Source organism: Trematomus bernacchii, unplaced genomic scaffold (assembly GCF_902827165.1).
Source record: "Trematomus bernacchii unplaced genomic scaffold, fTreBer1.1, whole genome shotgun sequence".
Lineage (NCBI taxonomy): Eukaryota > Metazoa > Chordata > Actinopteri > Perciformes > Nototheniidae > Trematomus > Trematomus bernacchii.
The window spans coordinates 1,369,573-1,441,661 of record NW_022987683.1 but is presented as its reverse complement, the minus strand read 5'-3'; the positions used below and the strand labels follow the sequence as shown (position 1 = coordinate 1,441,661).

The 72,089-nt window shown below is 40.6% G+C and overlaps 2 protein-coding genes and 1 long non-coding RNA gene across 3 annotated transcripts; 1 reads left to right on the top strand and 2 right to left on the bottom strand.

Moving 5' to 3' along the window:
* Nucleotides 1-51,848: 51,848 nt before the first annotated feature.
* Nucleotides 51,849-52,403, bottom strand: LOC117487688. Its single transcript, XR_004556428.1, has 3 exons — nt 52,363-52,403; nt 52,106-52,219; nt 51,849-51,888 (listed from the first exon to the last, which is right to left on the bottom strand). It is a non-coding gene; the product is annotated as an uncharacterized LOC117487688 (long non-coding RNA).
* A 1,282-nt stretch (nt 52,404-53,685) lies between these two features.
* On the bottom strand, nt 53,686-57,103 carry LOC117487698 (zona pellucida sperm-binding protein 4-like). The gene is made up of 8 exons (XM_034136342.1): nt 56,113-57,103; nt 55,815-55,999; nt 55,624-55,721; nt 55,220-55,377; nt 54,945-55,137; nt 54,687-54,849; nt 54,499-54,574; nt 53,686-53,832 (listed from the first exon to the last, which is right to left on the bottom strand). Exons 1-8 carry the CDS (start codon nt 57,101-57,103, stop codon nt 53,753-53,755), a joined length of 1,944 nt encoding a protein of 647 aa, XP_033992233.1. The 3' UTR covers nt 53,686-53,752.
* Nucleotides 57,104-59,027: 1,924 nt separating this feature from the next.
* Nucleotides 59,028-61,383, top strand: LOC117487735 (zona pellucida sperm-binding protein 3-like). Its single transcript, XM_034136394.1, has 8 exons — nt 59,028-59,504; nt 59,637-59,755; nt 59,943-60,046; nt 60,152-60,329; nt 60,420-60,537; nt 60,634-60,716; nt 60,801-60,934; nt 61,035-61,383. The coding sequence occupies exons 1-8, from the start codon at nt 59,049-59,051 to the stop codon at nt 61,097-61,099; spliced, it is 1,257 nt and encodes a 418-aa protein (XP_033992285.1). The 5' UTR covers nt 59,028-59,048; the 3' UTR covers nt 61,100-61,383.
* Nucleotides 61,384-72,089: the final 10,706 nt, after the last annotated feature.

The following is a 72,089-nucleotide window of genomic DNA, read 5'->3' as shown; positions in this document are numbered from 1 at the left end:
ACAGTCTGAGCAATTTGGTTCCACTAAATGTTTTTAAAGCAAGGATAGATATTATCCAATCGGAAACTGTTGGAACCTGTAAATGTTATTAGCTATGTAAACTGTAGTCACTGTAAATATGCTGTATGATGTCCTTTTTTGTTTTTCTGTTATGTTTATATGTATTCATGTGGAACCTACTTGCAGCAGGTCACCCTTGAAAAAGAGATCAATGATCTCAATGGGATTCACCTGCATAAATAAAGGTTTGAAATGAAATGAAAGATTTTTTTGATCAGAACATGCATTTCTCCTCATTGTGAACATATATTGCACTCATGTTCAGAATATATGGTACGTACATGGTCTTTTATAAATCTGAATATATAGTGCATACATGTCCCCATATAATTGTGAATATATAGCGCACACATGTCCCCATATAATTGTGAATATATATAGTACATGTCCCCATATAATTGTGAATATATTCTACATACATGTCCCCATATAAATCTGAATATATAGTACATGCATGTCCCCATATATTTGTGAATATATATAGTACATGTCCCCATATAAATGTTAGTATATAGTAAATGTATGTTCACATATATACACAACCAATATATTATATATATTTACATATATTACTCAATATATGGAAAGCGGCAATTACTGATGTATTATGCCATATATTGCAATTTCATTTCACACCTTTATTTATCCAGGTTGTATCCCATTGAGATCATTGATCTCTTTTTCAAGGGAGACCTGCTCAAGTAGGTTCCACATGAAACATTAAAAACATAAACAGAACAACAAAAGGACATCATACAGTAGCATTACAGGGATTACAATTTACATACTATCCACATGCACAGGTACCAACAGCTTCCGATTCAGTAGCATCCAACCGAGCTTTAAAAACATTTAGTGGCACCAGATTGCTCAGTTTCCATTTTAATTGCAGACTATTCCAGGACAGTGGAGCTGCGCATCTAAATGCTATTTTCCCTAAGACAGTCCTAGCAGTTGGCACATTTAATAAAACCACAGCATGCGATCTCAGGCAGTAGCCACTTACAATTCGCCGTGAGATCTGTTGGAGCAGAACACCTCTGCTACGCGCCGTTCGTTGGATGAGGCTGGATCTCTATTAAATTAAGAAAGGAATTGAAAACACCGGAATCAAAGTTATAACAAATTATCTGAGTTTACTTCTAGTAGGAAACCAAACACATATACAAGTTATACAGAGTACTCGAGTACTCCGGACTTCAGGTTCGTGATGCGATGCGGATAAAGGTGTCAGGACCAAACCAACTCATCAAACGAGATGAAAGTGACTTCAGGTTTGTGATGCGATGCGGACACAGATATAGGGACCAACCAACTCACCAAACCAAAAAGCATTTTTACACTCAAAAACATCAGTATTCATATCTATTTTTGGGGTGGAGATCAGTCGACTCTTCCTTCCCATTTTCCTCCCAAGCGAATCAGAGAGTCCGTGAGGAGGAGCTGTGTAAGCTGATCACCTCCCCCAAGTGTCCTGACTGGCTGGATTCGCTTCTGGCCGGGTTCAATCAGAGGTCTGACCAGCACGTGAGATCCTAAGTTACACCAGAGGCCTGTACTACGAAGCTGGTTCAACTTAACCTGGATATGTTGGAGTTAGCCGGTTGGCGTAATCCAAAACATACGCGCTGGCGCTAAACTGTACTACGACGCTGGATATCAAGTGGATCGCTCAAGCCGCCGTGTCCTATCTAGTTAGGTGCGCGTTCACATGAAAGGGGTGGTATTTGGAGCATTCGACCAATCTCAAACACGGAGAAGCGTACTGACAGCGCAGCGTCATACTTCCTGAATGAAAAGTGAACTTTAATATTAGTCAAATATGAGGAAGTTAAACTTTAAACATCCATGACTTAAACACTTTACCCAGGATAAAAGCCACATAGCTGCACCTGCAAGGTGAATACAGCTGGTAAAAGAAAAAGTGTTTGAATGCGTACATTAACAGGTTTATGAAATCACTGCCCCGTCCAAGACACGAGTGGATCTGACTTTAATTAGGAGAATTTGACTCGAGTGTTTCGTCAATTTAATGTGTTGCTTAAAATAATACTTCTGCATACAGTATGTGACACTGTGAGTGTTGCACGGCCAGATACGGCTCAAGAAGCTGACTCAAATAAGGAAATATATGATACATTATGATGTGATATGATATGAATGATAATGGGACACATCTACGTCTGCACTCACAGTGCCGCGGACTGTACTTAATGTTACTCTGATCCGGTTACTTATGTCGTGGCAGATATTTAAGTAAGCTTTCTTAACGCTAATGTTATAATAGTCAGATTGCTCTGAAGATGGGAGGGGATATTCTATTAATTTTCACGTTCACACAGTCAGTTGATTTTGGCCGGTCGTCTTTCCTGCAACGGCAGTTTAAACTGTATTTCCTTTCTCCTCCTGTCATATGAATTGATCGCTTTAAACTCCGCACACGGAGCTCTGATTGGTCAGCAGGCAGTGCTTTCACTGAGTTGATCTCTTAGCCTGCCACCTAACCTGCTCCGGAGCAGGTTTGCCGCTCAGCATAAGTTACCATGGAAATCTAGCCTGCTAAAAAGAGAACCAGCGTCGTAGGACCGGAAAGCCCGAGATTTCCCTGAATTTAGCCGGCTAAGCGAAAATCCAGCTTCGTAGTACAGGCCTCTGGTCAAAAGTCAACGTTTATCTCCACCCTATCTACTCTACATTCCCTTCCCCTGGGTTCTTCACATAAACCATCCCTTTTCAGACATTTAAACTTTTCTTCACCTATTTAACGATGTCTTTAACGACTTAAAAACAACATCTGGCTTTTAGGGGTGAAAAGGCCAAGTTGGTGTGTGTTGTGAAAACAGAATCTCTGGATCAGTGAGTTTGAAAGTAAGAATATCAGTTCTATATATATGATTACCCATAAACCGTTGTGATTACATAAAACAGTTCAAACAATACATGTTCACTAAAATACAATTCAAAATAATACATGTTTACTTCAATACAGTGTAGAATCATATCTTTTTACTTCAATCCCTCTTTTGATCTCACCTCACGAGATCAACATATAGCATTTGAAACATTACCACTGTCATTCTTTTTTCCTACTGTGTCTGTCCCAACATTTATATAAACCCATCAGAAGCTGGGATATAGAGCACTTTAAACCTTTAGGAACAGTCCACAACAACAACTTATTATGACAGTGGAGGGAGAATAAAATATGTCTAAAAAGCAAAGTCCTTGTCAGCTGAGTCATCTTTACTCTTCCCTCAATGGTGGAACTGATGAGTCTAACACACAATGAGCAGATACAAGGCACCCAACAACAACCACATGTCACTAAAATGGCAATAAAAGTAGCCACAGAAATTAGAAAAGACATTATCATACTTTTCCCTCTTTTGGTAACACATAGTTCTGTAGAATAAAAAAATACAAATCCCTTTTTATGGGATATAAAAATAAAGTTGAAAGTTCCTCCAAAAAATGGATTGTTCAGACAAAGTTCCACACCGGCTATATCAACCTGTTTCAGCGGGAAATGGAGTTCCCTGTGCCGTCTTGGTTTGCCATGTCTTCGTCCCCCCAGCCCGCTGACGGCGGCTTCTGGGGTGCCTGCTAGAGAGATGTGGCCTGATTGTCCTCCCCCGGCCCGCTGATGGCGGCCTCCGGGTCGATGCTGGAGAGATGTCCCGATCCTCCTCCTCCGGCCCGCTGATGGCGGCTTCCGGATCGACTGCTGGAGAGATGTCCTGATCCTCCTCCTCCGGTCTGCTGATGGCGCCTCCTGGGTCGACTGCCTTGACGAGAGCCAGATCTGTTCTGATGTCGTCTAGGGTCCTCGTGACGAGGGCCAACTCTGTCCTGATGTCGTCTAGGGTCCTCGCGGCTGTTTTTCCCGACCGCACACTGGCTCCAGTGGTACCAGTTGTCTCCCTTTCCATCTGGGCGGACGGCATGGGAGGTCCCCTCCAACCAGACGTAATCTGCTGTGTTGGCCTTGTGTTTCTCGGGTCCCCCTTTTGGCGTCAGCAGCCTGTGTGGAGAAGTCTCATACCAAGCCCTTAAGTTGCTGGAAATATGGTTTTGAAATCATCTCTTCTACTTCTTTAGTGTTTATTGGCGGCACCAACTAGACTGGAGTGTGGACAAGAGACTATGCAGAAAATAATAAACAAAAAATTAAAATTAAAAATTAAAAATTAAAAATTAAATTTAAAAATAGAACAAAAATAAAAATAAAACAAAAAAGGAACAAACTAACAAAACAAAAAATAACCAAAGCTAGATTATTTTAAATGTATCAATTTCTCTTAAAAGCAACAAACAAAACAAAACAAAAAATACCAAAACTAGTATTTTAAATTGATAAATTTCTCCTAAAAACGTAATAATCTCACATACATATTGTCTGATGTATATCCTATCCTTTTCCCCCTTTTTCTGAAATAGAACGCCGTTAACGGTGTTCTTATTTTCAGAAATATCGAGCCTTATACATCAGTTATTTAATATCAGCTATATATTTATTATTACTATTACTTATATATCAGGCATTAAATGTCAGCCTTCTTCCATGATTGACCTCGTCTATATTATCTGACTTATATTGATACGTGTTCGTTTGTATTTATTTAATATACTGGGCAATTATTGATAACTTTTTTGAATCTCCCTCTTTTCTTAACAACTGGAGCTATGGTTATTTGAAATCTGACTTGGTTAAGAGATGATTTGTTTATTGGTGAGAGGAACACTCTTCCCCTTGTGATTGGGTGGGGGTAGGTAGTTTGGGAGAGTTCCTTACAATCTCCAGATCTTCCTCTCTGTGTTGAGGCCATAAAACCTTTTAATGGGCTCTGTGGTCTGTTCAGATTTAGATTTTCTTCCTCTCCAGAGGTCATGCCGGTCTTTGACCCTGTGTGCTGCTGTGAGTCTGCAGCACCTCAGGAGCAGAGAAAGGGGGAGACCTCTTCCCAAAAGTGTAAGCTCCCTTATGAGCAACATAGCACCACATTTAACTCTCCCTGACTTGTTTGTAAAGCGTTCTTTAAGGCCTGAATTGAGTCTTCTGTTGTGTAACGGAAAATCCCATTTCCAAAAGGGGTCAGTTTAATAGTCCTTATCATATTATCGCTCTGTGCTTGCATGCTAGGACCTATTGTCTTTGCCAGAGCTGCTGCTATTCTTCCTACATGTTTTAGCTCCATATTAGCAGGGTTCACTAACATGGTTGGTTGATCCAGTTTAAGATTTTCAATATCTGCCATTACTATTTCCAACATTCCTTTTCCCTGAATATCAGGTCTAACAATGTGTTTTCTCTTAGGAGTATTAGATGGGATACTCATAAGTGGCATTTGTGAGCTATCATCTCCGTAGGGTGGAGGTAGGGTCTCAGACATTATACCACCTGCTTGTTGCTCTCTGTCTCTATGTCTTCTGCAATTCTTTACCCACAGTTCTTTTTACTGGATTTGTCTCTCAAGTATTACACAGATTTGACTTAAAAAAAAAATCACACAGAGCTTTTCATACCTTATCATATTACAGTCAGGCAAATTTTTATTGTGCGATGTTTATTTCAACAGATAGCGTGACTTCCAGAAGCAAGCTTCTACAATCCCCTCACGGCGATTGCGGCTTCAGGCCAGGAGTTAAAACTCAGTCAACAAAATCTCTTTATCGTCACGTTTAATGAGCCTGATCAACCCCACAGCAATTTTGTGATGAGATTCGGTCGTTCCAAATAATTAGTTGGAGGTCGCGTCTCTCTCCTCCTCTATCACCCACCATATAACAATTACAGAAATTGTATACATTTAAAGCACCACGAAAGGTAACCGCATTAATCAATCTTATCATGATCTGCGGGGAATTTAACCCTTCTGTTTTTTACACCTTCGTAGTCTTTAATTAAAGCACTGTAAAGCAACCGTATTAATCAATGTTATTTTGACTTACGGGGAATTTAACCTATACTTCTTTTACAGCCTAACCCCTAGATTCCACCGGGTCCATCTGCGCCGCGTTACGGCTGCGCCGCGGTTTTGGTCCGGCCTCCTCCGGCGTCATACCCTACCAGGCGCGTTTCAGAAGCATTTCAGAAGCGGAGAGTCTTGCCTGCCGGCTCGCAGTTTTTCTTGATTTGGGCATATTTCCTGGACAGGCTACTTTGTACAGACAAAGTTAATAATAACTGTAATATTCCAGTTATAAACGACATGAATCAAAGATGTGTTGCTGTATTTTAGTGGTAAAAAAATGCATTCATCATCATAATTATTCTATATATATAATTTACACAGTGCCTGTAAACCGGAGGAGAACGCTGGCATTTCTCCTCCTACTTGAAAGACTACGGAGGGATAGGGTCTGCAAAATTAGTTTGTGTGTGTGTATATATATAGGTCTATATAGCTCTGAACGTTCCACTTCCTGCCTGCCCGACCTTACGTTACGGCTGCGCCGCGACAAAAATAGGATTCGATCCTAATTTTAGAAAAGCCCTGCGCCGAGCCGCTTCTGGGACGCTTCTGGGACGCGTCTGAGCCGTAACGCGCCGCGTGTGGTGGAATAGCACCCATTGACTAGAGTGGCCGCGATCACCTTGAGCACCGCGGCGCAGCCGTAACGCGTCCGTAACGCGCCGCAGACGGACCCGGTGGAATCTAGGGGTTACAGTCTTCGTATTTAGTGAGTGAAGGGCCGGTACTGATCTACCCGCCTCTCTCAAACACTATTTTTGCTCTAGGTCCAGGACTGAATACCCTTCTCTAAGCACTTCCCCAATATCCCCAACTTGTAATATGTATTGTATTTCCCACCGTGACTAAGAACACTGAGAACGCTGCTGACAACTCTAAATTTTTTAGTATAATCAATCACAGATTTTTGATAGTCAAAACAGGTGTCTGCTCACCTTTTGTATATTGCCATGGTCTTAGTTGTCACCAGTATCTCTGTGTCCTCCCCCTGGACTGGATTCTGTCCCCTGGCTATCGGTGTTCCTTTCTAGAGATCAGCTCCCATCACGTCGGGAAAGTCACCACTTGTTAGAGCAGAACACCTCTGCTACGCGCCGTTCGTTGGATGAGGCTGGATCTCTATTAAATTAAGAAAGGAATTGAAAACACCGGAATCAAAGTTATAACAAATTATCTGAGTTTACTTCTAGTAGGAAACCAAACACATATACAAGTTATACAGAGTACTCGAGTACTCCGGACTTCAGGTTCGTGATGCGATGCGGATAAAGGTGTCAGGACCAAACCAACTCATCAAACGAGATGAAAGTGACTTCAGGTTTGTGATGCGATGCGGACACAGATATCAGGACCAACCAACTCACCAAACCAAAAAGCATTTTTACACTCAAAAACATCAGTATTCATATCTATTTTTGGGGCGGAGATCAGTCGACTCTTCCTTCCCATTTTCCTCCCAAGCGAATCAGAGAGTCCGTGAGGAGGAGCTGTGTAAGCTGATCACCTCCCCCAAGTGTCCTGACTGGCTGGATTCGCTTCTGGCCGGGTTCAATCAGAGGTCTGACCAGCACGTGAGATCCTAAGTTACACCAGGTCAAAAGTCAACGTTTATCTCCACCCTATCTACTCTACATTCCCTTCCCCTGGGTTCTTCACATAAACCATCCCTTTTCAGACATTTAAACTTTTCTTCACCTATTTAACCTGTTTCACACCATCCCCCCGGTACCGGGCGGATAAACGCGTCATTTGCAGGAAACAACGTCTAAGGAATCTTAATATTGAATAAAACTATGAATGTGTTATATCCATGTAACGGGAAGAAACTCAGCTAACTGATCTTTTTAATTTTTTTTTTCAAAAAAAACCCACAATGCTAGCACTCAGCCTCTGAATTAGCCTCGATCGAAAAAACGGAACCTACAAAGGCACTTAAACTCACTCATAACTCCCTTATTACTTATCCTAGATGCACAGCCAACCACTCGTTTTTGGTGTCCTGGAGACACTGAATCTGTGTAAAAAACCTCAACACTCAGTGATAAACATTCGCGATGCTATAAACGAAAGCGTACATCATCACATGTGGAGCTAAGTAGCTAAAAAACGTAAATATGGCTTACCTTGGTCAAAAGTGGTCTTCAATGGCATTAAAACGATAAAAAAACGATGCTGCAGTTAATCCATAGGTTCATCCTATGTGTCTGTGCCTTCTTTGAAATTATTTCTGATAATCCATAAGCAATACAACTGCGTTTTAGTTTCCAAACTCCAGAAGGAGACATTCCTCCACTTTGCTTTCGTTTTCCACACGCGAAGCGTCCACATTTTTTCTTTACAACGTGTGTGGGTGTGTGCCTCCCCCTTCGATTCTATTGGCTCTAACGGTCACAAGGGTATGTCAACCAACCAAATCGACCAAGGGGGGCCAGAGATAGGTCAAATCCACCCAAATGACCCCAGAAGTGGGGGTTTTTGGCTAAATCTCTCTAAAAAGGTCAAATTTCACTTGTTTTGCATCAATCTTGATACAGGGTACTTATTATATGTTGTACTTTGGATTCCTAAAGCTTTTAGTCTACTAACCCATCATCCAAGGGTAGTTTTCACTATCTGTAAAAAATAATTTTTGGACGGACACTATAATTTACAGTTTTTTACTATGTAAAATCTGAATTTTCTTTAAAATAAAAAACATTTATATTGATTCTGACACTTCTACATCCAACTCACAGGTTTATCATTACTTTGAGAACAAAGATTATTAATTTAACCCTTTTAGAAGGGAAGATATGGTCATTTGTTCTGGGAATGTCATTTTCGAGCCTGAGACCTGAAAAACAGGCTCAGAGTGGAACAGGTTAACGATGTCTTTAACGACTTAAAAACAACATCTGGCTTTTAGGGGTGAAAAGGCCAAGTTGGTGTGTGTTGTGAAAACAGAATCTCTGGATCAGTGAGTTTGAAAGTAAGAATATCAGTTCTATATATATGATTACCCATAAACCGTTGTGATTACATAAAACAGTTAAAACAATACATGTTCACTAAAATACAATTCAAAATAATACATGTTTACTTCAATACAGTGTAGAATCATATCTTTTTACTTCAGATCAGGGAGCAGATGTAGGATGGAAGTTTCCCTAACATGGCTTTATATATAAAAATGTACCAGTGACTGAGCCTCCGTACAGTTAGTGAAGGCAGACCAGCCCTTGCATACAGGGTACAGTGATGAGTTAATGCTTTACAGTTTGTCACAAATCTCAGTGCACTGTGATACGCAGCATCTAACTTGACCAGGCAATTGGCAGGTGCATTCATATAAATCAGATCACCATAGTCCAGCACAGGTCAAAAGGTCACAGTGACTAGCCTTTTTCTGGCCTCGAGCGAGAAACAGGACTTGTTCCTGCAGAAGAAACCTAGCCTAACCCTCAGTTTTTTAAGCAGGTTATTGACATGACGTTTAAAAGTGAGACAATCATCAAGCCAGATACCAAGGTATTTGTAACAGGCAACCACTTCAAGTTTTATTCCTTGCGTAGTTAAAATATCTAAAACAGGCTCTGGTGTCTTTTTGGCTTTTGAAAAGAGCATTACCTTGGTTTTATCAACATTTAAAAGAAGCTTTAGTTCAGAGAGCTGAGTCTGAATAATGTTAAAAGCAGCTTGCAATTCAACAACAGCCTCCTTAATGGAGGGACATGCACAGTACATAACGGTATCGTCCGCATAAAAATGTAAGGTTGCTCCATTGACATTTTCACCTAAACTATTAATGTAGATGGAGAATAAAAGTGGACCTAAAACAGAACCTTGAGGAACACCATTAGTCATGTTTAACCACTCTGAAGACAGCCCATCAAAATGAACACATTGGGACCTTTCAGAGAGGTAGTTCACAAACCACCCCACTGCATGACTGGATATGCCAATACTGAGTAGCCTCTGCTTTAAGATGCGATGATCGACGGTATCAAACGCTTTGGAAAGGTCAATAAATAGAGCTGCACAGCTCTGCTTATTATCTAAAATACTCGCCACATCATTCACCACTTTCATTGTGGCAGTGATGGTGCTATGTTGCTTTCTGAAGCCTGACTGATGTTTAGACAGGATGTCATTTGTACATAAAAACACCTTTACCTGCTCACTCACTAGGCGTTCAAGAACCTTAGCCAGAACTGATAATTTAGAGATTGGCCTATAATTATTTAAAACAGTTGCCTCCCCTCCTTTCAGCAAAGGCAGGACATACGCTGACTTCCACAGTTTTGGAATTGTGTTTGTGCTGAGGGAGAGGTTAAAAAGAGTAGTGAGAGGTGGAGCAATAAACTCTGCAGCTATCTTTAAAAAGAAAGGTTCCACGTTGTCCGGGCCGGCCGGTTTCTTAGGATCTAACTTGGTTAAAGCTTCACGAACAACATCAACAGTAAAAGGAGTAAAACTGAAAGGGTTTTCCAGACCACATTGTTCAGAGTCACCGACTGTGGTGTTCACAGTAGCAGAGTTAGTCACAGAATCAAACATAGAACCGCAGGACACAAAATGCTCATTAAAACAATTTAGCATAGTAGCCCTGTCCGATATAGAGCCAGATGTTGTGGTAATGCACGGAGGTAGCTCATTTCGGATCTCACCGGTGGATAGCGATTTTATGGCTTTCCAACATTTCCTAGGATTATTTAGGTTTTCTGTAGTAACTGACAAATAGTACTTCGACTTAGCACTTTTGACCTGTGAAGTGAAGCTATTTCTTAGTTGCCTAAAACGCAGCCATTCTACCTCTGAGCCTGATTTCCTAGCCTTTGCCCAGGCCTTGTTTCTCTCATGTAGAAGACTGGACAGTTCAGCAGAAAACCAAGGATTGTCTCGTCCCTTTACTCTGAAAGTACGTAGGGGTGCATGTCTATCTATAATTTCCATAAAACCAAGATAAAAATAAGACCATGCAGTTTCAACATCAGCACACAGATCGATTTTTCCCCAATCAAACCCAAACAGATCATGAACAAAACCCTGCTCCACAAAATGTTTTATGTGTCTCTTAATAATAATACGGGGTTTAACCTTTAGGACCTTAGTGTCCCTAATTGTGGCTACAACACAGTGGTCACTCACATCATTTGCAAATACTCCCACAGATGGGTATTTATAGGGAACATTAGTTAGAATGAGATCAATTAGGGAGGATTTATTAGGGGACTTAACGTTAGGGCGAGTAGGACTATCTACAATCTGAGTAACATTCAGAGAGATACAAAGGTTTTTAAAATCCTCTGATACTGCAGTTAACCAGTCCCAGTTAAAATCTCCAAGTAGCACTATTTCCTTGTAGTCTAGTTGCGATAAAAGTTTTGCTAGTGAAGACAAGGAGTCCTTGACAGCTGAGGGGGGTCTGTAACACCCTACCACCATGACTTGTTGCCCCTTTGCCACTTCTATATTTAAGGCTAAAAATTCGAATTGCTTACTGACTGATTTGGAAATCAATGTGGTTACACTGAACTTATTCTTAACATAAATGGCAACTCCACCACCTTTATTAGGCCGGTTGGTACGATACACATTATAACCATTTAAGGATATGTCAGAGGCCAAAATAGTTTTATTTAGCCATGTTTCTGATAACACAATGACGTCAGCGTCAGTCGAGCTTGCCCAAATGCGGACAAAATCTAGTTTACCTAGTAGACTGCGCACATTCAAGTGGATGAAACCCAACCCAGACCTAGCTTTAAAATCAGCAGGAGTAGCGATCTGACTACTACTACTGGGCGGACCAGGGTTAGGTTGAACATTTCCTGACAGTAATAACTACAAAAAAACCAGGCATCTTTTCCTCTTAATCGACACACACACATTGTCATCTACTTTAGAATCACCGGAAAAGTCTGCGAGAGTGTGATTTGAGCTTAAGAAGCAGTCCTGAAGTACCATCATCGCAGGCAAACAAAAAAGACAAACATATTTTGTTGAGCAGATTGTCTGCGACAAGGTGACCGGTAACTGTTTGTGTAACACATCCGACCCTTTGCAGGGGATGCCTACTGCGGGTGGCAGAACAGACCTGAATCCAGTAGGCTTCTCAGGATGACTAGAGATCTTCTCATAGTCCAGAACAGTTAACAGGCACAGCAGAATCACGATATGGGCCATCCTCCCAGACCAGCACACAATATCCGCGATGTTCCCGGGGCAAAAATCCTCCTCCTCACAGCAGCAAAGGACAGGCGAAAGCAGCAGCGAGGAAGCGCACCGGTCTCTCAGTGGAATCCCCGGGGTAAAAGGTCTCCTCAGCAAGCAGCACACGACACTGGAACACACGACAGGTGGGAGCAGGCCTCCGCAACAGCAGAACCAGGACAGGTGGAGAGCAGGCCCCAGCCGCAGCAAATCCTCCTCCGCACAGCAGCACACGCCCGGTGAAAGCAGGCCCCAGCCCGAAGCGTGGAGCCACTCTACAGGTGGGAGAAGGCCTCCGTAGATCGTAGATGACCTGATTGTGGTTTCAGTAGTGTGTAGGGTGTGAGAGTAATTCACGATTCACGCAATATATTAACACAATATATTATTCTATATATCAATATATATTAACACAATATATTATTCTATATATCTTCAATACATTTTGTAGATATGAATAAATATGTTTTTCATGTTGATTATTAATCAGTATCAGTTGGTGTAGCCAACAGCAAGATTTCCTTTATTAAATCTTTTCAATTAACCAGTAAATCAGAAAACAAAATAATGCAATATATTGACAGTTAATATATGGGGAAATATATTTTCTTTGCGTAAGGGACACCATACCTTTTAAACTAGTTGTTAGTTCTGTCTGTGTGTATAAAAAGAGTCTGAACCACAGGAAGACAGCTGCAGGTTTTTTGTTACAGTGTAACTTCCACAAGTGAGGGTCGGTGCGCCACACACACAACAATACTTTTGCCCTATAAATCACATATTTGTTTGTTGGTGTAGTGAAAAATACCAGTGCCGGTCTACACCAGTATCATGAGAGGGGTTTGAAGCTCTCTGCTTCAGAACCAAAAACAACAAACTCCATGTTTGAGCATAATGCTCTGTCATGACGTCTTTTAATATCTTCCTGTTTCTCTTCTTAACATGCAGTATTGACTTCCGGTGGCACCATGCCCACGTAAGACGCAAGGTTTTGTGCTCCGCGGATTTAGTGCCCTACCAAACGATATATGTATCAAAACTCGGCAAATGAACGCCCAACTACACTCTGAGTATGAGCCCTAGTGAAAGAACAACGAGAAATCAGAAATCATCTAAAAACGAGAAGAAATCAATGAAAACAACTACCGCTAGCATTAGCGCGCCTAGCATGGCTAAGTCTGACGTAGCAAGCAAAGCAGGGGGTGCTGCTGAGACAAGCATGGAGGACATTCTACGATCAATAGAGAAATCGAACCAAGAAAAACGAGGGGAAATTCAACTGATGAGAGAAGATGTAAAAGAATTCAAAGGTCAAATTAGTGAGTCATTTAATAGATTGGAAACATCCGTCGGCGGTCTAAGTACACAGCTAACAAAACTGGAGAAGAGGGTCGTTGACGCGGAAGGGCGTATCGGTGCCACGGAGGAGAAGGCCGCGACCCATGGCAGAGCCATTAGCTTTCTACTGCAACAAGAAGCTGAGCTCATGGAAAGATGTGAGGACCTCCAGAACCGGGCGAGAAGAATCCCCGAAGGCACGGAGGGAAGGGATATGGTGGCCTTTATTAAGAAGCTACTTCCAACCGTGTTGCCCTCACTACCGCTGAAGGAAGATGACATCAGAATCGACCGTGCCCATAGGACACTTACCCCGAGGCTGAAAGAGAATGACCCCCCTCGCTCCATTTTGGTAGGATTCGCTGACTACACAGTAAAGGAACAGATTCTACGGCAGGCCTGGACACATGGCCAAGTGAAGATGGGTGATTTACTAATTTACTTTGATAATGATTACTCACCTGAACTCCAGGGAAAACGTGCCCAGGTTAGATATGTCATCAAAGAACTCAAGCAGAAGAATGTCAAAGCGAAGTGCCTATACCCAGCTCGGCTGAGGATGATGGTTGGCTCGGTGGAAAAAACATTTCAGACACTGATGGAAGCCGCTCCGGCGCTTCAGGAAATGAACATTCAGATCCGAGTTGATGAGCGGGACAAACTTCAGAGTGAGCTGACCAGGCGCCGATGGGAGAGACAGGACAACCGCAGAGGGAAAAATGTGAATCTGCTGTCGGAGGAGGACTGTAGGGTTTTCTTCCCTGGAAACGGCTGACAGGCACGATGAAGTAAGCTTGATCATTCAGTCAGAGATGAACATTTGTGAATACGTTTTCTAGAAGGGCTCATTATTTTTATTTTTATTTTTATTTTACATTAGCCTACACTATAGTTTATGTTTGAATTTTGCCGAGTACAGAATGTTACGTTACTAGCATAATGATCGTTTGGGTTAGGATCCGCGGTTGCGACTGACTAAAAAACCGAGTGACTCACACTCAGCCCTAGGGCCGCAGCAGTATAGCCAACGGGCTGGGTCTGCTGCATTTACACGTTGTGTGTTTATCCCAGAGAGATGCCGCCACTCTCTGCCCGGTTCCACAAGGGGACTGGTCGCTTTGCATAGGCCAGTTGAGATATTGGAAGCCAGTTTGAAGTGTTTTATCGTTTTTGTTACTCTTTACTCCAGGGGTGGGGAACCTCCGGCCCCCGGGCCGTATACAGCCCGCGAGACCATTTGGTACGGCCCTCGAGGTAATTTATAAACACACGCAAAAAAGAAAAAAATTAAAGAAATCTAGACCGCAAAAGAATGTGGTTATCTTCCTCCTGGTGATCATCATTTTCCTGGTTGTTAAAGTTAAAATGCTTCAAAAAGGTCATTTTATTCTACTAACACATCCCTTTTTTCACAGCCTCCAATTTAACCTAATGTATTAACAGCAATATTTCTGTGTTTTAGCTCATGTTGAATACCAGAATCCACAACAGACAGAGGTGAAGTTTATTACATTAATTTTAAAATGTCTGACCTGCTACAATCATTTCAAGTTGACATTCAACCATTTTCAAACCAATTGTCGGCCATGTGAGAAGAGTGACTGAATACATTTGTTTTCACAGGGTCAAAGGTCAGATGATCTGAACTATGCAGCGGTGACGTTTCGTCTGGCTGAATGAAACCAGCGGCCTGCAGCTTGACAAGTGGAGTCAAATGCTATTTATTCAGCCACCAGATAAATTCAGAAGCATTAATAAATGCAGACAAGTTATCTTTCCAAATTATAAGGGTATATTTATTTTCAAAGCATTCCATCTCTATTAAATATCCAGATCAGGAGTCTTATAAAAGCCAGGATGAAGTAAACCAATTATTGCAACTCAATCAATTCAACTCTCAATAGTGGCAATTGATTTTAAATATACGTCAATTGGTCCACATAATGTCACATGTGGTTAAAATACTACCGAGACAGAAACATGTATTGTTGTATTTTCACTAATACATATTTAGTTAAATCCAGAAAATATTTTTTACCAAATTCATTAAAAGCAATATGTATTGACCAAATTTCTTGTTTGTCATTGAGTCCTGAAAAGGGAGTGAGGTAAATAAAGATGTATAAAGTTTCTGCTTTTCTTGCAATATTTCTGATATAATCACTTCTAGTCAGGTAGGCTACAAGCACATTGCTATATAAGAATAATTACTGTTGTAAAGATGAGTGTGAACAACAAACAGCATCAGGTGGTCTGCATCAGAGTGAAATGCTGGTTATGCTGCCACCTGTCAGGTTTAAGAGGAACTGCTGCTCAAAGTGTAATTATGCTGTGTCATGTTAACCTGCTGCAGTGCTTTGTGAGTTTTTTAGGGAGAGTCACAGCACTTAAACTATTAAACCTTTTTATGGATGAAATATTGACATGTTAAGAGTAGAAAAAGACACTCATGTATGTATAAATAATAAACATGTATACATTCAGTTTCAGGGTCAACAACATTAAATGTCCTCTTAGCTATGGGCTCAGAACAGTCTCATAATACACACATGCACACAGAAGTATTTCATGATCCGCAAAAGGATTCACACTTGTATTTCCGGATCCACACTTGTGTTTTTCAATGCACACACAAATGTGTTCCGTTTCATATACATGTAAATAAAATCCAAATACAGAAAAAAGTTTTACATATGTATTTTTGATCCTCACATATTTGTTTTCCGTTTAAATCCCCTGAACCTGCAAACACAAACCGCTTTCTGTGCATGGATCGCTGTGCATTCGTGTGTGTGTTTTTTGAGACTCCCCTGACGGTGACCCGATTCGTACTTGTAATTTTTTCTATCTATAGCCAATCAGATGTCTCCTCAATTCTAAGCCAATCACATGAGCGCGTCCCCACGAGGGTATGGTTCATGACACTTCATATACGCATTTTGCGCTGTCCGGAGCAGGGTTTCCACGGACAGAATTTATTTTACCGGACAAATTTGAAACTTACCGGTCATGTTTCAATAATAATAATAATAATAATAAGAAGAATTGTGTTGCAGAGTTTCCGTTAGCAGGTAATTACCGGACTATGACCGGATATGGCTAATAACACGGGAGTAACGGATCCCCTCTTTTCCTCTCTCCCTCCCTCTCTCCTGACAGCCCGTCAGTTTCTCATGCAGCTCGCTAAAACTTCACTCGCGTTTATGTCCATATCGATCAGATCCAGCTCTCCTGTTCGGCCTTTATAGAGAGCACCGATCAAACTATTAAGAGTGAATATCGGCCGATAATGACCGGCGGGGCTCCCCCCGTTGACAGTTCACTGTCTAGCACTGGCTTCGTAGTGCACTGATCGATTAGGCTAAGCTAACCTGTAGCTGCTCCCTCCACACTCACAACAACTTCATACAGACATAAATAAAGCAGCTGTATTCGCCATACAGGAAACACATTTAAAACGGTTTTGCCTGCCGTTTTTGTGTACACAGGCATTCATTAATGGTTCGGAAAGTGGCACTGTACCTTAATAATATAAAGGCTTGTATTTGCGTGCATTTCCTGTTCGGAAAGTGGCAATGTACTGAGAGTGGAGGTGTCCTGAGATTAGCGCCTGCAGGCAGGCTCCATGGACCTGTCAGCTCCGGACAGCGCAAAATGCGTACATGAAGCGCTACGTCATGAACGCAAGAAATCTACCCTCGTGGGGGCGCGCTCATGTGATTGGCTTAGAATTGAGGAGACATCTGATTGGCTATAGATAGAACAAATTACAAGTACGAATCGGGTCACCGTCAGGGGAGTCTCAAAAAACCCACACACGAATGCAGAGCGATCCATGCACAGAAAGCGGTTTGTGTTTGCAGGTTCAGAGGTTTTAAACGGAAAACAAATATGTGAGGATCAAAAATACATATGTAAAACTTTTTTCTGTATTTGGATTTTATTTACATGTATATGAAACGGAACACATTTGTGTGTGCATTGAAAAACACAAGTGTTGATCCGGAAATACAAGTGTGAATCCTTTTGCGGATCATGAAATACAAGTGTGAATCCTTCTGTGTGCATGTGTGTATTATGAGACTGTTCTGAGCTCATACTTAGCTGTCATATTTTAGGGTCAGTGTTTCAAAAGATTTACAAAAAGCTTCATAATTGGAGCACAGTTGACTATTCATATATTTAGTGCGAATGCTGTTTACAGCATTCCACTATAGTTATTCAAATCTTTATTAGTGTGAATGCTGTGCCACAGCATTCCACTATAGTTCTTCAAATCTTTATTCTTCCCCTTATTAATATTTCAGCCAATAATTTGGCTCTCCATAACTTCAGCTTACTTTCAGCTACAGAAACCATTCAAATATTAAACTATTCAGCCTTTTCAGGAATCAATGGGAAACCTTCAACTTTTTAAAAATATTGTATACTTTTTGAAATATTCAGCTTTTTAACCTGTTAAGCCCGAGAGACCCCGGTACCGGGGCCCTCCCGCAACATCTTGCAGGAAACAGTGTCTGAGGGCATCTTAATATTTAATAAACTATGAATGTTTTATATCCATGTAACGGGAAGAAACTCATCTAACTGATCATTTTTTTTTTTTTTTTCAAAAAAACCCCCACAATGCTAACTCTGAGCCTCTGAATTGGCAACGAGCTAAAAATGCTAACAGATTACTGCACCGAAACTCACTCATAAAACCATATTATTTATCCTTTCTGCACATCCAACCCATCGATCTGATCGTGAGATGACACAGAATCGATGGGTACATACATTATCACTCTATGATAAGAACTCGCGACTTTATAAACAAAAACAGACATCAAAACATGTGGCGCTAGGTAGCTAAAAACGCTAACATGGCTTACCTGTGTCGTTGTCTGGTCAAAAGTGGTCTTCAATGGCATTAAAACGATAAAAACGCTGCTGAAGTTAATCCATAGGTTAATCCAATATGTCTGTGACCCTTTGAAATAATTTCTGATAATCCATAAGCAATAAACCTGCTTTTCCGTTTCCAGATGTCAGAGCGAGAGATAGGTTCACTCTGATGCAAACCTGCATGCGCAAAGCCCCCACCTTTTTTTTTACCATGTGTGTGTGTGTGTGGGGAAATTCCCCTTCGATTCTATTGGCTCTAACGGTCAGAAAGAGATGTCAATCACCAAAATCGACCAATGGGTTCCATAGAAACGGTAAAACCCCCATTTCCACCCAAATCACCTCAGAGGTGGAGTTTAAAGCTAAACCTCTCTAAAAAGGTCAAATGTCACTTGTTTTGCATCAATCTTGAAACAGGTTACTTATTACATGTTGTACTTTGGATTCCCAAAGCTTTTAGTCTACCTTACCATCATCCAAGAGTAGTTTTCACTATAAGTAAAAAAGAATTCTTGGACGGACATTATAATTTACAGTTTTTTTACTATGTTCAATCTGAATTTTCTTTAAAATAAAAAACATCTATATTGATTCTGACTTTTCTACATCCAACTCACAGGTTTATCATTACTTTGAGAAAAAAGATTATTAATTTAACCCTTTTAGAAGGGAAGATATGGTCATTTGTTCTGGGAATGTCATTTTCGAGCCTGAGACCTGAAAAACAGGCTCAGGGCTTAACAGGTTAACCTCTTAAGGACGACGGTCCCCCCAGTGGACCCCCCTCCACCATTTTTTTTCGAGACTGTCTCAGGGCTTCTTAACATTTATGAAACTATTAATGTGTAGCACCAGATTAACGGGAAGCATCTCAGCTAACTGAAGATATGAACCATTTTTACCAAAACAAAACACAAGGGTAATACCAAGCCTCTGAATTAGCACTAAGCGAAAAAATGCTAACGCACTTTAGCACAGGACTCAAGATAAAGATACCCTTATTACTTATCGTAGCTGCACATACAATATATCCGATTAAAGCTGAGACTCCACAGATTATATAGGTATAGTATCATCACTGAGGGAAGCAAACACAGACATCACAACACGTACCTTTACGGAGCTTTTACGGGAGATCATCTCACCGTGGCTGTCAATCTGATCAAGAGACGGGTTCAATGGCATTAAAACGAGAAAAAACGCGGCTTAATCGGTTGATCCATAGGTTAATAATGTATCTGTAGCTTTGAAAAAAATATTTATAATCCATAATTCAATTTGTATGTACAAATCGGAGAGAAAAAGTTAGCTGCTAATGGTAGCCAACAGAGTGTATGCAGCTTCCGGTTTTGGCCACGCGCCACTCTCACTCCTTATTTGTTAATAGAGGTTTCTCAATACTCTAATTTCCCCTCCTCGACTCCTCGACTCCTCGGTCCTCCGGTAGTGACCCGGAAATGGATTTCAGCGCGCCATGTTGAAGGACATCTAATTTCTCTAAATGCACATGGAGCACCGAGCATCGAGGAGGCTCTCTGGAGGAGCTCTAACCGAGGAGACACTGATGGGTCCTCCACGGCTCCTCCGCGAATGCATTTCCGGGAACGGTGGAGGCGTTACGCACGGCCGGACTTATCTCAGCCAATGACAGCTCTGCATGCATCCCCTGGATATTATTTTAGTAACTGCTTTCATCGCGACGCGATGTTTCCAGTGAGAACAGCTGTGAGGTCCGTGCAGAAAGCAGAGCAGTGTGTAAAATATATATCACTCAGTATTACAGGCCTACATTACTCTCTGTATTTGTATGCTGTAGTTTAGTAGATATCTACAAACAAAGAGTCGATATTTTTTAAGACCATTTAGTGCTTCACATAATAAAATACACATTGGCTGTAGGCTGATTATGCTTTAGGAGCTGTAGGTGTGTGTTGTACAGTGCGTAGATGCGGCGGACAGACGGGTCTCAGTTGTTTGGTGTCCTATGCTTACTTTTAATACTTGTAAATACAACTTTTGGCCCGTCATTTAAATTCCACATTTTAGCGACCAGAGAGAGGGGGGGGGGAGGATATATCCAGTCTCTGATTGTGTTACGTTATTATGAGAGTGCTCTCATACTTGTTTGATTCTGAAATTGTATATATTTATATGAATATATGTGTGTGTATATGTCCGCATCTGTAGCCTGTTATTGTCTCATTATACCGCACTGTCAATGAATTAAAAGTAAATATATAAGTCGTCATGAACACATCTGTCCAGCTGTGCCTCCTGTCATCATTAATGGACGTCTCTTTAAAATGACCGCTCAGAGGAGAGGAGTTCTCATTTCTCTAACCGCCTGCTGCTTCCCCTCCTCTCTCCTCGGTTCCCCTCCTCAGTCCTCCGCTCGCATCTCCTGTGGGCGGCACTAAGTCTCGAGGATAGGAGTCGAGAATAGGAGTCGAGGAGGGGAAATTAGAGTATTGAGAAACCTCTATAGTGTTGGTGTGTGTAGAACTTTCCCTCGATTCCATTGGCTCTAGCGGTTCTAAAGAGATTTCATTCATCAAAATCGACCAAGGGGGGCCAGATATGGAAAATCCACCCAAATGACCCCAGAAGTGGTTTTCTTTTGCTAAATCTCTCTAAAAAGAGAGATTTTCAAATTTCACTTGTTTTGCATCAATCTTGATACAGGGTACTTATTATATGTTGTACTTTGGATTCCTAAAGCTTTTAGTCTACTAACCCATCATCCAAGGGTAGTTTTCACTATAAGTAAAAAAGAATCTTTGGACGGACTCTATAATTTACAGTTTTTTACTATGTTCAATCTGAATTTCCTTTCAAATAAAAAACATCTATATTGATTCTGACTTTTCTACATCCAACTCACAGGTTTATCATTACTTTGAGAACAAAGATTATTAATTTAACCCTTTTAGAAGGGAAGATATTGTCATTGTCGAGCCTGAGACCTGAAAAACAGGCTCAGGGTGGAACAGGTTAAAAAATCCAATTTGAAAACACAAATTAATTATGGAGATAGCTTGAACGCAAGTGAAGATCAAAACAACATACTGGGCATTATGAGAAAACAAAATGAAATAAGCACACTGTTAATACAACAGCAATGTCTTTCATCCTTGCCAAAGAGAGAGATTCCAGTTTTTGATGGTGACCATTTAAAATATCATACATTTATGAAGGCTTTTGAGAATGGTGTTGAGAACAGCTACAGTGACCGACTCTATTTTTTGGAGCAGTACACTGACTCAGGGTCATCCCAAAGGACTTGTTCGAAGTTGCCAGCATATGGATCCAGAGAGGGGATATGTCAAGGCTAAAGCTCTAATCAGGGAGCAGTTTGGAAATGAGCAGAAAGTGGCATCTGCTTATTTGCAAAAGGCTTTCATGGCCTCCTATAAGAACAGAAGATGTTAAGGCTCTGCAAGACTACAGTTTCTTCCTTAGAGCATGTGCAAACGCAATGGAAGAGGTGCAGTATTTGCATGAGCTTGACATGGCTGCAAATATGATGATCATAATAAGAAAGTTACCTTACCAATTCAGAGACAAGTGGAGAACTTTAGCCTGTGAGCTGCAGGAGAGGAACAGCCGCAGAGCAACATTCTTTGACATCACACATTTCATTGAGAGACAAGTTAAAATCTTAACCGACCCAGTATTTGGAAACATTCAAGATGCTCCCTTCATAACACAAAATACTGGTTTAAACAGATCACAGCCTCGCTCACATTTCGTAGGAACTAGCTTTGCCACCACTGTAGCTCGTGTAGAAAATGAAACCCAGACAGATACTGAATGGAAGGAACACATTCTGACAAGATGGAGGACATATCTATGCTGCGGAGGAGGTCACACCTTGGACTCGTGCCATCAGCTTGAAAAAGGAACACACAAAGAGAAGATAGGCTTCTTGATGGAAAAAGGTGTCTGTTTCGGCTGTTTGTGCACATTAGCAGAAATTGCAATAAACGAATTTCCTGTTCAAAATGTGGCTTCAAACATCCAACCATACTTCACATCCCTTCCAATGAAGCAAGACACAATCCTGCTCAAGCCAAGAATAAATCAGAGCTATCAGTGGACAGCACACTGGTTTCAAGTGGCCTTACCGGGGCTGGTGATGACAATTGTAAACTTCCCATAGTTCCAGTGCAAGTCAAGTCAACGAAGGGCAGCAAGATTGTCACCACCTATGCTTTCTTGGACCCAGGAAGTACAGCAGTGTTTTGTACAGAGGATCTGATGCACGAGCTTGGCCTAACTGGAAAGAAAGCGCAGATTATTTTACGAACCATGGGCCAAGAGAGGGTCGTAAATAGCCATATCGTGTTCGGACTAGAAGTGGCTGGCTTAAAAAATGACAATTTCTTTGAACTGCCACAAAGCTACACCCAAGAGTGCATGCCAGCCAGCAGTGGGAACATTCCTAGACAAGCGGACCTACAGAGATGGCCTCATCTAAAAAAAATTAATTTGCCTGAAATAAATGCAGGGATTGGACTGTTGATAGGAACCAATGTTCCTAAGGCCTTGGAACCATTGGAAGTCATACGCAGTGTGGATGACGGACCCTATGCAAGCAGGACAATCCTAGGCTGGACAGTGAATGGACCACTTAAAGTGGTGAGTGGGAATGCAATGGATTTGGACAAACCAGAAGTATCTGTGAACAGAATCTCAGTTATGAATTTAGATGAACCTTGGCAACAGCAGTTCAGCACAGACTTCCCTGAATGCAGATTGGAGGAACAAGCTGGAATGTCTAGAGAGGATCTCAAGTTTAAGAAGTCTGCGAAGAAAGTGTTTTTTTCAGCAAAAAAAATCAAAGACGACGAGGACAGGCTGCGCTCCTCGTTAAAGGAGGAGTGGGGCGATCAAAGCGAGAATATCGTGGAGAAGATGCAGAAACAGCAGGAAGAGACGGAAGAACATCCGACATCAGTGACATCTTTTCCACAATATTGACTCTTTTCGACTGACAGACTTAACCTGTTAAGCACCAAGCCTGTTTTTCATGTTTCAGGCTTGAAAATGACATGCCCAAAACAAATGACTACAACTTAACTTCTAAAAGGGTTATATGAATAATTTATTTTATCAAAGCAAGGTTACATCTGTGAGTTGGATGTAGAAGTGTCAGAATCAATATAGATGTTTTTTATTTTAAAGAAAATTCAGATTTTACATTGTAAAAAACTGTAAATTATAGTGTCCGTCCAAATATTCTTTTTTATTTATAGTGAAAACTACCCTTGGATGATGGGTTAGTAGACTAAAAGCTTTAGGAATCCAAAGTACAACATATAATAAGTACCCTGTATCAAGATTGATGCAAAACAAGTGACATTTGACCTTTTTAGAGAGGTTTAGCCAAAACCACCCCACCTCTGAGGTGATTTGGGTGAAAATGTTTTTTTTTCCATATCTCTGGCCCCCCTTGGTCGATTTGGATGGTTGACACCTCTTTCTGACCGTTAGAGCCAATAAAATCGAAGGGGGAGTCCCCCACACACACACGTTGTGAAGAGAAAAGGTGGGGGCTGCGCGCATGTAATTTTGCAGCAGAGTGGACCGATCTCTCGCTCTGACATTTGGAAACGAAAAAGCAGTTTTATTGCTTATGGATTATCAGAAATCATTTCAAAGAGGACACAGACACATTGGATTAACCTATGGATTAACTGCACCATCGTTTTTTTATCGTTTTAATGCCATTGAAGACCAGTTTTGACCAAGGTAAGCCATGTTAGCGTTTCTAGCTACCTAGCTCCACATGTTATGATGTACACTTTCGTTTATAGCGTCACAAATATTTATCACTGAGTGTTGAGGTTTTTTACACAGATTCTGTGTCTCCAGGAGATGCAAAACGAGTGGTTGGCTGTGCATCTAGGATAAGTAATAAGGGAGTTATGAGTGAGTTTAGGTGCAGTTTTAGGTTACATTTTTTCGCTCGTGGGTAATTCAGAGGCTGAGTGTTAGCATTGTGGGTTTTTTTTTGGGAAAAAAAAAATAAAAAGAACAGTTAGCTGAGTTTCTTCCCGTTACATGGATATAAAACATTCATAGTTTATTAAATATTAAGATTCCTTAGACGTTGTTTCCTGCAAATGACGCGTTTATCCGCCCGGTACCGGGGGGGCGGTGCGTAACAGGTTAAATGACACTAAGGATTATCTTTGACTGAGCCTAGGTGGTGGTACCTTTTAGCCTAACTGACTTGTGACTCGTATAAAGAAAAGAAGAAGGGAAACTACACGCATTAACTGTAACTGTATGGACTTGATTACTAAGCTATAATTGTACTCGAGTCCTGGACTCAGACTCGAGTCGGACTCGAGTGCCGATTTTCGGGACTCGTGACTCGACTCGGACTAGCGCATTGATTGACGCGACTCGGACTTGGACTCGTCAATTCTCGCGCACGATGACTTGGACTTGGACTCGGACTCGTAAATTCTCGCTTACAATGACTTGGACTCGGACTCGTGAATGTTCCCCCCAACGATGACTCGGACTCGGACTCGTACATTGACGCTCCGACTTGGACTCGGACTCGAGCAAGTTTTCTCTGGAGTCTGATGTCCTCTATCCCTGCGTGTGCACCTGCGAGGCGAGTTCATGTACTGGGCCCCGCTATTCCAGTCTAAAGATGTCTAGAGACACACCCCGCATCGTGCTGTATGCTTTCACACATTCTGCTTCCACATTGGAAAAGAGCAGCGCAAAATGCTCGTTATGTGGAAAAAATATTGAAGAGAAGAGAAGGCTCCATAACACATTACTCTAAGGATCGAGTTCAGACATATAGGCTGTCTTGAACACTATCATCAGAGTAACGTGATCTAATCAATAAATACAGATTCAGCCGATAACACGAAAGCACATGGCTACTTAACATACAGAATGACCATTTTGCATGCTAAGTAGCCATGTGCTTTCTGGGGCTCAATCTTTATCGGTAAACCGATTTAACCGGTAAAATTCCTTCAAAATAAGAGTCCCGATCTTATTACTATCAAAATAAAAGTGCAAAACGAAAACGTTACCATAGGAAAATATTGGATTACAAATATAATCACTTCTCTAAAAGGTAACTAATTTTAAATATAGTTAGACATATTATGGGTCATTTACAATAATAATAATAATATTAATATTAGTAATAAGCTTTATATATTTGTATAGCACCTATTACAAGAATTGTAGCCAAACTCGCTTCACAGCAGTTCAATAGACAGATTAGTATAACATGACAGGATAAAAGCAATGTAGAGGAGCAGCTACATTTCAACACATATATCCACGAAGATTAATACATGAAGACTTGTGACTCGGACTTGACTTGGACTCTTCTTAGGTGGCTCGGACTTGGACTCGGACTCGAACACAGGTAATGATGACTCGGACTCGGACTCGACTCGGACACTCCTTGGGTGACTCGGACTTGAACTCGGACTCGAACACAGGTAATGATGACTCGGACTCGGACTCGACTCGGACACTCCTTGGGTGACTCGGACTTGGACTCGACTACGACTCTCCCTTGGTGACTCGGACTTGGACTCGGACTCGAAGAGTGGTGACTCGAGAGTGACTTGGACTCGTGAATTGGTGACTTGACTACAACACTGATGTATACTAACTAGGGCTGTCAAGTTAACGCGTTAAAAAACATTTTTTTGTCCTCGGCCGCCCCGTAGTTTCAGAGCGCATCGAGTTTAAAATACCATCTACAAGCTGATGCTGACAGCCCCGCTCCTGCCGCCCACTTGTGGCAGACCACACTTCCACGCTCACCGGCAGGCCCGGACTGGCCATCGGGAGGACCGGGAGGGTGTGTGGCGCGAGCGAGGCACACCTTACGTGTTGTTGTTGTTGTTAGCATCTGGTGCTAGCTAGCTGCGCTAACAGATATAAGGAGCTGTTTCAATGAAAACAGAGGAGCGACATTTCGCCAACAACTGCGCCGAGCACTTGACTTTATGCAGGTAGACAGTGGGACATTGTACGAAAAGTCAGCACACTCAGCACGGATAGTGCGCGCAACATGATTGCAGCGTCCAGGCAGCTCCCGTTCGAGCATATATGCCTTGAGCTGCATATAGCTCCAACGATCCATCACAGTGTCTCCACATTCACACACACACACACACACACACACACACACACACACACACACACACACACACACGAGAATATTTGTCATTGTTCAAATGATAATAAACAAACATATTTGTCCACTCATGTTGATTAACTATGGACAATCATGCGATTTAATCGCGATTAAATATTTTGTAAATGTATAGTATTGCGTTTTTGTTTTCATATAAGATATTTGTTTGAGCACTATTGATTGGTTGGCTTGGGTCACATGGATATGGGCGGCACTCATTATAATCCAGTTCACCTGCGTGAGGTGTGTGTGGAAGAGAGGGTGACACGGGGTCGTTGTACTTTTGGTTGACCACAAGTTGAAATGATTGCTTTGATTAATATAACAATGTTCATGTCCAAGGAGTTAGTTGATTATCCCAGTTTTCATTAAACCACATTATTTTGCAACAGAGTTTTTTATCTTTAGTACTTTTTTGTAGTGTGTCACACAATATCAAACAGGCCCGGCCTCAGCCTCTCAGCGACTTTGTTTGTTTCCTGCTGTCACTATAATACCTTTTAATACCATTACAAATACAATTTTCACATTTGTTTTATTAGACTCCCTTAGAATTTGTTCTTGAAAATGATTAACTGAGCAGAATAACGGGTTCTTTCTAACAGACAAACTACAATAAAAACAGTTTATGCAATCCACAATATAGATCAGATGCTTTTCAGTCAGGTTCTATCAGTGTTGTAGTCAAGTCACCAATTCACGAGTCCAAGTCACTCTCGAGTCACCACTCTTCGAGTCCGAGTCCAAGTCCGAGTCACCAAGGGAGAGTCGTAGTCGAGTCCGAGTCCAAGTCCGAGTCACCCAAGGAGTGTCCGAGTCGAGTCCGAGTCATCATTACCTGTGTTCGAGTCCGAGTCCAAGTCCGAGTCACCCAAGGAGTGTCCGAGTCCGAGTCCGAGTCATCATTACCTGTGTTCGAGTCCGAGTCCAAGTCCGAGTCACCTCAGAAGAGTCCAAGTCAAGTCCGAGTCACAAGTCTTCATGTATTAATCTTCGTGGATATATGTGTTGAAATGTAGCTGCTCCTCTACATTGCTTTTATCCTGTCATGTTATACTAATCTGTCTATTGAACTGCTGTGAAGCCAGTTTGGCTACAATTCTTGTAATAGATGCTATACAAATATAAAGCTTATTACTAATATTAATATTATTATTATTATATATAAATAAACTATGTTTAAAATGAGTTACCTTTTAGAGAAGTGATTATATTTGTAAGCCAATATTTTCCTATGGTAAAGTTTTCGTTTTGCACTTTTATTTTGGTAGTAATAAGATCGGGACTCTTATTTTGAAGGAACTTTTACCGGTTAAATCGGTTTACTGATAAAGATTTAGCCCCAGAAAGCACATGGCTACTTAGCATGCAAAATGACGTAATTCTGCATGTTAAGTAGCCATGTGCTTTCGTGTTATCGGCTGAATCTTTATTTATTGATTAGATCACGTTACTCTGATGATAGTGTTCAAGACAGCCTATATGTCTGAACTCGATGTTTAGAGTAATGTGTTACGGAGCCTTCTCTTCAATATTGTTTCCACATAGAGCATTTTGCGCTGCTCTTTTCCAATGTGGAAGCAGAATGTGTGAAAGCATACAGCACGATGCGGGGTGTGTCTCTAGACATCTTTAGACTGGAATAGCGGGGCCCAGTACGTGAACTCGCCTCGCAGCCGGTGCACACGCCAGGATAGAGGACATCAGACTCCATAGAAAACTTGCTCGAGTCCGAGTCCGAGTCCAAGTCGGAGCGTGTCCGAGTCATCGTGGGGGGAAAAATTCACGAGTCCAAGTCAGCGTACGGGATAATTCACGAGCCCGAGTCCGAGTCCAAGTCATCGTGCGCGAGAATTCACGAGTCCAAGTCCGAGTCGCGTCAATCAGTGCGCGAGTCCGAGTCGAGTCACGAGTCCCGAAAATCGGCACTCGAGTCCGAGTCCAGGACTCGAGTACTCCATCTCTGGGTTCTATAATACAATATAAAAAAACACTTACCTCACTCTGCTCTGGATTCTGTACTTCTTTATGAGCTAAAACGAGGAAACATTGGATCAATTTAGTTATAAAACAATTAATTTCACGCATATTGATGGTTCCTATGTACCTTATCTTGATGGAAATGTCTTATTTCAAGCAAGAAAAACACAACTCAGGCGCTGGGTAACAATTCAAAGTGAAGCCATGTAATGGTATAGGCTCTAAAAGTCAACCCTCACAAAAGCATTTAAATGCATTCATATATCAATGGACTTATCACTCATGTTAAAGACATTCTGCATCTTCTAACTGTTCTCAGTAATTCCTAAAGTCAAAAGTAGTACATTTTGAGAGGAAAAAGTTGAAATATTAAAAGACGGAAGTTGGAATTAAATGAGGAAATCATATCATGAGGCCTCTCTAAATGCTTATGCTCTAATACAAATATTAGATAAGCCACTGTGTGCAGAGATGCTAACCAAAATCAACAAAAAACGCTCTTGATGAAGTTTGAATCAAAGCCTTTTGGGGCTTAACGTCCAAAGAATTGTTAACCTTTCTACTTCCGATAAAGGGTGTAACCACTGCATGTGTTCCGTGCTCAGAGCTGATTCGAACTGATTCAATCGATTTGTCTATATTAAAGACAAAATAATTTCCAATAGCAACACATTTAAATTTAAAATAGACACATTAGCTCTGTACCTCTTTGAAGCTTCCTGTTTTGAACCACCAGACCAATAATGACTATGATAAGGAGAACAGTCAAAACGCCCAGCATCACACTCGTCAGAGCTGCTACTTCATCCGACTCTACAAGAAAGATCAAGAAATACATTTAAACGGACAAAAATAAATTCAGCTAAACTTTTTTACCTTGAAACATTAGATAATCTGCGCATTAATAGAAAACTTTACAAGAATCTTACTTTTAAACTTAATATCCATGTCAACATGTAGCTCATCGCTACCTTTTGAAAAAATAAAGATACATTTAGTCTACATCAAAATGATAAAAGCCACTTGCAGGTGGTTTTAAGCAGGATAACAACAGAGAATAGTTTTTAAATAATCCTACCTGTAATGCTCAAACGTGCCGTGCTCAAATATGGAATCCCAGCTATGTTTAATCCACAGAAGTACAGTCCAGAGTCAGATACATCCACTTGTTTGATTTCGAGAAAGAGGTTGGATTTGTTGGATGTCATCTCATATTTAGATTTTTGAACTCCATCACAGTAGGAAACCTCGCTGTAATCAACACGGCGACACAGCTGACCTCGGTTCTGTTCACCAGTCTGAACCAGTATGTATTGGCTTCAAATTTGGAAATGTTGGCGCACGTCAGTGTGGCATCTTCACCAGGCACCTCCACAGAAACCGGGACAGAAGTCGAGCCTGAAACAAAAAGCGACATTTCAATGAAAAAGTACATTTGGATTTAAACAAGTGGACTCAAATCACCAAATATATACATGCCATTGAGAGTAATTCAAAGGCAGTACTCACAAAAACTACAGAGACTTAAAGCTGTTATCAAGGTAGAGGTCTTCATGGTGCGTGTGACTGAAGCTCTGTCAGTCCGCAACTGAACTGTGCTCCAGTGAGGGGGCTCTAAACGAAGAGAGAGGAGGGGACACTGAACACGTGTTGATTCACAATGTGAGCCTTAAACTCATACTTCAGATCATTTGAAATGACGCAACAAAACGTTAATATATGATTTTGGGTAACACTTTATATTAAAGGGGACCTATCATGCAAAATGCTCTTTTGTACGTCTTTTATACATGAATACAGTATGTGTCCCCGGTGTTCCAGGGAACTCACCAAGTGTCAGAAAACACAACCCTCTCTATTTTCCTCCATACCCAAATCTCTAAAAAAGGGGCTGCAACGGATCTGATACAGACTGATCCAGATTTGAACACTTCTATGTCGTCACAGAAGTGGCGCTACGGCTATTGGGCCAACTCTCCACCTATCAGGGGAATGTGGGGTTGGGCCACGGCCGGCCATTGCCGCTCGAAAGTGCTGGAGACGCTGTAGTACATATGCCAGGCCTGTAAGTGGCGCTGTAGTCTGCCACAAAAGCAGCGAAGAAGACTTCCCGCCCATAGTTACCATGGTTACCCTTCTGTTTATTCTCCGCTGTGGCTTTTTTTCTCCCTCCCCGAGGCAAGCGTTTGCTCCCGCTGCTTTAATTCAATGCAATCCCTCCCCATCGATGCAAGCACTGTAATTCTCTCCGGTTAGTCCACCAGCAGATGACAAACACCCACCTCTCCGCCTCTTCCAAGGAACGAGGGGACCGTGCGGCAGAGTTTCAGTTTCAGTTTCTTTCGCCGGTCAAGATGTCCGTTAAAGTTTAAATCTTCCGGACAAAATTAGAAAAGTGAAGGTCAAAGGTCTTCTTTGTTATTTATTGAGCTTTAAAACAAATTAATAACGACTCTATATAATAAAACACGGAGGACGGAGATCTCTTTTTCTCCCCCTCTTCTGACAGCCCAGCAGCTGATCAGAGCACGTCTCCCCTCTCCTACAGGGGGGCGTGGTCAGCAGAATCAGACCCGTAGACAGCAAACAGCACATAGAGCGAAATGAGGCATGGCTAAAATGCATGATCTGTTTGGTATTTTGAAAACAGAAACGTATAAATATATCTTATATAGGTATGGCCCTACAATATATCATTTAAATATAGCATGATAGGTCCACTTTAAGGTACACAAATTAACCATCAACTAGTTGTTAATTAACATGCATATTAGCAGTATATTGGCTCTTTATTAGTCATTATAAAACACTTATTAATGCCTTATTCTGCATGACCATATTCTACAAGTAATAAGCCATTAGTTGAGAGTTTTTCCTCAATAACCCTCTAATTAGTGCTTATTTATTGCAAGTAAGGAAGTTGTTGTACATGAGTTTTGGTCTTAAAGGGCCCATGTCATGCTTTTCCGGTTATTACCCGTCCCCTTGTGTGTTATGAAGGTTTTTATGCATGTAAACGGTGTGCAGAGTCAAAACCCTCAAAGTACACCCTGTAGCGAGTAAAACTCTAACACAGAAAATACCTCCCCAAAACGCCTCGTTGGAGATACGTCACTGTCCATTTGATTCTTCCGGGTACGGCATGATGTCATGCGGTACCCGGAACAAAATGGACCAATCCGGAAGAGCTATGGCCACACCCAGCGGCGCTGGCCGCACCCTCTGCCAGCCTAACATTTACTGTTGGAAGCTCTGGTTCAGTTCACAATCGATCCAGTCATGCCAATGCCAAGGACCTGTTTCCTGAAATATGAGGAGAAATCTGAGCTGTTTGTCCTACCGACGGAAGAACCACAACGAAGTCAGTGGTTGAAATGTCTTTTTAACACTGTTCCTTCAGATGTTCGAAGAACGTTACTGTGTGCGCGGCATTTCACAGACGAAAGCTTCCAAAACATTGCCCAGTTTGAGGCCGGATATGCACAGCATTTGAAACTGAAGGACGATGCTATTCCTAGTTTGTTTGGACCGTTTGGAGCAGGGGAAGATTTGGGTACACAACCTGTAAGTTTGCATTGTTATTTGTGTATTTATCAAACAAGACTGTTTAAATGTGTAAACTGTGCTAACTAAGTTGCTAGCGTTTCCATATATCAACTCTAATATCAGCAGATGGCCTTACATACATGTATCTCATAGCAGGAGAATGTCTGCATTCACACACGAAATACTCATAGACAGTATACTCCGGGTGATTTACCGTACGGTCAGTCGCGAAACGTAATTATATTATAGCTAGCGTAGCGTGTATGCTACCAAGCTAACCAACGGAGCTAGACATGGGTTTGCTCAGGAAAACATTTTTGTTATGCCAGCTACAATGAATGTAGCAGACTACCCGTATAAGATTGCAATTGTAAACACGTTCTTGCTAGCCTAATATGAATCACTAGCTTTTGTTCATAGTGGTTTTATTACACTAAACAAGCCATTGACACAGTGCTTAGTGGGCTAACGACGTTGCTAGCGTTTAAATATATCAACTACAATGTCAGCAGATGGCCTTACATGTTTGTCATGGCAGGAGAATGTCTGCAGTCACACACGGAATACTCATACAGTATACTCCGGGTGATTTACCGTACATTGTGACAGTACATGTACATACTGCATGTATAGCTAACGAGGCTAGCTATACATGCTAGCGGAAAACAATGTATTCATGCCAGTTACAATGAATGACCGAACGTAGCAGACTACCCATATAAGATTGCAATTATAAACACGTTATTGCTAGCCTAATATGAACCACTAGCTTTTGTTCATAGTAGTTTTATTACACTACATTATAGTTGCCGTTCCTCCGAAGCTACCGTTCATATCGTGTTTGCTACCAAGGTAAACAAGAAAGCTAGGTTAGCATATTAGCTGGCAAGCTTACTGTGTTGATTAGATAGATGGATTAGATAGATCCACACTCCTACTACTAACGAATCTAAAACAACTAAGTTTCTCTAATATTTTGTGATTTGCATTTGATTTCGTCCAGCCAGATCAGGAAACTCCTGGCGTATCTGGCGGACAACACACACACGGGATGACCCACTCTGATGGCTCGTCCTAAAAAGACCCGGCAGCTGCTTACAAAGCTGCGATAGGCAAGATGCCGAAAACGCCTATAAGGGGAAGAATGGATGATATACAGTGTATATATGTATATTTACGCATGTTCATTTTGTACATTTCTAAAAATAGAGTTTGATGGAAATACTTAGTAGGCCTATCCTTTCTTCCCTGAATTATTTGCTCCTATAACATATCATTCATATATAGCAAACCATGATTTGATTTCTCATCAAACAGTAGTAGTTTATTACAGGTAAAAATAACTTACTCTTCGATAACAACAGTTGTAGGTACAGTTCGGTTAGTTAGCGTATAAAATATACGGCTGCACCGAGGCCATTATAAGACTGTTGTTCCGCTGAGAGCGAGCGAGGTCCTTTAATATGCGCTGCTCAATATGGGCCTAATAAGGCAGTAGTAGCCTACCACAAGAATAGTAATTCTACCATAATAACACTTAACAAATATGATCTATTCTTATGTAACAAGACATGAAACTATAAGTGTTAATTGTGTCTAAATAATTCAAAATTAGGTGTTTATATCGAAGAATATGTTTTAGGGTATTGACAGTTCAGCTACCAATAGCAAGTTGATATTGGTAGCTGAACTGTATGTTTCATATTTGCACATTTATATATTTGTAAAATGTGTACTGAAGGTTAGACAGGAAACCGGGTACAGGAAGTAGGAGAAAGTGAACTGAATAGCATGGCAGTAGACATCCATCAACTGCTACTAATATTCCCTATGCAACCTGAAGAGTAAAGGGTCAAGTCCGTCAGAAAGCAATGACTGTAAGTGTATGTGTAATCCTTACACTTACACTGTAAGGATTAGTAACATGTATTGTGTTTATGTGATGACATTGAGATGTTTAAAGTGGACCTATCATGCTATATTTGAATAATATAGTGTAGGACCATACCTATATAAGGCATATTTATACTTTTTTTTTTTCAAAATACCAAACAGATCATGCATTTTAGCCATGCCTCATTTCGCTCAATTTGAAAAATGTTAGCTCTGTTTTTGCAAGGGTTGATTCTGTGAGCAACAGCACCATCTAGAGGCCTGGCATATGTACTACAGTGTCTCCAGCGCTTTCGAACGGCAATGGCCGTGGCTGTCTCCTCCTGATTGGTGGAGTTGGCCCAATAGCCGTAGCGCCACTGTCCTGACGTCAGGACAGTGTTCAAATCTGGATCAGTTTTTATCAGATCCGTTGCAGCCCCTTTTTTAGAGATTTGGGTATGGAGGAAAATAGAGGGTTGTTTTCTGACACTTGGTGAGTTCCCTGGAACACCGGGGACACATATTCATGTATAAAAGACGTACAAAAGTGCATTTTGCATGATAGGTCCCCTTTAAACGGTTTAAACACAATGAGAAAATGTGTTAGCATTTGCGTTAGCATTCGCGCTAGCGTTAGCATACACGGTAGCGTTAGCATACATGCTAGCCTGTACACATGCTTATTACACAGCTAGCATTAGCTATATTTACCTTGTTTACGCTTAGCGGTCCAATATGTTAATCTGTGTATGTTACACTTGCATGTATGAGATCATTGAGTGCCTGTGCCTTGTAACTTCTTTTTGTATAGTTTCACTCCGTTTGAATGTCAGTGGGCTGCAAATAAGTCAATAAAAGAGCATGGCTGCTCATTCCCTGGCTCTCAAAACAGTTTGGCTGGCTGTTTAATCTATGTTCACACTGAGACAGTACAACACATAGAGAGAACAGTACACCTATTGTGTAAGTACATACAAGCAGGTCCCACAGTATGATCACAAATACATAAACTCTGTTAAAAAAAAAATCTGTTTTTATTTAAAAAGTACAGGCTGCATATGTGTTCTCAGCCTTGGAGAAACTTGACATGTTTTGGTATGTGTCTGAACCTCTCTTTAGTGGTTCATTAATAAAACCGATATTTCAACGTGTGCCTACTTTGTTCATGTACTGTTGAGGTTAATTTCAGTAGTTGTGTGCTATAATGTATTTACAAAGTGTGAAGAGGAGGCAACTTTAGAATAGGGAACCTGTTCAGGTCAATTAGAGTCAAACTCGCTTATTGGTTATGAACAAGACTTCACTTTAAAATAGGGAACATGTTCTTACGGCCCCTACACACGGCGGCGTGCATTGACGCTTCAACGCTTCTGCCCATTCACTTTGAATGGGGTGACGTCACGATTAGCCGAACTGCATTGTGGGAGCAAAGCGTAGCTTTTCTCGCGGTGCTCACTGCAAAAGTAGAGCAATGTTCTACTTTTGAAGCTGAGGCGGAGGCGTCAGCCAATCAAATCCCGCGTATGCAAATCTGCCAGTACAAGCGCTAGCCAATCAAACCGCATGTATGCTGGGAGAGCCAGACCGCAGTTCATTTCCTCATATGCAAAAAATGAAGGAGAAAATCATCGTAGCGGTAGGGAATCACCCAATGCTATATGATCAGTCTCTGTTCACCTACCGGGATACAAACCGGAGGAGCCAGGCATGGAGGGAGGTGGCAGAGACAGTGGGTGAAACTGGTAGGTTTTCGCCTGTTTGGGGAGTTTATATCCAATTTACTTCGTTTGAATGGACAGCAGGCATAGACAGTATATTTAGCCAGCATGCAATGTTGCATAAAATAGCACCATAGACATTAATTAAAAATCGCATTTTAGACATTAATGTCTATGGTGAGATTCATACACGGGAGCCTTTTTAGCCTTTTTACCCCGCTGTTAACACAATTAACACTTATAGTTTCATGTCTTGTTACATAAGAAGAGATCATATTTGTTAAGTGTTATTATGGGAGAATTACTATTCTTGTGGTACTACTGCCTTATTAGGCCCATATTGAGCAGCGCATATTAAGACCAAAACTCATGTCCAACAACTTCCTTACTTGCAATAAATAAGCACTAATTAGAGGGTTATTGAGGAAAAACTCTCAACTAATGGCCTATTACTTGTAGAATATGGTGGTCATGCAGAATAAGGCATTAATAGGTGTTTTATAATGACTAATAAAGAGCCAATATACTGCTAATATGCATGTTAATGAACTAGTTGATGGTTAATTTGTGTACCTTAAAGGGGACCTATCATGCAAAATGCACTTTTGTACGTCTTTTATACATGAATATGTGTCCCCGGTGTTCCAGGGAACTCACCAAGTGTCAGAAAACACAACCCTCTCTATTTTCCTCCATACCCAAATCTCTAAAAAAGGGGCTGCAACGGATCTGATAAAAACTGATCCAGATTTGAACACTGTCCTGACGTCAGGACAGTGGCGCTACGGCTATTGGGCCAACTCCACCAATCAGGAGGAGACAGCCACGGCCATTGCCGTTCGAAAGCGCTGGAGACGCTGTAGTACATATGCCAGGCCTGTAGGTGGTGCAGAATCAGCCCTTGCAAAAACAAAGCTAAACATTTTCAAATTGAGCGAAATGAGGCATGGCTAAAATGCATGATCTGTTTGGTATTTTGAAAAAGAAAAAGGATAAATATGCCTTGTATAGGTATGGTCCTACACTATATTATTCAAATATAGCATGATAGGTCCACTTTAATATAAAGTGTTACCGATTTTTGTATCTAATCCCTGATCTAACGTAAAATAAATGCACAGAACTATTACTAGCTTTGACCATCAAGATGTCATATATCATCAGACGGCTCTAAAGTGGACTGTAAATGTACATCATAAAATATTCTCTAGACTGAATACTGAAAACCATCTTGCAGGCTACAAATGTTGAGATAATAGTCCACATGCTAATGATGACAATGAATAAATTGCTTGGGGTAATCAGACCTAGAAACAAAATAAATACTGTAATGCATCTAAAAAAACTGTGGTTTCAATTGATATGAAGTAACAAACTTTAGTTATCTTGGCTATGGATGAATAACAGGGACACAACAACACAAATTTGACTGTAGCATTTGTTGCTTCTTATTGGCATTCAAGCAGTGAGCTCTGTGAAGAGAAGGCTGTCTACCAGCAGAAACTCAGCTAAACGCTGCCGTGATTAAACGCCATGTTATGTTCCAAACGAAATCAAGCATTATTTCTGAAACAGTATGGAGCTCAAACACTTTCTCTCTCGTGGGTTTACCACAAGGTAAGTACCTTTTTTATATCCGGCTTCTTTAAACATATTTTCTCCAGTACAGCGTTAGCTCTGAGTGTTAGCGATGCTTGCTAATGTAAACACAGACCATAGTACTTCCAAAACACGTCGCACATTGTTCCTGATACAGCACATAGCTTGACATGTTCTTTATTCAGTGTTTACTGCTAGAACAGTGCCATTGTATGTATTATATATATATATAAGAACTTTACTCTAAGTCCCTCCCGTAGAAATTCTGCTGAATACACAGACACACAGCTGCAGGAGGGGATTCAGCTAGTCGACTGTATATGGGGATGATAGGTTGGGGCGGAAGGTTGCCAGGAGTTCAATGTAAAGCCCGCCCACATTTTAGTTATGCCGTCAAATCTGGATCGAATCTGGATCAGCTCCATTGTACCCGCATTTTTAGAGATGTGGGTAAGAAGGATAAGAGAGAGGGTTGTATTTTCGGACAAGTTTTGAGTCTCCTTACACACAGCGGACACATATTTATGTATAAAAGACATCAAAAAGTGCATTTAGCATAATAGGTGACCTTTTAAAAAAAGATAATGACCCATGGAATGCATTAACAATGAGTGTAGTGATTTATAAACACCCTTATTTTGATTTGAGGGAAATAAATAGAAGAAATTTGACCTTAAAATGACTAAAACAAAATGGCAACCGGGCCAAATTTAATAAAATGCCACCGTGAGCATCTGTGGGATGTGCCGGATAAACAAGTCCGATCCATAGAGGCCCCGCCTCACAACTTACAGGACATAAAGGATCTGCTGCTAACCTCCTAATGCCTGACACCACAACACACCATCAGAGGTCTACTGGAGTCCATGCCTTGACGGGTCAGGGCTGTTTTTGCTGCAAAAGGTGGACTTACACAATGTGAGGCAGGTGGTCATAATGTTATGGTTGATGGGTGTACAGTGTTAAAGCAATGACTACTAGCGTTATGAAAAGTCTCCAAGTCTCTTTGACTCGGGCATTGTAACAGGTCTTCAGCATTATACACGCTGCATCAACCTCCACCCAAGAGGCAACATCCAGGATGTTCAGGACGCAGTGGCGGAGCCAGGACATTGTCAGTGGGGTGGCCAGGATGGAACCAGTGATCATGTTGGGGTGGCATTGAAATCACTATTATATGAACATAAAAATACATCTCACTATAAAATAAGGGGTTATTTAAGGCACCTACAACACACCTCTACATTATTTGGGATTAAGCTAGTGGTGGAATAGATCAAATAATATTCAGTATATCTAACTATTTTTTTCTTATTCCCACAGGCAAAGTAACAACGAAGCTTACATTATACAAATGTAATGCAATATACAGACTGTTTAGCTTATGGTGATCAGCAGCCCTATGAGCTCATTCTCTCAGTGTATCATCAGGAATACAGAGACACACACACATCCTTTAAATAAGAGTTTTTAAATTAAATTATTGGTTAAGAATAAACATCTTAAAGTAAATAACAATAAACAATAGCCCTTAACCCTGTAAGGCCCCCGGTTGTAATTTAACAACATTACTTTAAGCTATCCTAAAAAAGTCAGTAAATGTTTTTGTTTTTTTAAAAGACTACATTTACGTAGTCAAAAGGACCCTTTGTTCAGCCTCACAATGCTATTAGTAAATGTGTTTATAGGTCCTGCCCTCTGGAGCATACATATAAGACTAACATTCCTGACAATAGATCTCAATAGTCATCTTTTACGGTGTAAATGCCTTTTTAATAATAACATTTTTGAATGGAACATTCTCAACATGAATGCATAAATAAAAAATAAATATAACGTAAATATGTGGGAAAATACTGTGTCTGAAATGTATAATTGAAATGAGATGTGAAGTAAAAAGATATGATTCTAAACTGTATTGAAGTAAACATGTATTGTTTGAACTGTTTTAAGTAATCACATATATAGAAATTATATTCTCACTTACAACTCACTGACCCAGAGATCCTGTTACACACACCCGTGCACCTCCCTTTTCACCAGCACACACACACATATTCTTTTCAAGGTTCTTTATGGGCATCATTATATCTGTGTACAAGGTTTAATTGTATGAGAAAGAATAGTTTATGTGAAAGATTCCATGGGAAAGTAAGGGAGTGGATATCGGGGCAGAGATAAGATTGACTTTGACCTTGTGGAACCTTAGAATCTCACGTTCTGGTCAGAACTCTGATTCGCTGTATTGAACCCGACCAGAAGTGAATCCAACCAGTAAAAACACCTGGGGGATGTGAGCAGCTCACACAGCTCCTCCCCACGGACTCTCTAATTCACTTTGGAGTAAAAGGGGAAGGGAGAAGTCAACACATCTCCGCCCCAAAATATGAATATGAATACTGTTGTTTTTGTGTGTAAAATGCTTCTGGTTTGCTGAAAGCTGGTCTAGAGACGGTAAACCGCATCACAAACCTGAAGTCCGTACTTCTCGTTTTCTGAAAGCTGGTCTGTCTACCTGTAAACCGCATCACAAACCTGAAGTCTGGAGTACTCTGTAAAACTTGTATACGTGTTTTGTTTCCTACCAGAGTAAACTCAGATAATTGTTATAACTTTTGATTCCGGTGTTTTCAATTCCTTTCTTTATTAAATAGAGATCAGCCTCATCCAACGAACGGCGCGCAGCAGAGATAGATAGATAGATAGATCGTACTTTATTGATCCCAAATTGGGAAATTGTTTTTGTTACAGCAGCATAAAAGGCATTTTACAATAAAACAAAATATACAAGAATAGAAATAAAATAAAATAAAATATAAAATAAAATATAAAATATACATGTCAAAATACAAAATAGAAAATATACATACAGATATTATATATATATATATATATATATATATACAAATATACAAATATATATATATTCAAAATATATGGAATTATGGAGTATTAAATATGAAACAGATTATGTGTGAGTAAAATGTACAAGGTGGTTTTATTTCTAGAGAAACTATGGAGCAGAGAGTTCTCTTCCAGCCAGAGGTGATTTGTTGTACAGTGTTATTGCAGAGGGGGGGCTCTCAGCCACCCAATAGGTGTTCTGCTCCAACAGATGTTAGCTTTTTGTTTTGATATATATATATATATATTTTGTATTCCAGTCTCCCTTCAGATATGTTAAGTGACATTCAATACAATGCTGCTCACCTCCTTCAGTTGGGAGAAAAGCTGGTTCAGGTTCAGCCTTATGGGGGGACGGGCCGTCTCCACGGCAGCGTTAAAAAATCTTGAAACGCTTCTGCCCATTCACTTTGAATGGGGTGACGTCACTTTTTTTCGCTTTCGCCGAAATGCATTGTGGGCAGGCGAGCGGAGATTCTCAGGATTTTCAAGATCCAAAGTTGAACAATGTTCAACTTTTGAAGCTGAGGAGGAAGCGTCAGCCAATCAAATCCTGTGTACGCAAATCTGACAGTTCAAGCTCTAGCCAATCAAACGGCGTGTATGCTGGGAGAGCCAGACCGCAGGTCATTTCCTCATATTCCAAAAAATGGAGGAGAAATTAGCGGTAGCGAATCAATCACCCGGTGCTTTATGACCAGACCTACCGGGATATAAACCGGAGGAGCCAGGCATGGAGGGAGGTGGCAGAGACAGTGGTATGTTTTCGCCTGTTTTGGGGAGTTTATATCCAGTTTACTTCGGGCTTTTTGGCTTCGTATGTCGCGGGCGGGAGATTCATGTGATTGGTTGATCGCAAAAAAATCCCCAAGCCTCAGATACGCCCACCTCCAAGATTTTTTTAACGCTGCTGTGGAGACGGTCCGGGCTGCTGAGCCTAGAGATGGATCTGTTGGGACTGGCACCAGGGGGAGGGACAACTGATTTAGTATGAATAGCTGCTAAAAATGTACCTGCATTTATTAAATGTCAGCTAAAAGAGCATTGAAATTAAAAACCTCTGCATTTTCTTTATAGATATTAACAGTCCCTTGTCAGCTTAGTAAAAAAAAAAACATAAAAATTATTATTTACAATGGACTACGCTTAGCTAACAGACTAATTTCCACCACTCATGGACCACACCCACCTTTTCTCTTGAAAAACTGGGTGACATACTGTCGCCCTTTAGTCCCTCTCTCTTGTCTTTCTTTTTGAAAGCCTGACTTTGTGAGTCGTTGAGACATGGTATACTACACACGTAAGTACTAGCATCCATACTCGCATGCTCTCACTCTCTGCTAGAAAGTGCCGTTTGGAGGCGGAGGCGGGACCAAACCATTACATGTAAATAGAAGGGGGTGTACAGAGGCTTTGGATAATTAACTTTTAGAAGAAAATAAGTTAAATGAATTGTAAGTTTAGTGAGTACATTATCAATATAACGTTATATTAATGTTAATTATTGATGAATGATGAAAGGTTACTTAACATTTTTTTTCTTAATGTTCTAAAATTATTTGGGCCCCCGTGGTGTTTGGGGTGGCCAATAGGGTGGCCAAGATTCAGCTGGGGGTGGCCGCCACCCCCCAGCTCCGCCACTGTCAGGACGAAGAGGATGAGTTTACTGCGGGTAAATCATCTGTCATTTATCTACTTACACTGGAGGGTTCCACATGACAGCCAAATACATAGTTCATAAATAATCATAAGCAGCCTCAAAACGGAGGGCCAGGGAAATATTATACCACCCAATCTGAATGTTCCAAGACATGATCTGATGGATTAGCCAATGTGTCGCAGATGCCGAGAGCTTGTAGCATCTTTATAGACCCATCTCTAGACCTGTCTGCAAGTCCAAATCTTCAGTTGTGATATTGGACACTCCTCTAAAAGATTTGAAATGTCTCGGCGAGTACATCTGCTTCCTTTCAGATCTTATTTTTAGAGACCTTCAAACTAACAGGCCTCATGGTTTTCACACTCTCTTCCTGTCAAACAAGATACCTCACTCATCCCCCCTACCCCACTGCTGCAAACATCAACTTAACTATCACTATTATAACATATTTGTTTCTACATAATAGACTAGGAAAAAGAAAAAGCTCTGCATTGGAAAAGCACTTGGAGATTTTATTGAAAAATGTAATATTTGGCATGATTGGTTATTCCACCCTCTACAATGCATACACAAGCTCCAAAGCAGCATCAGTTCCAGCTGCTTCCTATCTGGTGGCAGCATAAATAACATTAGGCTCCGGCTCTCTTCTCCTTGCTTTTCGCTGAATATTCACTGTTGTATAGTTCAGGTCTTCACCAGTGTCCATATTCTGTGAAAAAAAATCATTATTAGTCTTAACGTGGTGACTGTGCATGATTTAACCTTCCCTAATAAAGCCCCACTGAGGAAGATACCTTTAATACCATTATAGATACAATTTTCACATTTATTTTATTAGACTCTTAGAATTTGTTATTGAAAATGATTAACTGAGCAGAAAAACGGGTTCTTTCTAACAGACAAACTATAAGAAAGACAGTTTATGCAATATACAATATAGGTCGGATGCTTTTCGGTCAGGCTCTATCATACGATATTTAAAAAAACACACTTACCTCCCTCTGCTCTGGATTTTGTACTTCTTTACGAGCTAAAACGAGGAATCATTGGATCAGTTTAGTTGTAAAACAATTAATTTCATGCAGATTGATGGTTCCTATGTTGCTTATTTTGATGGGAATGTCTTATTTCAGGCAAGAAAAACACACAATTCAGGCACTAGGTAACAAGGTTCCCAATCTCGAGCTTTATTATTATTCCTTTACGCTTCGAGCCTTGAAAAACTGGATTGATGAAAGCACTAATGTACCTTGGATTAAAATTGAAAGAAGTATAGTCTATCCCCTTAAACTTGGTGATGTCTTATTCTTCTGCCATGTCGCCATATGACTGTATGCATACATTTGGACCAATTATTGGCCAAGCTGTGAAAGTGTGGAAACATGTGGAGAAATTGTGCAATTGGTCTGTAGATTGGCATAGTAACACACCAATTTTTCATAACCTGTTATTACGTATTGGAACAAAAGCAATTAAATTCCCACAATGGCAAACCCGAGGAATACATTATCTTTCTGACATAACCAACTCTTCCAAGAATTGAAAGACACGTATAATGTGCCTGGCTCTTCTTTCTTTTTCTATTTGCAACTACGTACTGCCATGCGCACATATGGAGTTCCTTGGAATCAACCTCTGCCAACACATCAATTAGTTAAGGTCATATTAAGTTCAAACAGGGTGAGCGGCATTACTTCATATATATATAAAAAGCTGCAAGATAAACTAACTGGATATATTGGCATCTCTGCAGTATGGAACGCAGATCTAAAAAACTACACGCAGACTATCGATTAGAAGAGAATATGGAAAGATATCTCCTTAACATCACGTAACCACAATCACCAATTGATACGGTATAAAATGATACACAGATATTACCTGTCAACCAGAAAAAAATGCTGTCAATTAAGGATGATTCCAAGCCCCATATGCCTTCTCTGTAACCAACAGACTATTGGCACATATGTACACATGGTTTATGAATGTACTGCAGTAAGAACGTTCTGGAAACAAGTTATTGACATTGTATCTGAGATTATTGGAGTTCACATACCCTTTAAAATTGTTTTATTGTAATACGATGGAAACCCCCACATACTTTATTTATTAAGCAATGGATATCATCCTTCCATGACCTACTAATCTCAGAGCTGTCAATCTCTTCTGCTAATAAGGCTAAGGGGGAAACATTAGAGGCTATTAAAAGAGCTGCTGATCTGGTAATATCATTCATGTAAATTAAGATTGTACATATATGCACACCTTGGGGCATTTGTAGATTATTAGGAGTCAATCTCAATTCAGCTCAAACAGATGAAATGTTATGAATGTATTTGATGTGGATAAATTGTTACCCCTAGATTCCACCGGGTCCGTCTGCGCCGCGGTTTTGGTCCGGCCTCCTCCGGCGTCATACCCTACCAGGCGCGTTTCAGAAGCATTTCAGAAGCGGAGCGTCTTGCCTGCCGGCTCACAGTTTTTGTTGATTTGGGCATATTTCCTGGACAGGCTACTTTGTACAGACAAAGTTAATAATAACTGTAATATTCCAGTTATAAACGACATGAATCAAAGATGTGTTGCTGTATTTTAGTGGTAAAAAAATGGATTCATCATCATAATTATTCTATATATATAATTTACACAGTGCCTGTAAACCGGAGGAGAACGCTGGCATTTCTCCTCCTACTTGAAAGACTACGGAGGGATAGGGTCTGCAAAATTAGTTTGTGTGTGTGTGTATATATATATATGCTATATATGCTCTGAACGTTCCACTTCCTGCCTGCCCGACCTTACGTTACGGCTGTGCCGCGACAAAAATAGGATTCGATCCTAATTTTAGAGGAGCCCTGCGCCGAGCCGCTTCTGAGCCGTAACGCGCCGCGTGTGGTGGAATAGCACCCATTGACTAGAGTGGCCGCGATCGCCGTGAGCACCGCGGCGCAGCCGTAACGCGCCCGTAACGCGCCCGTAACGCGCCGCAGACGGACCCGGTGGAATCTAGGGGTAATTTTAGAGGAGCCCTGCGCCGAGACGCTTCTGGGACGCTTCTGGGACGCTTCTGAGCCGTAACGCGCCGCGTGTTGTGGAATAGCACCCATTGACTAGAGTGGCCGCGATCGCCGTGAGCGCCGTGGCGCGCCCGTAACGCGCCGCAGACGGACCCGGTGGAATCTAGGGGTTACCCCTAGATTCCACCGGGTCCGTCTGCGGCGCGTTACGGCCGCGTTACGGCTGCGCCGCGGTGACCGCGGCGATTCTAGTCAATGGGTGCTATTCCACCACACGCGGCGCGTTACGGCTCAGAAGCGTCCCAGAAGCGTCTCGGCGCAGGGCTCCTCTAAAATTAGGATTGAATCCTATTTTTGTCGCGGCGCAGCCGTAACATAAGGTCGGTCAGGCAGGAAGTGGAACGTTCAGAGCATATATAGCATATATATATAGATATATACACACACAAACAAACAAATTTTGCAGACCTTATCCCTCCGTAGTCTTTCAAGTAGGAGGAGAAATGCCAGCATTCTCCTCCGGTTTACAGGCACTGTGTAAATTATATATAATAATTATGATGATGAATGCATTTTTTTACCACTAAAATACAGCAACACATCTTTGATTCATGTAGTTTATAACTGGAATATTGCAGTTATTATTAACTTTGTCTGTACAAAGTAGCCTGTCCAGGAAATATGCCAAAATCAACAAAAACTGCGAGCCGGCAGGCAAGACGCTCCGCTTCTGAAATGCTTCTGAAACGCGCCTGGTAGGGTATAACGCCGGAGGAGGCTGGACCAAAACCGTGGCGCAGCCGTAACGCGCCGCAGACGGACCCGGTGGAATCTAGGGGTTATGCTATAATATAAATAATGTATAATATAATAGATAGATGAACTCAGACGATTGCCACCAAACATCAGGTAGGATTTTCTGTGAAATGGCAAGATGGGTGGCATGGGAAAGGGACTCCCTATATTTTTTCTTTGTTTTTTCTTTTTCTTTTTGTAATATTGTCTATATAATTTGTATCTGTGTATATAAGTCCCTTATTATTATTAAGTTGGTCACAAAATAAAAAGAAATAGATTCACAAACCCTAGACAAAAGGGCAAAAGGTCATGATTATTTTTGCATATAGACAATTTGAGGGATTTTTCTTCTAAACATCTTAAATATATTAACTGCAAAAAAACACACACAAATGTAAAAGTTTGATTAATAAAAGTGTGGCACATTCATGCAATTGCTTGCAAAGATTAGACATATTGCACGTTGGTTTAAAACTTAAAACGTTGGTACTTACAATGTCTGTGGTTATGTACTTTGTGTTATTTAAACATGTTCAGACTTATGAATGATTTCATATGTGGCTGTGTGCGTGTCAGACTTCATCTTCTCACACATTCGGAAGAGATAGACTTAGAGGAAACAGGAAGTCTAGTAAATACCACCGATCGCTTTAGACTCTGATAAGTCCTTGAGGTTTTGTGTTTTTGGTTCTGATGAAGAGAGCTTCAAACCTTACTTATAATACAGATATACACATATATAAATATGTGATACATGTGGGAGGCCTATGTCTGTGATACAAAAAAAGCCTGCAGCTGTCTTCCTGTGATCGAGACTTCTATGACACTTAACTCCCCTCACTACTCCACCTTACCACAAGGTCCTTTTTACTGACCCATATTGTTCTGCAGGCACTGGGAAGATCTCAATATTATTTTTGCTGCTGCTTTTACTTGATATATTCATATCTCACACTGCACTGTAACTTTTATTCATGTGCCTGTGTTATTCATGTTTTATTATCTTTGCTTTGAAATTAGTTAAAATGCCATTTTTAAATATGTTACTGCTGCAATATGTCTTAATAACTTTGAATTGCCTTGTGTTGAAAGGTGCTATATAAATAAACTTGCCTCAATGAGCTTTCAAATGTATGTTTCCTTTTTGTGTGCATTGTTTTGATGGTTATCGTTTCTGTTCATTTATTTAACTGCACTGAAACTGAGCTCCTATGTTGTACCGATAGCAGTAGCCTGGTTATTCATCTAGCCTGATTTTTAAATCAATGATTGCCATCTGAATACAACATTTGCATTAGCAATTTTAACCACTAGATGGCACTGTATGATCAGAGCGTATCCATTTCCCAAAAGAGATGGCCTTATATTTTTGGTTTAAACATCAACACTGTGAGTCTCTTTTGTGGGACTCTGAAGGATTGGACTTAAAGGTCACCTATTATGCAAAATCCACTTGTTCATGTATTTTATACATAAACATGTGTCCCCTCTGTGTAAAGAGATTCTGAAAGTTTCAGGAAAAAAGATTCGCTCTCTTTTTGTCCTGATCCATTTATATAAAAACCTGTCTGAAAATGAGCTGATCAGATGTTGGCCACTTTATGATGTCATAACGATTTTTTGGCTTGAGTAACCATTAGCCAATCACCAACCAAGGTTACCCCCCCCCCCCCCCCCCCTCTTTTTAACCAAACATCTCAGTAGGGGCGTGGGGAGTGGCTCCTTATTTTCATCTAAAGTAACAGACAGCGAATCAGCACTTTTGAAACAGGGCTGAAACAGAGGGGATTATGGGATGCTACAATGCATGATCTGCTTGGTATTTGGAGCCAAACACTTCAGAGACATGTTTTGTATATATCTGAGACCTATTATATATTGATGAAAAAATATATGTGTATATTTAGCAGTTTTCCACATATCTTTAATATGTCAGTTCAGATTAAGTAGTTATTCTAAGAGACATTCCCATTTATTAAAAAGCTATTCCCCGACCGCCACTTTGTATTCTTCATCTTCAAATACAGGAAGATGCATATGAATTTGAGCAGTTCCTATTAATAACTACAGCCAAGCCTTTCTTTGACTTATGGTTATAACTGCTAAGGGTTGATCCATTCAACACACTCTCACTCCCTAAGCGTCCAGGAGCGACGCTTGGTCAGGGTCCCGTGGCGTCCAGTTGTGACGCGCCGAGGCTCCTTCAACTTCATAAACGGACGCAAAGAGCTTTCAACTGATTGCAATGTATTCCCATTGGCGTCGTTATTTGACGCTTAGGGAAGCACGGCATTCGTTTGTGTCGGAGGCTGTTAAAGGCAATGTGAGCGTCCATTCCCATTGGATAACGGAGAATTGTACACCCGGAAGTAAGTATTCCCCTTACTGTCGATTGATTTGACAGTGATATCTCCACTACTTATCAACTCAAAAACACCAGATTATCCTTGTTAATTAAACGACATTGATAGGTTTTAGTGTGTGTACAATGCTTTTGTCACGTTTTCCCCTTCAATTCTGAGAAACAAGTCGTTTTCTATGAGTTTTGGATGGCCGAAGACATTACATTACCCACAATCCTCTGTAGCAACCATAGACTGTATAAAACAATTAAATAATACATTATTCCGAGTGTGCTTGCTTTTCTCTTTGAAAGTCATCACATAACGGCATTGTAATACACGTTTCGGCTGCATTAAATATGACATATCTGCCGTAGTTAACTCTATTTATAGAGCCCTGATGACAAGACTTCTAGACAAACAGGAACTGCCGCCAAAACTGAAAACTTGACGTGGATCTTAAATATATAAGCAATTAAACATCTTACATTTCTTTTCACACAATACGTCTCCTTGCAGTATCAACACTAATTCGGCTGACTTTTATATTTGATCCAATTGGTAGATAGGCTGTATTTACGCCATAACGGTGCACAGCTGATAGAAAGGGACACCTACTGGTTAAAGCACGTTATTGCATTTTATAATTTTATTATTAGATATTATTAGGATCCCTATAAAGTATATTCTTTACTCGTCGTTATTCTCTACTAATAGTTAATTAAAGACTGTATATAATGACTATTTTGCACATCCCATTCAATATTTCAAGATTTTCTAAGGTTTATTGACATTAAAGACTGTATATAATGACTATTTTGCACATCCCTTTCAAGATTTCAAGATTTTCTAAGGTTTATTCATATTATACACTACTACGGTGTAGTTATGCAATGAATGCAAAACTTGAGTTGCAGGTTCCTCAACAGTGCATTACAAGACATCTACCAATATGTGTGTATGACATTACATTGTCATATTCTGCACATTTCTTATACTATCTACATACATCTTATAAGAGTATAATACATATGTATAATATCAGTTAAAATAAGTGCTTAAACATAGTTAACATTGCAGGAAAGCAATATATTAGACGTTAAGTACTTTGTCAGGCTTAATATTTATCTGTAGATACACATTTCACTGTGTGTGCTGTGTGCTCTGCATGTGTGACCATCAAAGAGGGTTTCATCCCTCCATATTCATCTTCTATACCCCCAAAGCTTTTTTCTTATTCAAAAGAAGACCTTAACCTAAAGTATTCTTTAATGTTTAAATAAAGCCTTATTAGTTTGTCTGTTTTGCACATCCTCCTATTAATATCTAATAATACAATTATAAAATGCAATAATGTGCTTTAACCAGTAGGTGTCCCTTTCTATCAGCTGTGCACCGTTATGGCAGCCTATCTACCAATTGGATCAAATATAAAAGTCAGCCGAATTAGTGTTGATACTGCAAGGAGACGTATTGTGTGAAAAGAAATGTAAGATGTTGTTTAATTGCTTATATATTTAAGATCCACGTCAAGTTTTCAGTTTTGGCGGCAGTTCCTGTTTGTCTAGAAGTCTTGTCATCAGGCCAGAGTTAACTACGGCAGATATGTCATATTTAATGCAGCCGAAACGTGTATTACAATGCCGTTATGTGATGACTTTCAAAGAGAAAAGCAAGCACACTCGGAATAATGTATTATTTAATTGTTTTATACAGTCTATGGTTGCTACAGAGGATTGTGGGTAATGTAATGTCTTCGGCCATCCAAAACTCATAGAAAACGACTTGTTTCTCAGAATTGAAGGGGAAAACGTGACAAAAGCATTGTCCACACACTAAAACCTATCAATGTCGTTTAATTAACAAGGATAATCTGGTGTTTTTGAGTTGATGAGTAGTGGAGATCTCACTGTCAAATCAATCGACAGTAAGGGGAATACTTACTTCCGGGTGTACAATTCTCCGTTATCCAATGGGAATGGACGCTCACATTGCCTTTAACAGCCTCCGACACAAACGAATGCCGTGCTTCCCTAAGCGTCAAATAACGACGCCAATGGGAATACATTGCAATCAGTTGAAAGCTCTTTGCGTCCGTTTATGAAGCTGAAGGAGCCTCGGCGCATCACAACTGGACGCCACGGGACCCTGACCAAGCGTCGCTCCCGGACGCTTAGGGAGTGAGAGTGTGTTGATCCATTAGCCAAAGTTAGAAGTTTGAGGATTAAAGTTTACCTTCCGTGACGTCATTGTGGCAGAATACCACCAGTGATTTAGTCTCGGCCAGCAGCGCACTGTGGTGGAGGAAAGAGTCAGATGAACAGAGTAGATGATGACAGAGAAAGGGAGAGGAAAGAAGGAGCTTGTCAGTGATGCATTTGCAGGCGGTGTTACTTGCTAATCATTAATACCAATTTTAAAGAAATGAGGCGAATATAAAACATGATGTCCTAGAGACTACAGTTACTACACTGCAGCAATGACGGTATTTTATTTTTAATAATTATTCATTCAAATTGTACTGTTAAGAGGTATACTAGGCAAAAATATACTGATTAATTCAAAGCATCTATGTATGTAACCCATAAGATCACCCAATATGATCATTATGTGTATTTTTGAGAAAGCTACTTTTTCATAAGTGGCAAAAGTGTTATTCAATTCTCCAGAAGCTTAGGATGATGTAACTACAATATGAAATATACTGAGGGGGGTGGAGTGGTGCGTTTTTCCTGATTAATTTAATTGTTTACATCAAGCCAAGAAGATGGCGACTTGAAGTCTCATAACTGTGTCAGACGTCAGTGGGAGACTGCTACATATCTAAAAGATAAAACATGTGCTCATAGACAAACAGTGACAATAAACACTGTGTCTTTAGGTTTTTGGTGCTGGTCCTTAAACGTCAGTAGTAACAGGCTAACCTGACCAACTTCCTAAAATCTACATGACATCAGATTAGGTTCAACATTATTGTCATTGCACAGAATATTGAGTGAAGACAATGGAATAAGGGTATGCATGTGCTAGATACAGTGTGAGCAGTTGAACAGTATTTACAGTGGGTAAATTACAGCAAATGATATGCGATGGCTCTGACCAAACAACATCTTGTTGACACTTGGCTTAAGCAATAGAGATTGCATCATCGTGTTTCTACTTCCCCTCAAAATCAGTGTTTGACACTGACTGTAAAACTCTGAATCACGAGGGTTTGCATGTTCAATGACCCTCCTGCTAAGTTGTGATTTAAAAAAAGAGAAAAATATGATATTTATTGTATTGACGTTTTTGTCCTCGTACATGGGTATCTGCAAGAGTTATAATTGTCAATAGTTGTTTTTTGTGTGTATATTGTATTTTATTTGAATTGTGATTATTTTTCAAACATTTTGAAAAAGATTCTGCTCCCTCACTCACACTGTTTTTCCTCATCTCTACTTACCCTAACTTTGAGGCTTTATTTATACTTTATGATAGTCACTTAATGCATCACAATATTGCTTATATATTTATGTATATTTGATTCCTGTGCCCCAACTCACGGTAGATTCTCCAGCTCAGCAGGCAGGTCTAATTTCATGTGCTTCACGTACAAAATTAAGCTTCATCACTTGATCCATGTATCTAAAGGAAAAAGAAGACATTACATCCAAAGCATATAGTTCTAGTCAAAGAAGGAGATACCAAGATGTCCTACTTGTCAATGGTCCCAAATAGCCAACTGGGCTCTTTGTTAAAGGGCATGATCATTTCATGGAAACATATGTGGCAGGATCGGGAAGTTGATCTGTGCGCATGCGGGTATTCTGGAAAAACAGATAAAATAAAGATGATACCAATGCTTCCTCTACCTAAGGACCTAGCTCAAGTATTTTATGGATTTACATACTACTTACAAAGTAGAAGGAATGTGTTCAATAGAAATTCAGATTAGATTTTAACCCTGAATGTTCAATACTTTGAAACATTATTTTGTTATGTATGAATGTGTGTACGGTGTATGTGTGTGTGCATGTATTATACCGGAAAGTACTGTTCTAAGCGTCCCTGGGGAAAGATGCCGTACAGTTTTGGTCCTAAAGTTCGTTCTGCCAGGATGGCGAACATCACACTTTCCAACACCAGGGAGTCCACTCCCTGTGTCACAGAAAGACAGACAGAAAGACAGTTTGATTACATTTTTGCTTTAGTTTATACTTCCAGGCAGACAATAATGATAGAAGAATGACTACAGAAATTATATTTTCCCCCATAGTAATTCAACAGCTGAACAGACCAACCTGTAAGATGGCACCATACACTCTGAGGAGCACGACGCGAGGTTCATCTAAGACAGCGGGCACATGGTCAGGCAAACAACACAGGTAGAGCAGATTACTCAGCCCCCCACTGCAAAACAAAAACACCAGTGCTATCACATCAGGGCAAAGTTAATGTCATTACACATAGCTACAGTATATAGTAATTGGTCACTAAACCACTACAATACGTGCAAACCAACTGTTTTGCTATCGTGTCTAAAGTGACTGATCACTTGCACTAAGGCTGCGGTTCAGTCTTTTTTGATTCCTAACTGAGCGAAATAACCTAAGTGGGAGCGAGGATAAGAGCTATTTATTACTCTGGACGATAAGGAAAGGAGCTTAACACTTCCTTTATTATCTCCATTAGCATAGCACTGTACCATCCTGTACGAAAAGAAAGCAGATATGGGGGGGGGGGATATATCCAGTCTCTGATAGTGAGTGCTCTCATACTTGTTTGAATCTGAAATTGTATATATTTATATAAATATATATATAAATATATATGTGTGTGTGTGTGTATGTATATGTCCGCATCTGTAGCCTGTTATTGTCTCATACCGCACTGTGAATGAATTAAAATTAAATATATAAGTGGTCATGAACACATCTGTCCAGCTGTGCCTCCTGTCATCATTAACGGACGTCTCTTTAAAATGACCGCTCAGAGGAGAGGAGTTCTCATTTCTCTAAACGCCTGCTGCTTCCCCTCCTCTCTCCTCGGTTCCCCTCCTCAGTCCTCCGCTCGCATCTCCTGTGGGCGGCACTAAGTCTCTTTAATAAAGGCTTCTAATGCTTTTGAGCAATTTGTTGTTTGGTCTCTGATAATGGTATACAAAACACTAATGTAGTTGATTAATCAACTATTGCAAAAGCCAAATACCATATCCATAATTGTAAATGTACATTTATGGGAAACCATGATGTATTGCCTTTAAGCAATGAGTTTAAACAACAGGCATAAATATTTCTAAAATCCAACACTCTAAAACAAAAATCAATTAAACCTTATCAGGTTTAAGAATATGTATCTTTTGATAGAGTTAAGCTTCACACCTTAACTTTTTTTCTGTTGTCCTGCATTGTTTTACAATGATTATTTTATAGTTTGTTTGTTTTTTTGCTTTGTATACATTGGTAATCTGTGCCTGTTTTGGTCAAACTGCAGATGTTTTGAGATGTGCTATGGAAATAAAGTTTGCATTGATTTGAAGTCATGTGTGTTGAGTCATATAGTCATAATATGCCATTGTCAATGTTAATTCACAAGACTCGAAAACATAGTTCAGCAATTGGGTATTTATTTGAAACTCAATCACTTTTCACAAAACATCAGAAAAAGAGATTTCATGATAATGTAATGTTGTTACTGAATGAAGACCAGCTCCTTACTGCTAACCACAGTGGTCTCTTCTCTGGAGCCTTTCTGGACAGAAACGTCTCTCCCTGTGTAAAATACATTCCAATGGTCAGTTGCTGTCAGACTTGAGGTTGAAAAAGACACAAGATGACATCAGACATTATACGCCTTTGGTGAAAACATGTTCAGCTTTTTTGATTTTCAAATCATCTGCCATACTTTTCCTGTCTAACACTTACAAAACATGACTCTATAGTTTACTGTTTGTCACGAGTCTGCTTTTTGTCTCCAGACTCAGAACTAAACATGGAGAAGCATCGTTAGTTATTGTGCTCCAAAAATCTGGAATAAACTCCCAGAAAATTGAAGGTCCCCTGCAACTCTTACTATTTGAATCCAGGATAAAATACTTTCATTTTGCTGCTGCTTTTAAATGAACTATTCATATCTTACAATGCACTGTAACTTGTATGCATGTATTTCATACCTTATTCTATATTAGCTTGTTTTATGTTTATTTTAATCTCTTTGCTTTTTAATGACTGTTTTTAAATGCCATTTATAATGTGTTTCCACTGCACTATTTCTTAATGCTATTAATATTTTTCATTTTTGTAAAGCACTTTGAACTGCCTTGTGTTGAAATGTGCTATATGAATACACTTGCCTTGCCTTGTGTTCATTTTACAGACTTCAGAGAAAAATAAAATTGGTGGTTTAAATATTTTCACAGTGAATATTGTTATACTTACTGTTTCTGAAGCACCTAGGTTCACAATTGTCTCCGACAGACGGTTGACACACGGCTGCTTCACAGTGGATATACACCTGGTCAAAAAATGTTATATATTATTCGTAATTATGAAGGTTATATTACAAAAAACAAATATAAAAACTAAACTTGACAAAAGCCTTTGTCTTAGATAGTTAAATCCTATACCTTTTCGTTGAGAGGAATCAAAGCCTGTTGCTTTACACCTCCACCGGATACAAACGTGAACATCTTGAAAACAAAACGCCTGTGGTGGGTTGGGTACATGAGTCCTGATGAAGCGTCCACAGGGACCAGAGCGGTCAGATAGCGGTCATCACGGTATGGGCAGCTATGGCAAAGAGAGTGAAGAATAGGTTTTGAGTATAGCCTCGTAGAAAGTTTTATAAATGCCTATTTCCAAGTAAAATCAACATTCACTCTTACCCATCAATCAGCAAGTCCCATTGAGGGAGACTTTGAGGGTAGGGAGCAGAAGTTGCCCAGCATTTTCCAAGAGTCAATATAATGTTGGGATCAGTCCTCTCCAGTATATGGACTTCCGCATACACAGGGTCTCTGAGAACCTTTGTGACGGGGTAGTCAGAGTCAACGTAAAAGGAGTTGTAGGCCACCTCCTCTGCTCAAGCAAAAAAAATGTGGTTAGTGCACAGTCACTGCCGAATGAGACTGACAGCACACCATATGTCCTTTACACTAACCTTCCACACATCCCTTGACTGAACACTCTCCATTGGCCAGCACTAGCTCCACGCGCAGGGGTCCTGGAGCTGCCACTGGGTGTGGTGGAGGAAGCAGGCCAACCTCGATAACTAGAGCCTCAATTGAGGTGCCACTGTATCTACACTGGAAAAGCAGCCTGAGACAAGATATAAGGTCTATGTTAGTCAGTTGGTCAGAAAAGTATTAAAGTGCAGTTTGTCATATCACAATGAACTAACCCCAATCCATTGTAGAGAATTCAAGGTAAATTCACTGTATTCTATTGATACCACTGATTTGTCTGAATACTTGAGGCCTTAGCAGAGAATTCACTGAAGTAGCAATATAAGTAGTAATCTTTCATGTTGTGACCACTCAGAGTTAAACAAATACAAATACATACTCGTATTGACTGTCCCTGGTGATGGCTCCGTTGGGTCCAATAGCGACTTCATAAGAGGAGGACATCCGGTTCTCATAGATTATAACGCCAGGCTCTTCCTACAGTAGGTTGGCAGTATTTCAGTTTTAATTACTACCCAACAAAAATGTATACTAATGACATTATACATTTAAATTAGTCAAAATCCTTACCATCATGACAGTACCACAGGCAGTGACAGGGAACTGGTAGATGGCAAAGGCTGAAGTAGTGCCAACAGGATTGCAGGTTTCGCCACCTCCAAGGAAGAAAACTGTCTCTAAATCGAGGTTAGGTAGGGTGGCGTCTTTGGCCACCACCACGATGAATTGACCATCCTTGGTGCACTGAAGGGTCACTGAAAAGAACACAATTACAAGCAAAGACTATGGATCATGCTATACTCATTGAACACATTTAAATTACTAGAGATATACATGTATTTCTTTGAGGAGTAAGAAAAACACTAACCAGATTTTCCATAATAGCACATGTTTCCACCATAGCAGCAGTTTATAGCTTCACAATGTTCAGTAGAGATTCCAGGAGCTCCACAATGTATCTTTTGATTGTCAGCAACTTCACAGGTTTGCTGGGGCAGCTGAGGCCTCTGTGGCTGTTTAGTCTGCTGATCATATTGCTGTTCATATTGCTGAGGCTGCTGAGGCTGCTGAGGCTGCTGAGGTGGGTTCCATTTAGGGGGAGTTGTTGGCTGCTGAAGCCACTGTGGCTGTTTAGGATGTTGATCATGCTGTTTAGGATGCTGAGGCTGCTGGGGTGGGTTCCAATAAGGGGGAGTTGTTGGCTGCTGAGGTGGGTTCCATTTAGGGGGAGTTGTTGGCTGCTGAAGCCACTGTGGCTGTTTAGGATGTTGATCATGCTGTTTAGGATGCTGAGGCTGCTGAGGATGCTGAGGCTGCTGAGGCTGCTGAGGTGGGTTCCATTTAGGGGGAGTTGTTGGCTGCTGAAGCCACTGTGGCTGTTTAGGATGTTGATCATGCTGTTTAGGGTGCTGAGGTGGGTTCCATTTAGGGGGAGTTGTTGGCTGCTGAGGTGGGTTCCATTTAGGGGGAGTTGTTGGCTGCTGAGGTGGGTTCCATTTAGGGGGAGTTGTTGGCTGCTGGGGCAGCTGAGGCCTCGTTGGCTGTTTAGGCTGCTGATCTGAATGCAAGTGTTGATGCTTAGGATCCTGAGGCCACAGTGGCCACCGTGCGGGCACCGGAGGCCCCTGAGGAATCTGAGTCCACTGTGGCCACGGTGCGGGCACCGGAGGCCCCTGAGGAATCTGAGTCCACTGTGGCCACGGTGGGGGCTCCGGAGGCCCCTGAGGAATCTGAGGCCACGGTGGGGGCTCCTGAGGATCCTGAGGCCACGTTGGCCAATGCGGGTGCCCCTTTACATTTTGAGCATCAGCCAGACAGCCAAGCAGGGCAACTGCCAAAAAAGTAAAAATCAACTTCATTGCATTGGCTTCACAGTGAACTGATTCGAAAGGAACACCAACTACTGTGGAATAAAAAATGGTGCTATGCTGACTTTTATAAGGTTGGCCTATTGGTAATGTTGACGATGAGGACTAACATCCTATTTGCTGCCCATAACTTCCAATCACAAGCTTCAGTGACTGTGGTGTGTGGTGATGCACTCAAGAGATTTCATGGATTGCCAAACAAGTAATATCAGTGGACAAATAACATGAATTCTAGAGATATTGCATCGGAAGATAATAACAGCATACATGGTAGTAAACTCACTGTTGCATTAACATGAATATGTATTCATTAGTATCCAACCCATGCTTAAGAATCCCCTGATTGTCATTGAGCGTGAATGTCAGAATTTCCAGATTGTTTGTACAATTTCAAAACAAAACCTTTCAGAGTTTGTATGACCTGCAATGTGCAGGTCATCATGTATTAGGGCAGCAGGACTCGACTAAACAAATACTTCTTCTTATCTTATCAAACCCATGCTTAAGAACCCCCTGATTGTCATTGAGCGTGAATGTCAGAATTTCCAGATTGTTTGTACAATATCAAAACAAAACCTTTCACAGAGTTTGTATGACCTGCAATGTGCAGGTCATCATGTATTAGGGCAGCAGGACTCGACTAAACAAATACTTCTTCCTATCTTATTTGCCATTGATACAAACATTTAACTGAATTGACGAGCATCCATAAGCAACTATTATAGCATGCAGATATGTCAAATGTAAAGAAATGAGTTAAGTAAGTGGCGTGTGCATATACGTCAAGCATTTCAACATTCTCTAGATGGCTGGATTCATGTAATATATACTAGCAATTTATATATTTATAACATTCATGTCTGAACATCTTATTTCATTGAAATACTAACACATTTTCTTAGAACCTTGCTGGGGAAATATTGTGAGATTGGCATACTTTGTATTTCCCGTCAAACATAGAAAATTGTATGCAGATTCAGATCAGTCTGTACTTGGTTGACATAGCAATTCATTTTTCTTGGATAAGCTTTTTTTCTCACTGTTGCGGTAACGAAGATTTAGAGGTTGCATACAATTTTGTTGTTAATTTTGATTTTAATAATTTGTTTAATAGCTTTGCCATTTATAAAATATGGATTTGTTATATTTGAAATCATTTGGTCAAAAAAGAGGACGAAAAAATGGAAAGCAAAGCAGATTAATAATTGGAGCTTATTGTAAATCACGTATCTGCAGGTTAAAACAAGGAAAAACATGTCATCACTTGACCTCTGTATTAATTTTCAATTTGGGGGTTAATCTAATTTTTCTCTCGCAGGAATATTTCATTTATAAACTCTTTTTACTTCTCAAGATCACCAATCTATTTGATCTCTATGTAAACACAGTAAAGGTCATCAACCTGGAGTCGGACCATATTGACTTGCAGCTCTCCACAAAATGTACTTTGGCAAAAATATTGAGTTTGAAATTCCATGTTGAGGGAAGGTTGACCTAACCCAAGGTCAACATAACTTTTTGTGACCAAGACCTTTCATTTTCAAATTATACCCTCCATATGTTAATATTTGTTTCATTTGGCTGCATTACCATCACATTTGTGTCAGCACATCCACAGTTTTGTGTTCATAATACTATTTATTTATGCTGCTTGTATTTTTTCAGCATAGTATAAAATGTTATGCATTAAAATAATAAATAATCAAAATCTAGTTGAAGATGCATCACCAGAGCTGTAGGCATTGCTTTCGTCAAAAGCAGCAATCATTTCATTGGCTTAGCATCTAAGATCATCAGGTCTGATGGGGAATGGCCAACAGAATGGGCGGGAATGTTGTGGAAGCAAACATGATAACTTATTATAAAAGTAGGTGCACATGTCCATCTTCTTCACATCACCTAGTGAACTGTGTAGATCACTTGCTGTTGTGAAGCGATGGTGATAAAGTCCACTGTTGTGTGCCTTGTGGCACTGGCCTTGTTAGGCAGCTTATGTCATGCTCAATTGGCTGTGGGTGGTTACATGCCGAGAGCACCATACGAGAAGCCAGCACCGAGACAGGAGCCTGTCAAACAACATCCTCAGACGCCCCAACAGAGTAAGCAGACATTTGAAAGACCTCTCACCTGGGGATACCCTGCTGACCCCACGCCTGACCCTGAAGTCGTGGTGCCGTTCGAGTTGAGATTTCCTGTTGCTGCTGCAACTGTTGCTGTCGAGTGCAGAGAGAGTATTGCTCACGTGGAAGCCAAGAAGGACTTGTTTGGGATTGGCCAATTTATCAACCCTGCCGACATTACCCTGGGAAACTGTGCCCCTGTTGCAGAGGACAATGCTGCTCAAGTGTTGATTTTTGAGACAGAACTGCAAAGTTGTCTTAGCACATTAACCGTAAGCTAAATACAAATGGTAGTCACTGAAAAATAAATGAAAGATTGCAATGATTATTATCTAAAAATATGGTAAACCAATATGTTCATGTATGATGCCATTTGTTTGTACTAATATACATTTTTCCACTAGGTGACACAAGATTACCTTATCTACAGCTTCACTCTGAACTATGATCCCAAACCTCTGGCCGATACTCTTGTGGTGAGGACCAGCAAAGCTGCAGTAATTGTGGAATGCCACTACCCAAGGTAATAAGACCATTAGAGGTGTGGCAATGAACATACAAACATATAATAAATAACATAATATGACATTGAAATACTAACACATTTAGTAACTCCAGTAACCATGGATCACCAAATCTGATACCTGTGGCGGATGCATATTAGAAATGACTTTAAGCTGCATTTTAAGCAAACCTATTTCATCATTTAGGAAGCACAATGTGAGCAGCCTTCCTCTTGACCCCTTGTGGATCCCATTCTCTGCAGTTAAGGTGTCAGAGGAATTCCTTTACTTCACCTTGAGACTCATGACTGGTGAGTTAAAAAAACAGTTTATCTGCAGAATTAACCTTTTACAGAGCTTTGATTAGAAATGTATATTTTGCAACACTCTTACATTTTAATTTTATGTTTGATCAGATTTCGGGCAAAACGAGAGACCAAGCTACCAGTATTACCTGGGAGACATCATAAATGTAGAGGCTGTTGTCAAGCAGTTCTTCCACGTGCCCCTCCGTGTCTATGTGGAGAGATGCGTAGCCACCATTGCACCTGACATGAACTCAATACCTAACTATGTCTTCATTGAAAACAATGGGTGAGCTGGTTAATTTAAATTGATGTGTACAGTGAAAATGTATTATCACAAACAGAAGTTTGTCCTCTAATGTGGTTTTTCTGCATGCAGGTGTTTGGTTGATGCAAGGATCACAGGCTCTAGCTCTAAGTTCATGGCTCGCACTGCAGAGAACAAGCTTCAGTTCCAGTTGGAGGCCTTCAGGTTCCAGGGCGTTGACAGTGGAATGGTGGGCATCTCCAAGACTGATTAAAAGATTCTGCTATACATCATATGCAGGAAAAATACATATAATAATAACTTAACCCCTCTCTTTTTCTAACAGCTCTACATTACATGCCACCTGAAAGCTACATCCACTTCATGTCCCATCGATGCTGAACATAGAGCTTGTTCCTACATCAATGGGTGAGTCTGGGCTTCTTTGAAAATGTGTCATTGGAGTATTGATACATTATTAACTTTTCTTCTCTTCTTCTTCTTTCCTCCAAGTTGGAAAGAGGCCAGCGGACAGGATGCAGCTTGTGGCTCCTGTGAATCTGGTGGATTTAAAGGAGCTTGGAACCTCAACCCCGGTCAGACTCCTGGAAGGAAGATCCGTGATGTGTCCCAAAGGGAAAATAACGGTATGGTATATTGTATGCATTCCTAGTGAATGTGTGCCTGAGTTGTAAGACAACCCCAGCAGTGAAAAACGTGACACGTGTCTTCTGTCTTTCTTTCTAGTTTTCGAATGGGAAGGTGATGTCACCCTGGGCCCCATCCCCATTGGAGAGAGGATTGTCGCTTAACTCAATTTCCTGCCACAGCTATGACCATGAAAATAAACATTCTCAATGGTTAATAACTGTCTTTATGTTTTTCACTTTCTTTCTTGTTGATAATTCAGCTTGAACAAGAAAATAACCCATATTTACTACTTTTAATGTTAAAGGAATTTGACATATACAAAACATAATAAAGGTGTAAGAAACAGATGAAAGTGTAACTTGCTTTTCATTGCCCTCTGTTAAATGCTAAATGTCCAGTTTATACTGTAGACTAGCAACTTTTAAGCTGCACACTGATATGAAAGGGACTATGATTTCTGAGTTAACATCATAAAGTTAACTGATTTAATAAATGAGAATACAATTGGGTAAAAATAAAAGTTTCCTTCCATTAGATCACTATGGTGTACAATAACTTCTAGTCAAGTAGAAGGACAATACAAATGCATCCTGTGTGTAAACGTTTACTGCCCCCGTGTGCAACAGATTGTAAACTGCAGCTTAACGATTTGCACTTCAGAACCACAGGCAGTGAACAGCTCCACATTGCGTCTGCTCGGTATCGAATGATACATTTCAAGTATTTTCATAAACTCAACGTCTGAGTTAGGATGCTCTGATTGATAGTTCATTTACAATCTTTGATTCAATAGTAAATAAAAAGGGAGCAAAACTGAAACGTTTAGCCACTGATCACCTTAAAGCTTCCTCAATGCCTATATTTTATGTATTTTTTCTCTGAAAGTCATAGCGTTATCTGGAGAAATTAACCATATTATGTATGCCTTATTATGATAATTATAGCATAGTAAAGATCATTTGCATTTGAGATACATGTTTGATGTGCATTAAGACCTTCCATAATACCCTTTGTTGTTTGAGAAAACATTTAGTATTTCAACAGTCTATTTATATGTAGCCTAGCACCTGTTTCGTTTGACCTTTTAAGAAATGTTTTTCTTCAATTTTTGAGGCACTTTGTTTTCGTGTCCGGATATTTCAACAATTCTTCTTTAAATGTTGCCATTGCCATTGTTGGTTAATTTTCTGTTCTGTCCTATACAGGCAGCACTTGCCATTTTTTTCCCTCTCTCTCGCCATTGTATTTATGGATATATCAGGATAAAGTTGACTGACACAAGCAGGATGGGGTCAAAATAAACATCTCAAACAAGAAACAAGAGTCCACATACAGTATGTATGCATATACAAACGGACTGGGAAGCACGTTTTGCTCTTTCTGTTTATATATGTGTCAGTGTGATGTCATCGGAAACACTCTACGGTAATTGCCATTTTATGCCACTGTTTTCACGTTACTGGGGTAGGCTACAGCCATACCAATAAATGGCTTAGCCCCACCTTAGCCCCACCATGAACAATGATGTTAAAGTAAGCAAATTAAATTAAATAATAAGAAAAATGCTAAATGTTGAGAACACGCATTGCGAAAATATACGGGTCGTGTCCACAACACACAAACTGATCCTGCTGTAACAACAAGTGCACGCAGGGCCGGCCCTAGACATTTTGGTGCCCTCGGCGAGATTATGATTTGGTGCCCCCCCCCCCCCCCCCCCCCGCCCCTCCAAGCAATACACAATAGAATATAAAGAATAAATGAAAAATCTCTACAAAAGACAAATACACTACAAAAACTGAAACGTATTAACATGTTGGTTATAGAAGGTTTCAAATGTATTCATTATTGTATGAACATGTTTTAATTGGGGGGTGGACGTCACATCCTCTAGGGGGGTCCGGGGGTATGCCCCCCCGGAAAGATTTGTTTTAACATTTTAAAGTAAAATGCTTCAATCTGGTGCAGTTTGAGCAGAATTACTAGAGACTAGATCTAGGGGGTACAACTCTAAAACACCCATATGAAAAAGATCGGTTTACATTTTAATAATCAAATGTGACCCACTCTATCGAAATCAGTCGGAAGTCGCAACGGCTCATTTCAAAATAAACATGGATTTGCGTAAAAAAATAGTTTTTCGGGGTTCGGGTGTTTTGTTTGATTTTAAATTAACAAAGTCTTGGCTTTCAGAATATGAAACTTTTATTTCCAAAATCACACGATAAATACATTTTTGAAGCTTGTAAAGGGAAGATGACAGCTCTCACTCACCACTCTGCTGTTCCGCAGCGCCACCCCCCTCCCTCCGGCTGAAATTATGAATGTAAGGCGTATAGTAATCATAGATAACACGGCAGGGTCCATTACAGTTTGTTTTCATCTGATTTCAATTAAAGAAAATCTTGGCTTTCAGAATATTAAACTTGTTTCGGCAAATTCAGATGATAAATACAACTTTGAAGCTTGTAACGGCATAATTACAAGCGGAGAACGGAGTAACTTGGCGTCACAGCCGGTGTTTCTCGTGAGTGTTTTCCCCAGGAAACAAACACAATACACACAAATGCAAACATACACAAACACACACACACTCGCGGGCTTCCCCCTGACCAGTAATCCAAACGAAAATATTTTCCCTCCGTACTTCTTTGATCATTTGCTCCGATAATAACCAATCAGATCGATGGATTCCAGAGAAGAGGAAACTTTAAAGGCCTTTTTCTCAAAATGATGACTCGGTGACAGTCATTATATAATGTGACATATTTTGCTTAATATTTGGAGTACAAAAACAATCCTGATATCATTAGAAAGCTATGAATCTCCTCTTTCCAACAGTGTATATAACTCAAAATGTGTCTTCGGGTCAATGCGACTGATTTCGGTAGAGCAGGTCACAAATAAGTATGTGAACATAACCAATAACCTACCATAGCCAATAACAAATAAATGTAACTATTTTATTTTTGTTGTTCATTCATATCTTATTTTACCAGTTAACATTTATTTATTCATGCATATTTTTTAATATCTCCAGTTTTAAACGATATTTTTAGTTTACTGTCCTATAGTATACATTGAAATGATTTCAAACCTGTTGTTATTTATCCTAATAATTATAAAGGTGTGCCTTGGAAATATTTGTTTACATAAATTGTGACCAAACCGTTTGAGACCCACTGAGATAACTTAGACTAAAGGGAACTATCTAAACACTCAGAGTCCTTTACCTCACTGAGCTATAGTTATCAGCCTCAATCCAACAACAATCCGCGGTACCGATGCGCGCCCTCTCTCTCTCTCTCTCTCTTGCTCGCTCGGAGGCTCACTCGCACTTTGGCTGTGAGCTGCGGGCGCGTGATAAATCAACATCCTCCACTTTCATCACTTACAGCGCCCATCGTACAGGGCAAATGCAAAATGTTGCCAGCCCGGGGTGCAAAGGGTGTTTACTTTATTCAATTATTAATGTAAATGTATTACATCAAGGGCAGAAAATTAGGCAGAATACAAATTAAAAATTAATGAATTTTAATTTTTTCTTCTCCCAGCGCAGCGCCCCTCCAGATCTGGCGCCCTAGGCCTAGTTCGCCAGTGCCTAGGGCCAGCCCTGCACGTTACTGATGCAATATGGTTGAGTGGGGGAGTTTTATACACTAAAGGTGTGGAAATTCTCTGGCGTTATAATATCAGCGCGGCCGCGGTCAGATCAAAATGCCTCCGAATGCAATTTGAATAGACCTACATCCAATCAGAGCAACGCAACGTTGGGTCTGCGTCATGCCTTATTGATTGAGATCAATCGAAACCGCCATTCAGTATCCCCTTTGGATCTTCAACGTGTACTATCATACGTCACGTTCACAGTGATCCCTTTTTATTTACTACAAGACAAATGTGCCGTTTTATTTCATACAGTTCCATTTTGATTGAGACAGGGAAATAATCTAAACCTCACGCGTGGCGTTTCACTGTCAAGGGGGGCGATATAGCGTGTATGTAATTACATTGCAAATACTGATTTGAGCACCACCACTGGTGGGTTAGCCCTACCATAGATTACCCAACAAAAATACTTGTTGGGAAACCATGATGTATTGCCTTTAAGCAATACCCCCCCCCTTTCTGTCTCTGCCTGTCTCCGCGCTGCTGGCCCGTATCCTCTGTGTGTCACAGGCAGCATCACACAGCAGCAGATTATTTGGCGAGGAAAAACGCGGACTGCGGTACCATCCTGTCCGCGTGGACGTACCGGGGGGGACAAGGGATTGTATTTTGATTTCCGTGGTGTGGTGCAGTGTTTTTTGAAGATCATTCCCTCTTGCTTTCACCGCTTGTGTGGATGTTTGAATAAATAGCATTTGACGCCACTTGTCTCTGTGCTGCAGGCCGCTGGTTTCATTCAGCCAGATGAAACGTCACCGCTGCATAGTTCAGATCATCTGACCTTTGACCCTGTGAAAACAAATGTATTCAGTCACTCTTCTCACATGGCCGACAATTGGTTTGAAAATGGTTGAATGCCAACTTGAAATGATTGTGGCAGGTCAGACATTTTAAAATTAACGTAATAAACTTCACCTCTGTCTGTTGTGGATTCTGGTATTCAACATGAGCTAAAACACAGAAATATTGCTGTTAATACATTAGGTTAAATTGGAGGCTGTGAAAAAAGGGATGTGTTAGTCGAATAAAATGACCTTTTTGAAGCGTTTTAACTTTAACAATCAGGAAGATGATGATCACTAGGAGGAAGATAACCACACCGCCCAGGATGTAACTCAGCAGTTTTATACTTCCCTTAAATACTTCTGCGGAAAAAAGAACAGTACATTAAATGGTGTATATTTTATCCAAGTTGATCATAAGCATAATCTAAAACTTAGGCCCATATGAGTAAATGTGATGTTACTTTGATAGTATTCCACCAAAAGCTTATAATGAAAAGCAACAAACAGGCCACATTCATCAAAAGACAGACCCAACTTTACACAAGTCTTACCTCGAAGCTCTAAAAATGTTGCATTGACAATGAAGTTTTTTCTGTCTATCTTTTTTAAACAGTAATAGGTCCGAGGAGTCAGACAAATTCACTTGTTTGATTTTGAGAGAAACAGTCGAGAGATTGGATGTCATTTCAAATGTTTCATTATTAAATCCTTCACAGAATGAGGCAGGCTCGATCATGAATGAGACACAGCGGTGATATGATCCTTTGGCCACTTTGAACCAGGTTATTTTTCGATGAGAATCGGAAAAGTTGGAGCACAGTGGAGTGACTTCTTCACCGGGCAGAACCTCCACAGTCCGAGACTCAAAAGAGACAGATCCAGCCTGAAACAAACATAAATATAAATCAATATCAGGAATCATATTATGTTGTATTTTTAACAGTAGAATGCTGAGGATAAAGGTAATAGCAGTACTTACTGAGGCTGCAGAGAAGTAAAACTGTTATTAGGTTGTAGTTCCTCATTTTGCGTTTGATCGTGTCAATGCAATGCTGCTTTACCCTGAGCCTATATGTACACTGGTTTAAAATAAACTGGGATACATACAATATAAGATTGTGCAAAAAAGGGCACTACCCATAATCATTTATAAAAAAATGTTTTAAAACAAAAAGTGAAATATAGTTGCACATCTCTGACCAATTTATTTTAAAGGAGACATGTCATGCTTTTCCGGTTATTACCCGTCCCCTTGTGTGTTATGAAGGTTTTTATGCATGTAAACGGTGTGCAGAGTCAAAACCCTCAAAGTACACCCTGTAGCGAGTAAAACTCTAACACAGAAAATATCTCCCCAAAACGCCTCGTTGGAGATACGTCATTGTCCATTTGATTCTTCCGGGTACGGGATGATGTAATCCCGTACCCGGAACGAAATGGACCAATCCGTGGAGCCGTTACGTTAAGCCCCCGCTGATTGGTCCAAATTGACCAATCCACGGACTTCCTCACACACACACACAGTGCAGGCAGCTCTGCTGATTTCTCCTCCCTGGCTGCAGGCTGATAACAGACAGTTGGGATCGCGGCGAAATTCTCTCTGCAGACCCATTCTCACAGCGTTTATCAACCTTTTTCTTACTCAATATCAAGCCACACTTATTGTTTTTACTTCGGCTGTGAGTTTGTGTGTGCTCAGGATGAGTTTGGCTGTATTTCGCTGTGTATCTGTCAGGGTTGAGTGAAGCAGGCAGGACCCAAATGCAGATTTCAAAGATAATTCCTTTATTCCAAGGTTAAATGTCGAAAACAGAGCACTACCCCGTGACACAGTCAAAGACAAACAAGGATCTAACAAAGACAGACAGAAAAACCAGAACTTAAATACACACAAGACTAATCACACAACAAGACACAGGTGAGGAGGGAGGAGAAAACACAGGGGCACCAGGTGAACACAATCAGGAAATCAGACACAGGAGGGCAAACACAGAGACAGGAATCAACAGACAAGACAGGGGGGGAACACTTTTCAAAATAAAACAGGAAACCAGAGACAGAATAAGACAAGACAAAACACAACACAGACAGATCGTGACAGTATCGCTAAACAAGGAAACAACACCTCCACGGAGCTCAGCGCGATTCACAACGTCCCGACCAATCAGAGCACACTGTGCTCACAGGGAGGGTGGGGGCTGGAGCTATTGGAGCTCCAACGAGCCGTTAAAGGCAGAGAGTGAAATTCAGTGAATACAAGTAGTTTACAGAGATGCTGTATGAGAAACAATGTGAGTTTGGAAAATTGCACAATATAAATCTATTCTAGTAGACCTCAACAATGGAATTATGATCAGTGGAAATGGCCATGACATGTCTCCTTTAATACCCTCACACTCACGCAATTGTTTAATACTCAATAGAATTCTACAAAATAATCAGCTAACACAGAGACAATTGCCTTCTTTAGTATTCACTACGCACAAGAGCAGACAACAAACTAGTAGGCTACAATTAATAGTTATTAAATGAGCAGCCAACAATCAAAATGATGAAGTTACTGTTTAAGGACATTACAGGCAAAAATATCGTTTTTTCATGTAGCTACTTGTTATTTTGGTCTATTTTGCTTCCATGTTTTCTTTCACTCTAATGGAAATAAAACTTCCAAGAAACACATATAAATGGTGTTTGTTTTACTACCATGTCTGAATTCATCTATAGGTTTAAAGCTAATCTGCATTTAAACATAACATTTCAGGGGAAAATACTGACTTAACGTAACTGGGGAAGTTGTGAGGTGATGTGTTTTTTTGTTTTATCCGTTTCACCTGCAATGCCTTAGTAACTGCATGCAAATTAGCGCGTTTTAAAGTTAACGCCTAATTTGCATATCAATGTGGCGATTGTGATGACGTTATTAGATACACATTTTACTGTATTCGCTTTAAGTGTCTCCCCTTAAGTACAGTACATTAGCCTGTATGCCCATGATAAATTGCCTTAGCTAAACCTTGAGCTAACTTATCCATTAGCTAGTAGCCTACCTTAGTTAACTATATTTGTTATTGTCTTTTAGCTAATTAGCTGTAAACTCGAGGCACTGGCAGTTTAGTAATTTGTTCATCACCACTCACCTTCAAAATAAGCCAAGAAAAGCCGGCATAACATGGGTCAGTAAAGTGGGAGATGCTGCTACCTGTCTGTCTGAAGGGACTGCCGATGTCCGCACCGCTGTGTGCGAGACGTGGAGGCAGGGAGGGAGGGAGAGCTACGGAACTTCACAGTCTAATCTCCCGACCTGATATTTAAATTTTGTATTCAATCAATATATTTTTGGAAAGGGAAACTGTGCGCAAACAGCAGTAGATATATATTCATTTATAAAAAATAAAAAAAGGGGAAAAAAAGGGCACTTTCTCTGGAGGAAGAAAAAGGGCAGGGGCTCAGGCCCACTTTGATGTCTTTGTGTGCATGTGCCTGGAAGTTACTAGAGATGGGCGAGTCCTGATTCATCCGGATCATTAACCCGGATCCTAGAAATGAGCTGGTCGTGACGAGTCTCCCCTCTCCATTAACCCGAGTCCTTGAGTCCCACACTTGGTGTGACGTACAAATTAAAACTATAAATTGCGCCACTCGCTACTCTCTTTATAACATGTAAAATCACATTACAACGTACCCCAGTCCATCTACCTACCCTTTAGCAAGTATACAGGATAGCTGCCTGCCAGAAGTTATCGTTTGGCTCAGGGGAGGGGACGCGGATCAGTGAAACTTCCTGCAGACTCGTGGGGACTCAGAGGAGCCGACGGCTCCTAACCGTAATAGCATAGCAGATCCAGAGATCCATACTCGTCATGTGCACGAGCATAGCCCCTCCTCCAGCACCCGGCTCCCGCACGAGTCAACAGCAGACTCGCAGATTCGCAAATCCTGACTCGCTGCAACACACATCGGATCAGACTCGTGCGGACTCGGAGCCGTAACCATATAGCAGCAGATCCAGAGATCCAGCAGACTCGTCGTCATGCACGAGTCCACAGCAGACTCGCAGATTCGCAAATCCAGACTCGCTGCAACACACATCGGATCAGACTCGTGCGGACTCGGAGCCGTAACCATATAGCAGCAGATCCAGAGATCCAGCAGACTCGTCGTCATGCACGAGTCCACAGCAGACTCAGATTCGCAAATCCAGACTCGTGCGGACTCGGAGCCGTATATAGCAGCAGATCCAGAGATCCAGCAGACTCGTCCTCATGCACGAGTCAACAGCAGACTCAGATTTGCCAAATCGCAAAATAACCCTTTTTTTTGTGATCAACATTTTTTATTAAAGCAAAATACACTGTGTAGCGGAGGTTAATATAACGTCAGTTTAATAGATAGATAGATAGATAGATAGTACTTTATTGATCCCAAATTGGGAAATTGTTGTTACAGCAGCATAAAAGGCATTTTACAATAAAACAAAACTACAAAATATACAAGAATAGAAAGAAAAATAAAATAAAATATAAAATATACATGTCGAAATAGAAAATATACATGCAGATATTATATATATATATATATATATTCAAAATATATGGAATAATAATATGCTCGTGAAATGCATCAACTTTTCGGTTTCACCGATAGGATTTCTACGGTCTTGGTGATGCTGACTCATATGACTCAAATGACTCGTATGATCCGGATCTCTTCAATGACTGACTCAGAAGACCCTGAGTCCGTAAAAGGATCCGGATTTGCCATCTCTAGAAGTTACACTGTAACAAAAAGCCTGCAGCTGTTTTCCTGTGGTTCAGACTCTTTTTATACACACAGACAGAACTAACAACTAGTTTAAAAGGTATGGTGTATTTCTCAAAACTGCACACATGTACCCAATTAGGTTATAGAACAGCTTCAAACATGAAGCATGAAGCAAGTACATTTACTCTGTATTTCAATTTTTCTACTACTTTGTACTTCTACTCCACTACAATTCAGAGGTAAATTGTGTACTTTTACTGCACTGCATTTATTTAATACCTTTAGTTGCTTTACAGATTTGGATTAATGATGTGAAATATAATCAACTCTTAAATCAGACTTCAATTCCACCCAGTGGCAGCGCCAGAGCATTTTTGTTGGGTAATCTATGGTAGGGCTAACCCATACAGTGGTGGTGCTCAAGTCAGTATTTGCAATGTAATTACATACACGCTATATTTCCCCCCTTGACAGTGAAACGCCACGCGTGAGGTTTAGATTATTTCCCTGTCTCAATCAAAATGGAACTGTATGAAATAAAACGGCACATTTGTCTTGTAGTAAATAAAAAGGGATCACTGTGAACGTGACGTATGATAGTACACGTTGAAGATCCAATGGGGATACTGAATGGCGGTTTTGATTGATCTCAATCAATAAGGCATGACGCAGATCCAACGTTGCGTTGCTCTGATTGGCTGTAGGCCTATTCAAATTGCATTCGGAGGCATTTTGATCTGACCGCGGCCGCGCTGATATTTTAACGCCAGAGAATTTCCACACCTTTAGTGTATAAAACTCCCCCACTACTTAGACTATTCCTTGCACCCCTCTTATAGCATAAGCCCGAATGGTCTCAACCATATTGCATCAGTAACGTGCACTTGTTGTTACAGCAGGATCAGTTTGTGTGCTGTGGACACAACCCGTATATTTTCGCAATCCGTGTTCTCAACATTTAGCATTTCGCTTATTATTTAATTGAATTTGCATCACTTTTCATGGTGGGGCTATGGTGGGGCTAAGCCATTTCTTGGTATGGCTGTAGCCTACCCCAGCCATACCCTGGCGCCGCCACTGGTTCCACCTGGAGCAAATTCACAAGCTACCCTGCAGTATACAAAGTCATGAAAGATCTCCTATCATGCTATTTTTAGGCATATATTATGGGTCTCAGATATATACAAATATTTGAAAAACATGTCTATGATGTGTTTTGTTCAAAATACCAAACAGATCATGCATTTTAGACATCCCTCGGCCTCATATCCCTCTAGTTCAGCCCTGTTAGAGAAGGGCCGATTCTGTGAGTGTAGCTGCTGGCCCCGCCCCCTTTGGAGCACGCAGGCAAGCTGGGAGCTGCAGAGGGAAGAGAGAATTCTACCGGCAGATACAGCTAAAGGCTGTTCCAAACCACTTCAAGGATTATTTCTGAAACAGTATGGAGCTCAAATGCTTTTTTTCTTGCGGGTTTATTACAAGGTGAGTTCCTTTTTTTGCTTTTTTACACATACTCTCTCCAGTACAGGTTAGCTCTGAGTGTTAGCGATGCTTGCTAATGTAAACAAAGACCATATCCCCATACTCCTCCTAACGATGAAGCAGACTATACATCCTATTATGAGAGTCTGATGGACAATGTACATGATTTGATAGATCAGGCTTTTTCACAAGCAGAGAAGGAAGATCTTGTACAGATTGAGCTACGGGGCGAGCAGCTGCAGGCTAACGTGTCAGCCATTTTAAATGCCAACGATGATAATAATCTGAATGATTTTGAAGATGCCCTCTTCAAAATCATTCAGATTATTATCATTGTTAGGAGGAGTTAGGACTAAAGACTGACTCAGTTCTGTGTTATTGAATACAGGTCGAGACAAAACACGTGTTGAGGCATTCTGGTTGTCATTAACATTTCCACCATTTTGTAACGAGG

Coding starts and splice junctions, on each gene's coding strand:
- LOC117487735 (XM_034136394.1), top strand. CDS start 59,049: ATGGTGATAAAGTCCACTGTTGTGTGCCTTGTGGCACTGGCCTTGTTA. Junction 60,330..60,419: donor GTCTTCATTGAAAACAATGG/GTGAGCTGGTTA, acceptor TTCTGCATGCAG/GTGTTTGGTTGATGCAAGGA. Junction 60,935..61,034: donor GTCCCAAAGGGAAAATAACG/GTATGGTATATT, acceptor CTTTCTTTCTAG/TTTTCGAATGGGAAGGTGAT.
- LOC117487698 (XM_034136342.1), bottom strand. CDS start 57,103: ATGAAGTTGATTTTTACTTTTTTGGCAGTTGCCCTGCTTGGCTGTCTG. Junction 55,378..55,623: donor ACCAGGGACAGTCAATACGA/GTATGTATTTGT, acceptor ATCTTGTCTCAG/GCTGCTTTTCCAGTGTAGAT. Junction 54,575..54,686: donor TGATTCCTCTCAACGAAAAG/GTATAGGATTTA, acceptor TTTTTTGACCAG/GTGTATATCCACTGTGAAGC.